At 35.6% G+C, this 72089-nt stretch overlaps 2 protein-coding genes across 3 annotated transcripts; one reads left to right on the top strand and one right to left on the bottom strand.

Moving 5' to 3' along the window:
- Positions 1–13349: 13349 nt before the first annotated feature.
- LOC133830881 (uncharacterized) lies at positions 13350–19724 on the top strand. 2 transcript variants are annotated; one of them, XM_062260982.1, is made up of 9 exons: positions 13350–13645; positions 14579–14752; positions 15859–16252; positions 16364–16644; positions 16735–16803; positions 16877–16933; positions 17925–17977; positions 18062–18137; positions 18329–19724. In XM_062260982.1, exons 1-9 carry the CDS (start codon positions 13602–13604, stop codon positions 19299–19301), a joined length of 2121 nt encoding a protein of 706 aa, XP_062116966.1. In that variant the 5' UTR covers positions 13350–13601; the 3' UTR covers positions 19302–19724. The 2 variants fall into 2 exon arrangements, with proteins under 2 accessions (XP_062116966.1, XP_062116967.1); XM_062260983.1 differs by having other exon boundaries at positions 13351–13645; positions 14574–14752.
- A 29343-nt stretch (positions 19725–49067) lies between these two features.
- Positions 49068–50143, bottom strand: LOC133829212 (uncharacterized). Its single transcript, XM_062259070.1, has 2 exons — positions 49739–50143; positions 49068–49660 (listed from the first exon to the last, which is right to left on the bottom strand). Exons 1-2 carry the CDS (start codon positions 50048–50050, stop codon positions 49220–49222), a joined length of 753 nt encoding a protein of 250 aa, XP_062115054.1. The 5' UTR covers positions 50051–50143; the 3' UTR covers positions 49068–49219.
- Between the last annotated feature and the right edge of the window lie 21946 nt (positions 50144–72089).

A 72089-nucleotide genomic window follows, 5' to 3' on the forward strand; every position in this document is an offset into this window, starting at 1 on the left:
CAACTCAGTCCATAATCTCGGTAACTTTGGTAAGGAAAATAGGCTAGAATCTATATGTTATGTGCTTATGTTATCTATATGTTTTATGTTATTAAAAGTGTTATGATATGTATATGTGTATGTTTGTAGGCTTGGGCATATGACCCATATGGCTAACAAGACCCCAAATGGGTTATGGGCATATGACCTACTTAGCTAGTAGGACCCCACTAATCCCATGGGCATATGCTTGTTTAGTCTATGGGACCCCAAGTAATAATGGCCATTATAATAAGTGAATTATGTGTTATGATATGTCTTTACGTTATTATGAAATTATGTTTATGTTTATGACTATGTGTTAGATTTTCCTTGCTGGGCATTAGGCTCATTCCTTTCTGTTTATGTGCAGGAAATAAGCTTTAGAGGCGGAAAGATTCGTGACGCTTAGAGGATGTGTATCGATGGTGAATGGAGTCAAGGAGCCGAGCGTTATTCGATTCGAGGATGTAGTCTTGTTTATGTTTTTTATGGTTTTAGATGTATTTTCCGCATTTTCTATGTAACTCTTTTTACTTTAAGCTATTTTTGTTTTAAAGACAATGGGTACCCATATCCTACTTATTTTATGAAAGTAACCTTTGTTTCCATAAGTTTTCAATATAATTATGGTATTTCCGCAAAAATGTAAGTTTTATGTATAGATTCGTTAATGGTCCAAGTAGTCTAGATTAGTGGGTCGTTACAGTTGGTATCAGAGCAAACGGTTCCTTCGCATGAAGTTCTCCTCGATACACATGCTCAAAGCTCCGAATCGGACCGCCAAGTAAGTGTTTAAGTTACAAGTTACAAGTTACTTTGTCTATGTGTATAGCTAACACTTTTAGTGTTTATGTTTTCAGTTAAGAATGAACGGAGCTTTAAGCAATGAGGATATCCGAGCCATTAAGGCTTTAAAAAGAATAAGGGAGCCAAGAAACACTGTAGGAGCACTAGAAAAGATCACTCGAAGATTGATCTTGTTCCACAAAGAGATAGGTCACCTTCAAGAGTCTAAGCAAATCATGATGAGAGCTGCAGAACAATATGTCCTAGTAATTAGGCTTTTAAAAGATTTTCCTTCAGCAATTTTAACTTTAGAAGAAATATGGGAGAATATAAATAATGATGATGACTTACAAGCAGCCCTAAGATATTATTCTCTCATACTTAAGTTCACCTATGATTTAGAGTTTCAATTCACTAATGAGCAACAACATAGGATCTTCTTAAATCTTCCCCGAGGAAATTTTGAGGCTCAAGACAATGATGATTATAAGGAGATAGATAATGATATGCTAGATAAAGGATCGGATGTAGAAGATCCCGATTTTTAGAATAGCTAGTTTTTCATTGTTTGATTTGTTTATTTCTTTATTTATGATTGTAATAAGTGAAAATCTTTTTCCAAATTGATTTCATGTTATTTTATTTTCATGTATGAGTTTGATTTTTTTCGCAATCATAATGAGTAATAAATAAAATAAATAATGACTAAGTTCAGTGAAGGTGGATACAAATCAATGAACCAAGTTTCCTTATTGAGAGTTAGGGGGCCTTAGTAGTGGGAACGATTTTACTGATCCTAGCCCTCCCTCAATATTGTTAACTTTGGAACAAAGATAAGTTTCGAGCCTGAGAATTAAGTCATATAGGATGATTAGAAACACACTTAGAAAATAAAGATGACTTGTTTTTTTTAAGTATAGAAACCCACTCTAATAATAAATAAAGACCTATATAATTTTTCATAAGAAGTCATAATAAATAGGTCCGAGATATGTTTGTTTTAGAATAAGTTTTTGCCTTAGAGCCTATTAGGGTAAGTTCTAACAAGTTCTCGACTGTTAGAACTTTTGGTGAAGATGTCGCTCCGAAGATCTGCACGCACCAACGGAAACGCCTCCAACGTTGTTCCAACGACCAATGATGCCCTCCAGTTCGCAGAAGAGGAGTGCGTGCTACTACTAGCCGCAACGCGCCGACACCATCAGCTGACAACACCGTGGAAATCGCTAGACGGCGACAACAAGTCGAGGAACTCTTGCAGCAACAACGTCAACAGGCGCAGACTCAGCCCCAGCCTCCGCCGCAACCGCAGCCGCAGCTACAACAAATGGCCCTAGCACCCCAACAAGTTGGTCCATATGGGGGATGGCCAGTGACGAACTACGCACCACATCCAGTACCGAATATGGAGTCAGTATATGAGAGGTTCCGCAAGCAGCACGCTCCAAACTTTAAAGGGACTATAGACCCCTTTGAGGCAGAAGAGTGACTAAGGATGTGAAGCCAATTCTTACGCACATGAATTTCAGTAATGCAGACCGCATATCCTGCGTCTCGTCATTACTCAGGAAGGATGCCAGAATATGGTGGGACTTAGTTCAGCAGACTAACGATGTCACCACCATGATATGGACAAGATTTGTGGAGCCGTTCCACAAGAAGTATTACTCCTCGGCAGTCATCACTAATGATAGAAGAATATGCTCGTCAGTTCAACAGATTAGTCAAGTTTGCACCAGAGTTGGTCCCAACCGACTTTACGAGGTTGACCAAGTTCGTCAGAGGACTTAGACCAAAGATGGAATTAGGGGTTAAGCTAGCAGACCTGGGAACTACAACAAAAAGGATTCAGAGGAATGCTAAGAGGGATTAAACGATGGTTCCAGACCAAAGTCTTTGCATTGACCCAAGGAGGAACCCATGCTAGTAACAAGCATTTATAGGTCAGATCATATCCTCAATAGTATATGTATCGCTAGATTGGTAGCAGTATACTCGTATATCTCGTTAGGAATGATAGAAAAAACTAGACAAACCTAGTGAAAGATTTAGAACTAGGTTTGTAACCGAGTTGCCTTCGGGCAGAGTAGTTCTATCATCACGAATAGTACGAGGCTTACCGATCAAGATTGAGGACATAGGACTAGAAGGAGATCTGATAGAGCTAGTAATCAAGGACTTCGACGTAATACTAAGCATGGATTGGCTAGCACGGCATGGCGCAACGATCGACAGCAAACGCAAGAAGGTGATGTTCGAGACTCCTGACGGCCAGAGACGATGCTTCATGGGACAAGCTTCAGGACTACGCACACCGTTAGTGTTATCTCTCAAAGCTCAGAGAATGATGGAGAAAGGATGCCAAGCATTCTTAGCCAGCATCACGAATGTGGAGAAGGAGACATCACTCAAAGTTGGAGATGTTCGGGTTATACAAGAATTTCCAGAAGTTTTCCCCGATGACTTGCCAGGATTGCCGCCAAATCGAGAAATAGACTTCACGATAGAATTAGTACCCGGCACCGAGCCTATCTCTAAGGCACCATACCGGATGGCACCTACGGAACTCAAGGAGTTAAAGACACAGCTATAAGAACTCCTAGACTTGGGTTTCATTAGGCCAAGCCATTCACCATGGGGAGCTCCGGTACTATTCATGAAGAAGAAGGACGGAAGTATGCGCATGTGCATAGACTACCGTGAGCTGAATAAAGTGAACAAATACCCGCTACTTCGGATTGATGATTTGTTTGATCAACTCCGAGACGCGACTGTATTCAATTTACGGTCCGGGTATCATCAGCTCAAGGTAAAGGGAGAAGATATTCCTAAGACAACCTTTAGGACTCGTTATGGACGTTACGAGTTCTTGGTTATGTCTTTGGGTCTTACTAACGCACCAGCCGCGTTTATGGACTTAATGAATAGGGTCTTCAAAGACTATTTGGATAAATTCGTCGTTGTGTTCATCAGCAATATCTTAGTATACTCCAAGGATGAAGTAGAGCACGAGGAACATTGAGGATGATTTTGACGCGATCGAACGAGCATCAACTTTGCGCCAAGTTCAAAGAAATGCGAATTTTGGCTTTCGCAAGTGGCGTTCCTCGGGCACATCATATCAAAAGACGGAGTTGCAGTAGATCCATCGAAGGTAGAGGCCATGAAGGATTGGCCTAGACCAAAGAACGCGTCAGAAGTAAGAAACTTCTTAGGGCTAGCAGGTTACTATAGAAAGTTGTAGAGGGCTTTTTCTAAGATAGCCACTCCACTCACCAACCTGACCCGGAAGCAACAAAAGTTTAACTGGAACGATAAGTGTGAAGAAAGCTTCCAATCGCTTAAGGATAAGCTTTGCTCAACACCAGTACTTAGTGTACCGATACCCGACGATAAGTTCGTTGTCTAATGCGATGCATCAAAGCTAGGATTGGGATGCGTGTTGATGCAAAAATGACAAGGTGATAGCCTACGCCTCACGTCAGTTGAAGGAGTATAAGCAACACTATCCAACTCACGATATGGAGTTGGCAGCGGTGGTCTTTGCGTTAAAAATCTGGCGCCATTATCTTTATGGAGAACGGTGCGAGATTTACACGGACCACAAAAGTTTAAAATACTTCTTTACGCAGAAGGAGCTCAACATGAGGCAGCGCAGGTGGTTAGAGTTAGTAAAGGATTACAACTGTGAAATCCTATACCACCCAGGGAAAGCGAATGTAGTTGTCGATGCACTCAGCCGGAAAAACTATGGGAATTTAGCAGCCTTATCCGGGATAGAAAAGCCACTACAGCAGGAGCTTATCAGTGCTGGAATAGAAATGGTTGTAGGCAAGCTGGCTAACTTGTCTATCCAATCAAATAGGACATACGGATTGGTCAGAGACATGAGAAATCGCTAGCACCACACACGGATGCAGTCAGAGAAGGCAAGACTACAGATTTCTCAATATTCAGTCAAGGATTATTGAGATATAAGGATCGGGTATGCGTGCCAGACGATCAAAGTATTAAGAAGACGATCCTAGAAGAAGCGCACAATACCCCGTACTCAGTTCATCCAGGGTCTACCAAGATGACATCAAGGCAGTCTATTGGTGGCTAGGGATGAAGAAGGAGATAGCAGAGCATGTATCTAAGTGAAAGCGGAGCATCAACGGCCTGTAGATTTATTGCAACCGCTTAGCGTACCAGAATGGAAGTGGGACGACATAACCATGAACTTCGTGACGGATCTGCCAAAGACGAATAAGCAGCATGATTCCGCTTGGATAGTAATAAATAGACTAACCAAGTAGGCTCATTTCCTGCCTGTTAAAACTTCATGCACGGCAGACCAATATGCAGACATCTACATCCAAGAGATTGTACGATTGCATGGAATCCCCAAGACGATAGTGTCAGATAGAGGATCAGTATTTACGTCAAGATTTTGGAGAAGCTTATAGCAAGCCATGGGTACTGAGTTAAGCCTTAGTACAGCTTTCCATCCTCAGACAGATGGGCAGCTGAGCGTACGATTCAGATCTTAGAGGATATGCTATGCGCGTGTATACTTGATTTTGGAGGATCGTGGAATAAGTACTTACCACTGATCGAGTTCTCGTACAACAACAGCTACCAGTCAACGATCGGAATGGCACCTTATGTGTTGCTATATGGAAGAAGGTACCGATCACCGTTGCACTGGGACGAGGTAGGAGAAAGGCAGCTTAAGGCTCGAAGCTGTTAGACAAGCTTAAGAAGCAGTAACGCTTATTAGACAGCGTATGCTGGCTGCTCAAAGCCGTCAGAAAAGCTATGCGGATACCAAGCGACGCGATGTGGAATTCCAAGTTGGAGATCAAGTCTTCTTGAAGATATCTCCTATGAAAGGTGTCAAGCAGTTCGGGAAGAAAGGCAAGCTTCGTCCCCGATTCATAGGTCCTTTTAGATATTGGACAAAGTGGGAACAGTTGCGTATAGACTAGCCCTACCGCCAGCACTAGCCGATAGTCACAACGTCTTCCACATCTCAATGTTACGCAAATATGTGTCAGACCCATCTCACGTCCTCAAATACGATACGATAGCACTCCAGAAAGACTTAAGTTACGAGGAACGACCGGTTAGCATCCTAGATAGAGGGATGAAGTAGTTACGGTCCAAGAGCTTTCCTATAGTCAAAGTCCTATGGAGCAATAGTTCTGAATGCGAGGCAACGTGGGAGTTGGAGGAGGACATGCAAGGCCGGTATCCGGAGATATGTGATAAGTAAATTTCGAGGACGAAATTCTTTTTAGTAGGGGAGAATTGTAGAGTCCAAGAACTTTACTTAGCTAAGATAGATAATAGTATGATAGTATGTTTAGTATTATCATTGTTACTGTGGATTTTTGGTTCAGACCGGGAATTATTTGGACACTCATAGTAGTACTTATAGATTTTCTAAGTTTAATCTATAGTTTAAGAATATTAAGTTAACCTAAGGTTTGATTAATGTGACTGATATTAAGGATTATATTTATTATATTATAAGGTTTAGACATCAACCAATAGGATTTTAAGCACATGTTATGAATGGTAATTAAGGATTAAGTATTTTGGAGGATTAAATTAAATAAGGGTAAAGTTTGAATGTTATAGGGTCAGTCAGCAGCTTTGAGTACGTTGAGGGCTTAGTCAAGGCTGTTTACTCCATTCAAACTTAGCTAAAAATGTGTAATTTCGTGTTTAAATATTCAGCGTGTGCCGATATATCGCAGCTATAGGGGGCGATATGTCGCAGCACGTAGATACGGAAAACACGAAACGATGCACGGTCGCCTCGGGCATACTGGCCCAGGCGATATATCGCCTACAGGGGGCGATATATCGCCTCCTTCAGCATGGATTCAAACTCTTTTGAATTCATTTCCTTTCAGCCATTCAAACTCCTTCAACAGTCCAGCATCTTGTGAACGAGTCTTCAGCCTCTGCTGAACGATTATTCAAATGATTTTCACCTAAAAAGCCATTATTTTTATTCAAGTAAAATCAAGATATTTTCATTCCCAAACTCTATAAATAGGACCTAGTACCCAGCCATTATTCACCATTTGCTCTAAGTTCAGAAGCTGCTAGTGTTAAGTGAGTATGAGAGTGTAAACACTTGGTTTGGGGAAAAACTATAAGCTTAAACATCATAAGCTTATCAAACACTTTGGGAAGTGAGTTCTATAGTATTTCGGTGAAGGTTAGATTGATCTTGCAATCTTTGAGGTAAACCCAAAACTCTAGTTCCTTTCTGTATTTTATGTTATTTCCTTTCTCCAAAACCTTCTACTCAGTCCCCTAACCTTATTCTTATTTTGGTTAGGGAATCCAAGCTCTTAAGCATATAAGTTGGTAAGTATGTTTTTATGGTTTAGTCTTTCCATCTCTTTCATTTCATCTCCTTTCTTTAGACTCACTCTTTCTTATGGTTTTAGGAGTGTTCCAAAAGTCCCAACTCAGTCCATAATCTCGGTAACTTTGGTAAGGAAAATAGGCTAGAATCTATATGTTATGTGCTTATGTTATCTATATGTTTTATGTTATTAAAAGTGTTATGATATGTATATGTGTATGTTTGTAGGCTTGGGCATATGACCCATATGGCTAACAAGACCCCAAATGGGTTATGGGCATATGACCTACTTAGCTAGTAGGACCCCACTAATCCCATGGGCATATGCTTGTTTAGTCTATGGGACCCCAAGTAATAATGGCCATTATAATAAGTGAATTATGTGTTATGATATGTCTTTACGTTATTATGAAATTATGTTTATGTTTATGACTATGTGTTAGATTTTCCTTGCTGGGCATTAGGCTCATTCCTTTCTGTTTATGTGCAGGAAATAAGCTTTAGAGGCGGAAAGATTCGTGACGCTTAGAGGATGTGTATCGATGGTGAATGGAGTCAAGGAGCCGAGCGTTATTCGATTCGAGGATGTAGTCTTGTTTATGTTTTTTATGGTTTTAGATGTATTTTCCGCATTTTCTATGTAACTCTTTTTACTTTAAGCTATTTTTGTTTTAAAGACAATGGGTACCCATATCCTACTTATTTTATGAAAGTAACCTTTGTTTCCATAAGTTTTCAATATAATTATGGTATTTCCGCAAAAATGTAAGTTTTATGTATAGATTCGTTAATGGTCCAAGTAGTCTAGATTAGTGGGTCGTTACAAAAATCCCCTTCAGAAAGCAGGGTAGCGCTACAGCGCTCTTGGGAGGGCGCTATAGCGCTACAGACAGAACCAAAACCCTTCCAGCATATGGGCCTAGCGCTACAGCGCCCAAAGGCTAGCGCTGTAGCGCTAGTCACAGGCAGCCCAACACCAAAATTTCCCTTGTGCGATTTTCTCGAGCCAAACTCAACCAAACCTCTTCCAACTCTTACCCAAACCTAAAAACAACCTCATGACCACACTCCACTCATCCCAAGCACCCTAAACCTCCAAACTCCAAGCACATGCAATCACAAACTCAAAATTCACCATAGCCACCTCCAAACTTCAGAACCTAACATAAACCAGCTGAACATCAGAACTAGAGTTTAGAATTCATACCTTTGATAGAATTTCGCCCACAAGCTAACCCTAAGCTCCCTTGGATTGCTGCTCCTCAGCCCTAAGCCTGAATTCCCTAAAGTTCCATTCAATTCCATTCAATTCAACTCAAGTACCACAGCTTAAAAACCAGAAACAGAAATGGATGAACTCTAGAATCTTACCTCAAGTATTGGTGAAACCCTGTTAAACCTCTGTCAATTCCTTAGCCTTAGATCAAAGTCCTTGAGGTTTAGTTATCCCAGCTCTCCTCTAAGCTTTACTCCAGAAATTCTCCAGAAATAGATGAAGGAAAGTGTAAACCGACTCAAGAAACTCTCTCTGTTTTCCCTCCTTCTTTTCCCTTCTTTTTCAGACCCTTTTGATATTCTATAAATCCCACTATCTTAAAACCTCAGTAATACCCTTCCTTAAAAGTCAAATGACCTTTATGCCCTCACAGTTATCTCTAATCCTTCAGTCCTCTTAAGGGCATTTTAGTCTTTTTACCCAATTCCCGCTACTTCCTCGAGTGTCCTTATTATTTCCCGCTTAGTTCCCAATACCTTACTAATCACCAATAGCCTTCCTCAATATCATAATAATCTTCAGCTTATCCACTAAATTCCCATTTACACCCCTGAGCTCACCCCGAGCCGGGTATAAATCCCCGCTATGACTTTTACGCTACTTTGCTCACTAGGATCGTCTCGAGTCACAGATTACAGATATATCCACATAATAATGTGGTCTCAACAATTATCACGTATATCAAAGCAGTTATGCCCATAATGGCCAAAATTACGATTATGCCCTTCTAACCTAATCTGGGCCTATATGCACACTAACACACATAGTCATGCATCTCAAGTACTCAAGTAATCATATAACATGCTTAAGTCATAATAATCACACATAATTCCCATCATGCCCTCCTGGCACACTAATCAAGGCCCTTAAGCCTTATTAGTGAATTTGGGTCGTTACAGGTGGAGTCAACGTGGGAAGGCAGGGGCTGCTTTGGTGGAGAAGCTTGGCTGGGACATCTTCATGGGCTGAAGGTTGATGTTGGGCTTGGGCCCGAATGAGGCTTTTTATAAATGCCAAATCTTTGTCTTGCTTTCTTGAAAATGCCAAATTGTCTTTCATTTTTCTTTCTTTTTAAGAGCATAAATTCCCTACAAAATAAATATAAAATAAATCATAATACAATATTTTCAACTATAAAATAAATAAATTTAATTATTTGAAAATATTAATTAAAACTTAATTTATATTTTACATTTAAGTTCAATAATACAACATTTTTTTACCACTAACTTAACAATAATAATTCAAATAATTAACTACAACATTTTACAACAAAATACTTATAAAAACACACAAAAGTATATAAAATCATGATAAGACTACTAAATTCAAAATTGCTTAAAAACTTAATAAATCAATTAAAAACTCAAGAATTAAGCAACAATTAGCACATAAAAAGTAATAAAATAACTCTATTTTGTAGAGTTATCACTCCTCCATCTGGGCCAGGCGCTCGAGGGTTTTGTCCTAATTTCCTCGGTTATTCCGGGGCTGTTCAACAGCTCCAGATCCATTGTACATATTTGGTGGGTTATTGCCCCTCCTATCTTGAGATAGGTTATTTGGGGCATTCCTGCCGTTACGCACTTCGCACAGGGCTCCCCCTGAGCGAGCATGGCCGTCACCTCCTACTTGTTCCCCTCTATGAGAGTTAAGGCGATCTCGCAGGTCGCCCCCCTGGGTGGTTTGAGGACTTTGTGCCGAACTCAAACGCTGACACAGGTCTCTGCCAGAAAGGTCACTCCGGCGACTGCCGATCCAGTAGCTCCTGTTAGAGAGGCTCAGAGTCCGCCTTTGGTGGTGAGGATCCAGGCTTTCTCTCGGCGCCCTGCTACGTCGGGAAGGTCCTGCGGACTGCGGGTTCCTCCTGCTACTTCCGTAGGCTGGAATATCTCGAATGGGCCGAGGAGGAGATGGATATCTTATTGGAGACGGAGGATGTTTGACCGGAGAGGCGATCCTGGTTCCATCAGGGCAAATCAAGTTAGGCGGGGGCCTTTCGGCCCTGCCAACCTGCGGGTCCCGCGCCTGGCGATCTGGACGAGGCGCAGGACGGCTGGTGGGGACGGACTGATGCTGCGAGCCCTCCCCGGATCTCCTTCTGGAACTTCCTCGAGCTCTTCTGGGCGCGCTCGAGGCTGGTTGGGAGCTGGGAGTCGAAGTTTTGACCGAACGACTGTACTGTTCTTGTTCGGCTCTAGGCATTCCTCCGAAGTTTGCCTCTCGATGGTGCGATGAGGGAATAGAGTTGGCTGTCGGAAGTCTGTCCAAGCGGCTATGCCTGGATCGATTACCCCGGCGGGACTTATGAGTCTCTCCTTGCCTCTTTCCGACGTTAGCGTCGGTTGTAAGAGGGGGTAGTCGGGCCAACACATCCTTGATCTGCTGATTAGCTATTGCTAGCTGGCTCCTCAGCTGAGCATTCTCCATCTCCACCGCAGTGTAATAACCTGGGTTTGGATTAGGTGACCAGGGCGCCGAACTTCGAGTGTCATCTTGGTCAACCGGCTGCTTGCCCGGCCGCTGTTGGACTTCAGGAATTTGTTCATCGGGGATGGCGATATGATGAGCCTCCTGCCCATCATGGTGCTCCGTCTCGTTACCATGCCTGGATCGAGTGGTCACCATAGTTGGATGTTTGCGATAGCACCAATCTAACTTGCTCTCAATGAAAGCACCAAACTGTTGACGCGGTTATTCGCCAACAGGTAATTAAGAAAATAAGAGGAAGGGATTAATGCTTATGTTGAACCAAAATAGATGAATGATCTTTTGAGAATGGGCTGGTGACACAAATATGTTTTTAGGTGGTTCAAAGGTTAAAATCCTTCTACTCCACCAGTCAATATTATTGCTATATGCTTGGTATTCTTTTATAAGATATTTCTTACCTACTAGAATCCAACCCCTTGTAACTCCCAGGGTCTCCATATTTATAGGAGAAGGCACCTGGGAGTTGGTAAGAAGGTCATCCCGTGACCTTCTTACCTATCATGTCAACTCTGTAACATTCATGATTAATTCCTAAACCTGACACATAAGTGTGGTAAAATCAATAGGTAAGGGGATAATGGGCCGCACAGCCCAACCCAGTTGTGGGTGTCTGAATACGCACGTTCACGCTGCGTGTCTGAGAAGTCAGGGATATATCAGACACGTGATGTCTGATATATGCACGTTTACCTTGCGTGGTTGACTTTATAAGGGGTCACAGCCTCCAACTCTAGCTCGTACCACGAGCTGGATGCTTCCCTCGACCTGTGACCTTCAGAGTCCAACTCAGTCTATCCTTGGCGAACCCTTAGGCTACCTCGAGCTGATGAGGTAGGATCTTTCGATGGCAACTCTGGTCTGTGGGGATGTCCACGTGGCTGATACAGTTCAGGTCGTATCTCAGCTCGCTAATAGCCCGTGGGAAAATCAGGGCGTACAACATCGAAACATCATCGATGTACCATCGATTTTGCATCGAAATACCATCGATTTTGTATCAAAAAGTCATCGTTTTGCCAAAAAAACAAGTTTTCATGATTGCATCGCAACAACATTGAAATACCATCGATTTTGCATCGAAACATCATCGATGTACCATCGATTTTGCATCGAAAAAAATATTGTTTTGGCCAAAAAACAAGTTTTTATAATTGCATCGAAAGAATATCGAAACACCATCGATTTTGCATCGAAAAATTGATAGTACATTGATGATGTTTCAATGCAATCATGAAAACTTGATTTTTATCCAAAACAATGCTTTTTGGATGGTACATCGATGGTGTTTCGACGCAAAGTCGATGGTACATCGATGATGTTTCGATGCAAAATCGATGGTATTTTGATGTAAAATCGATAATGTTTCGATGCAAAATCGATGGTATTTTGATGCAAAATTTCAATGCAAAATCGATGGTTCATCGATGATGTTTGGATGCAAAATCGATGGTATTTCGATGCAAAATCGATGGTGTTTCGATGCAAAATCTATGGTACATCGATGATGTTTCATGCAAAATCAATGGTATTTCGATGCTGTTGCGATGCAATCATGAAAACTTGTTTTTTTGGCCAAAACGATAACTTTTCGATGCAAAATCGATAGTATTTCGATGCTAAATCGATGGTATTTCGATGCTAAATCGATGATGTTTCGATGCAATCATGAAAACTTGATTTTTATCTAAAAAAATGTTTTTTTGATGCAATTTCGATGCTTTGCACTGAAATTTGACGAAAACTTTGGAGATTCATATTTTTTCACTCAAATATCGGTTTCAGATGATTTTTTTTTTAATTTTGGTATTTTTTTCGAGATCTACAAGATTAGAATGTTAGAGAAAGTGAGAGAATAAGAGATGTTAGAGAGAAAGTTTGGATTGAGAAAAAAAAATAGGTATTTAAATATTAAAAATATTTTTAATCTAAAAATTTAAAATTGTCATATATTTAGAACAACAATTTATACTTGCATATTAAAAATTTTCACTGAGTTATAACGTAAAGTTTTCCCTCGAAAATGAAGAATGTCATGACATTCTCTTTTCTTATAAAAAAAAAAAGAAAAAAGAGATGAAGAGGCCGCGTGCACTTACTGGGCCCACAACACAACACAACACAACAACACACCGAAATACCAGAGGTCCCCATAACACATCCAACGGCCAAGATGAATCTACGAGCACGCGGGGATACGCACCCTAAGCATTGCTCTAATAACACGAGACGGCGTACGAGCTCATACTTACGTGTATGCTCTATCCACAAACGCAGCACAAAGTGACAACTGTTTACTTAACCGCTTCGTTTCGTTGCTGTGTCCGTACGTCAAGAGTCGCAATATTTTATTTTTTCCTCAAATATTAAAAAACAAAAAATACTTTCGTTTATATTTATATACTTCTCTCTCTCTCTCTCTCTATATATGTATTAGAAGGAAAATATCATCGGAGATAGACACTAAAATTGGATTGGTATAATACATTATCGGACATATATATATTTATATACTTGTGTCCCCGTTTTGGTCGGTTATTCTTTCCGGCGATCCTAATATCTCGTTTCTCTATCTGGTATTCGATATCGATCTTTTTATTACGAAAAATTCGGTTTGAAGGATTCATTAGAAAATCAAAATCTAAAATAAAAGTAGCTCAAATGATGCATCGTTTCGTTGACAACGTTCTTGCTGTCACCAAAGAGTGAGCCCTCTTCCTTTTCCTTTTTGCTTTCATATCTATCTATCTATCTATCTATATATATATATATATATCTGGGTATATGTATGTTTATGTGTGGAAATGTTGGTAATATGCTAGAAGGTCGAGGTTTTTTTTCAAACGAGATATTAATGGGATTGTCAAGGGCTAGGTTTCTGACATGATTTCAGGTCTGGATTTTTGCGATTACACAGCAAGATATTAACAAAGTTTTAATCATATTGTTAGTGTCGCCAGAATTGATCATTGGGGTTTCATCTGATTGATGTGGAGTTCTAAGTTGAATTTTATTAGAAAGGTGAAAATTTTCATTTTCTGATAGATGGTATAATTGGGGTTTTTTTTTTCTTTCCAAATAATAATAAATAAGTTTGTTTTTGGTCACGTTATCAGTTTATCAGCTTATGGGTCTTGTTCGATTTTTAACCAAATATAATGTTTAGTTCTGTTTATCACTTTGTTATCTGGGATAGAGAGTTTAGTTCTGCTTGTAGATTTGTCTATGGGATTTTTTTGTGTCCTTAACTGGAACAAGAAGATGTCCTTTGAAGTTAACTGCAATATGAAAAAAATTGCATTACCAAATCCTCAGTGTTTCTAGTTTGGGATCTACATACAAGAACTATCAAATGGGTTTCCATCATATATTTAACTTTTTGTTATTAGGGTATGAGTAATCATTTCAGTTACTTTTCACTTCATACTAGTGTTGACATTAGAAAGTTCTCGACTTGGTGGCATTTGTTTGCAATGGATCTTTTAGCTACCAAAATTGATATGGATATTTTCTTAATTAGTAGTCCGAATGTTGGTTCCTTTTTGAGGAAATGTTTCTTCAGTTTTTGATTTGGTATCGACATACATTGGCCACCGGATGACATTTTCTTCTTCCTTTTGTTTTTGTCTTTAGTGCAGGTCAGTTAAGACAATCACTTATGAATCTTTGCATAACATTGCGAGGTTTATTAATGGAGTGTCAGCACTCCTGTTGGCATTTTTACCTGGCAAGGGTACCATTCTTGAAGGTATTCATGGCTGGGAGCTTAGACCCACTTTTCGTGGACCCCGACTTCCACGTTGGATGGAACAGTAAGTCTTGGTCATTCCAGCTATTGGTTTTGTTAAATTTCTACTCGTTAAGCGTATCTATTGGGAATGCTGGTTATACTTAGGTATAAATTGAATATTATGGATTGTAAAATGATCTTAAGTGAACGATTGATTGCTGAAATGCATCCCATTTTCGTTCTGACACTTTTTTTAAAGGAAAAGGTAGGCTTGATACAACTGAAAGGCAGGTATTTGATTTTTATGTTTATGTATTTTAGAGTGAATATGTTCCTTCTCTTATTAGTGAAAACAATGTTACATGTTCGAGCAGATTATCGTGGGATTTACTTGCTTTCTTTAGTTTGAATGCTGTGAAGATTTTTTTTTGGAGAACTGGAAAACATGTAAATGTATTATGAAGTAGACTACTCGTGTAAAATTCAGGGAATTGAGGATTGAAACTTCCACCTTAGGAGTCCTTTAGCCTCATTTATGTGGAAGTGGTGATTGTAATTTTCACTTTTCCTGGTCTTGGGAGACTTGAAGTACTTACCAATGTTTTCTGTTTCAAATAGTATTTATAGTTGCTTTTTTGGGAATCTATTGCTTTATTTACCAATCAGCACTTGCTGGGTGAAAGCAGGTGACAATACTTGTATGCCCTTAAGTTTGCAAAGCAATTAATTGTAGAAAGACAGATTTTAAAATGAAACATGGGCTCTGTTTCGAATAGTATATTTAGTTGCTTTGATGGGAACCTTTTGCTTTATTTACTATTCAGCACTTGCTGGGTGAAAGAAGGTGACAATACTTGTAAACCCTTGAGGTTGCAAAGCAATTATTTGTAGAAAGACATAGATTTTAAAATGATACACGGGCAGGATGAATTAAAGTCCATTGTATTAATGGTGAAAATGAGATTGGCTTCATAATCAAGCTCAAGCTACTTAACACCTCTATTTGGATTCACTAATTCTGTATGTTCACATAATTATTTGCTCTCTGTCCTGAAAGATATTTTGAAACAGTATACTGATATTACTTTTCGTAGAGTAGGATTTACGATTAATTTGGAAAACAGATTTTTATTCTATACAGATTGTTATTGATTTTGACCCCCTTATTTTTTGTACTTGATGGTTTAGTGGGGTGTCTTCTTTCAATCATTTCATTCATGAGCTTTCAGTGGATTCTGATACTTCAAGCATAGATGCCTCATCTGGAGAAGAAGATTATGACGACATATGCCCTGCATCTCCATTTTCTCAGAGTTCACGAGCCTCTAGATCTAGCTCATTTTCAAGGCATGATAGGCGTCGAACTGGATGGATCGCTTATATATTTCAGTGGCTTTTGTTTCCCATTAAGTTCCTGCTTGGGATTCCATTTCATGTCTACCGTCTGTCTTATGGAGGTTCAAAATCCTCCTCTACTTTGGGAAGTGACCAATTTTCTAATTTACATTCTTTTAAGAGGGTACAAACCCTCAAGGATCATATTGTTCACCGAACAACTGACAAGAGGCGTGGAGTTGTCGAGGTATCGTTTGAAGATTCTGTTCCATTAGTTTTCATTTTATACTTTTGTGATAAAAACATTATTCATTGTGGTCGTTTTTTTATTTGTTTAATTTAATGTTATGTTATACAGGATCTTCAGCTAGCTATTGAGATTTCCATAGAAGCTATATTTGATATTGTTCACAAGGTAGCACATTTTCTTCTCTCACCGTCAGAGGCATTCAAAGTACTGTCTCGCTTTTGTTTCTTACACAACAATCAGGATAAAGCAGCTTATGAAAGTGATTCAAAAGCTTCTGTTCCAACATCTACACTTGGAGAAAATGATCCAAGTCCTACGGAAAGAACTACCTCTTTCCAGGCACTGAACACAGATGCTAGGACATGTCAGGATGTAATAACCGAACTTGGGTAATGATTCTGTTGCTAATTTTTATTTCAAGCCATTGTCCTGGGTGTAACTTTCTTTAATCTTATTATTCACTTTTTTTCCTTTTTCAGGTATCCATACGAAGCAATTCATGTCATCACAAATGATGGTTATGTCCTTCTCTTGGAAAGAATTCCTAGGTATAATTTATTTCTCATTCCAGTTATCATTTGATATAGATCAGCTTACAATGTCACTTGTGCAATGTTGCAGGCGTGATTCGAAGAAAGCTGTTTATCTACAACATGGAATTTTGGATTCTTCTATGGGGTAAGTCCATATTACTTCCTACACATGCACATTATGGTCTAGGGTGAATTGAGCCTTGGACCTGGTCTAGGGTGAATTGAACCTTGGGGTCCAGGTTTTCGCCTAAGTTTTTTTAGTTGCAGAGAAATTTTCTTGCACACTGGCATCATAACTGCCAATTTACCACACATATTGATTTTAATACTAAAACTTCTATTTATGCTGAGAAACTCATTAAAACCCAGTGCTGATGATGGTGTTGGGGGTTAACACCTTTTTTCTGTTAAATGCATGAGTTCACGGTGCACCTGTGTCTGTGATTGCTGATTTTTTGTTTTGTCACGTGCATGATGCAAGTAGGAATTGAAATTCTACCCAAATTCAAGTCCAAGAAAATTAACGTGACAAAATGATGTTTGGAATAATATCAAATTGGTGACCTTTGTATTTAAATGTTGAAACTGCTGTACAACAGAAAAATTACAGAAATTGTGTGGTTTGCTACCTTTCTCTGAAAATAGTCCAGATACCTCTGCCTTTTTGCAGTTGGTTTATGCTCAAGGACCCTGATGTTGAAAATAGGGGAATATTCTTTCACACAGTAACTATGAAAGAGATCGTTCCGGTCATTGAGTCAATAAACCTTATGTTGTCAGGAAGCAACCATTTATTTACCAGAATCTTAATGAGTCCTTGTCTTAGCTCTTTGAGTTTTTGATAGGTTATAGGATTGAGACCTTGATGTATATGTTGGTTGGTAGATGGACCAGTCTTACCAACCAAGAAGCATAAATTTCCTTGCCCTTACAAGGGTAGCCACGTAGAAAAGTTTTGAAGTCTGATTCTCAAGTATTCTCCTAATTGATGTGGTTTGAAGTATTTTTTTATCAAGTATTCTCATATTCCTTGACTTCTCTTTTCTTATATTTCCTTTTTGATGTGTTTATATGTTAATTATGATGGGTATTTTTTGTTAGATTCCCTTTCTAATGTGTTATAAATGTTGATTCAGCTGGGTGTCTAATGGGGTTGTTGGTTCACCAGCTTTCGCAGCCTTTGATCAAGGTTTGTTATCTGGCCTGAAAGTATTTGTAGATTGTGTGATAAAATACTTTATTATAATTGTACCAAGACTTTTCTGTTTTGCAGGATATGATGTTTTCCTTGGGAACTTTCGTGGTTTGGTTTCTAGGGAGCATGTTGACAAAAATATTTCATTACGACAGTAAGTACATAGGGTTATTCTCTTTCATCTGGAATATTGTTTTAGATAAGTTTTTACATAGGGTTATTCTCTTTCATCTGGAATATTGTTTTAGATAAGTTTTTACATCTTCTAAATGTATTGTCGGAAATGACAGAATGATAACAGAAAATTCCCCCATGAAGCTGCTGCTAATGTAGCAATTTATGCAGATACTGGCGTTACTCCATTAATGAGCATGCAACCGAGGATATTCCTGCAATGATTGAGAAGATTCACGAAGTGAAAATGGCTGAATTAAAGCTTAGTCAACCAGTTCGAGAGGAAGAAACAAGTCATGATCAGCCTTACAAGCTTTGTGCAGTCTCTCATAGTTTAGGAGGTGCAGCCATGCTAATGTATCTCATAACTCAGAAGATCCGAGAGAAGCTACATAGACTCTCAAGACTGATTTTGTTGTCACCTGCTGGTTTCCACGATGATTCTACCCTAGTATTCACAGTAGTAGAGCATATATTTCTTCTTCTGGCTCCTCTTTTGGAACCCTTTGTTCCTGGATTCTACATACCAACGAGGTTTTTCCGCATGCTTTTGAACAAATTGGCTCGTGACTTCCATAACTACCCTGCTGTTGGAGGACTGGTGCAAACACTGATGAGTTATGTTGTTGGCGGGGACAGCTCAAATTGGGTTGGAGTATTAGGTTTACCACATTATAACATGAATGACATGCCAGGGGTATCATTTCATGTGGCACTTCATCTTGCCCAGATGAAGCGTTCAGGAAGATTCAGAATGTTCGACTATGGCAGTGCATCTGCCAATACGGAGTTATACGGTTCTCCTGAGCCGTTGGACCTCGGCGAGTACTACAGTTTCATTGACATTCCGGTTGATTTAGTTGCAGGACGAAAGGATAAGGTGATTCGTCCATCAATGGTAAGAAAGCATTACAAGTTGATGAAGGATTCAGGTGTAAATGTTTCGTACAACGAATTTGAGTACGCTCATTTGGACTTCACATTCTCTCACCGTGAAGAACTCTTGGCGTATGTCATGTCTCGCTTGCTTCTTGTGGAATCTGCTACTCTTCCGCAACAATCTAGTCATAAGGCTCTAAAGTTGAAGAAGAAAGGACTGGTTAACAATGACTCCAAGGTTGAAGAAGAAATGACGGGCCAGTAGTTGATATATTGCAATCTTAGAAAATGGCCATGCACTTCCATGTTTTTTGTTTTGGTTTCAGGAATTGGCATGAGCTTTGTACTAAGGTACGGATTGGTGTTGTAGATTGAATACGTCCATACCAATTTTACTTGATTGTGTAGCTTGTATAGCTGTTACGGTCATGTTTCCCACCAGTTTTTCGTGGGGTCATTATGCCGAACTTAATAGTCATGGACTCAAATTGGTAAATAGTACGGTTTGTACGAGTAAGTAGTTTAATTTAATACTCAAATCTGTAAGAATTGTTTAGGTTAATGTCTTTCAATGTGTTTCGGCTGCTATAGGACGTTTTTTTATGGTTGTATCAACAGTGTATATTATATTTTGCAGCAACATTGTATATTAACCTTTAAAGCCAATCTTCTTAGTAGTTTGCTTCAACGGTTTTTTTGGCTACGCAAAATGACAACATTCCACATTCTTACGAATCACGAGACATTATCTTGACATTTAAATAAAAGACAAATGATTTGAGGAATTAAGGCAGAAGAAAAGCAGTTATTAAAAGTTCACATTCGAGCATTCGGCTAAATATGCTATTATTAACCTATTATAGGTCATTATGATGTTAGCATTGAATATTAATAAAATAAGAGAGGCATGTTTTGTGAGGAAATTAGATTGTGTGCCCAGTTTTTCAGTGTGTTATATATTTTTACCCATCTTTCTACTTTTTTTTATTTATACCCAGTTTTTTAATCAGATTTCCCATAATACCCTTTTATAAAAGTGAAGTTCTCTCCATTTTTTCCCACGTTCCCTCTCCTTCATTCTGTTTTCAAAGTTTTCATTCTCCTTCGTTCCCTTGCTTTCTCTCTGCCGAGCCGCCTATCCAACCCTTGCTTTCTCTCTGCCGAGCCCCCCCCCCCCGATCACCATCTTCAACATTTCTCTGTCTCCAGCGTCGAAACTCACCCACTATTCTAACGGCCACGCCAGACTCCCTTGCTTGAAGTTGTTGTCCAAGTTCAGACCCGTTCTTCTTCGTATCGGCAACATTCATCTGTCTTGATTTTGTTTCTCTTGAGGTTTGTTTGATTCTTTCTCCCCATTGGTTTTTATGAAAGTTTCATTAATTTTTGTATGAATAATTTATGTTCTTATATGGTGTTTTTATTTTGTGTTTTGATGAAAGTCATCATTGTCTGAGCTGCTCACCCTGTGCAATTGATTGTTGAAGCTTGATTTTCTGTAGGTATGCAAATGAGTTTTGTTTAATTCTTTGCACCCCTTCTGTTTGATGAAAGTTCTATTATGTTTTGTATGTATATTTCATGCTCTTATATAGTTTATCTTGTAGTTAGGTATGTAAAATAAGTTGTTTAATATGTGGCACTCCATTTGTTTGATGAATTTCCTCATTAAAACATCAAATGAAAAATTTCCCTTCTTATCTAGTGTTTTCATTGCTTGTGTTTATTTTGATGAAAATACTAATTGATGTTCATTTTTTTTAATAATTTTTCTCTTGGTTTTGTATTATTTATACACATTTATGTGTATGGGAATGTATAGGAGTAGTACTACTCATTTGTGTCTTTGATGAAAAAACAAAATATCAATAGATAAATTGATGTTTCTATCGTAAACTCCTAAGTAGTGTTTTTAAGGGTAGAATGAGAAATGTGACTAATAACCCCAATAATATTGAGCTAAATAGAATTATTAGCTAAGTGTGAGCATTAGAAAGACAATGCATATGGCTGATTCCTGAACAAATTCAAGAGATAAATTTGCTTGCCTATATTGGTTGGCTCTATTCTCCAATCTTTTTCACTCTCATTTAACTTCCAGTTTCTTTATTCAAATTACTGCAGCGAACCAAATACCATAGTAGACAATGAATGACAGAATGAGTTGATTTGATTTGATTTGATTTGCTTGGTTTATTCATAAAATGTTAGTAGTGATGATGGTGATCACATTCATTCAAATTTCATCTGAAGTGGAGCTCTGCATTATAATCTGTGATTCTCAAGTTTTAATATGATTTTGTGCTAAAATATTGCTCTATTGTTTATTCAAAACAACTTTAATTTGGCTTTTGGAGACTGTTGACTATGATTAGAATTATTAGCTAAGTGTGAGCATTAGAAAGAGTGTTTTTAGCACCAATTACACCTTTTCTTAAACGAACTGTACTAAAGGAATGTTATAATACAAATGAAGAATACATCCAAAGTCTTGAAAGCTTACCCCAGAACCATTGCATAAAACTTTATGAATCATCTTAAGATTGGGTGTTATATGCAATGCTTCCCATATTCTTATGTGAGAGATTACATTCCCCAAGAAAATGACATAGAGCAATGATGATTGCTTCAAAGCCTCATCCTTAAACTCTTTTGATGCCTTGACTTTGAACTGAGTGGTATTTACACCGCCATTGGTACCAACCAGAGATAGAAAAGTTCATGACATGCCTACTCTTTAAAATCACTAACATTTTGCTGGTTTACCATTTGCTAGAACAAAAATGTCACCAGGAAAAGTCTTGTAATATTCCTTGCCACCATTAGTAAAGTTGTTTATCCAAGAATTAACTCGAACTTGGTATATATTTTTCCCATTTGGTTTAGCTTCTTCGAAAGACTTTACTTCAGCAAAAGGTGCTCGATTTATCATTTCCATTCTTGAGTGCAATTTTGCTCGAGTTTCTTCCAATATAGGGTTGACATATTTCTGTTCACAAGAGAAAATGATCATTTTCAACATTGAAGAAATAGTTGCTGCTTTCTATATCAGTTTATCTTATACATAATTTCCAAACAACTCCCAAGTAATTGATCAATGCTATATTCTTCCAATAAACTCCATCTTAGATTATAATCTAGTTCCATCCAGATTGTGACATATTGAGATGGTGTACATTTCTAGTGCTACGTTTACAGTTTGACCTGATACTCTCCAACCATTCAATAAATTGGTGAATGAAGCAAATAGTTTAAGTAACCTCTGAGTACCTAGAACCCCACGAGAAACAGCGGTGCCTAGGATTAGCAGGCTTTCCACCCCATCCTTTATATTCATACAACTCTGTGGAAACATACACACACCTAGTTTCTTTTTGGTAGGATGATTCCAGAGGAATGCTGCCACAAGTGACAACCTGCAAGGAAGTGATGCACAGGATACATTAATTTACTTCACATATGGCCTTATTTTCAACGAAAATCCACACAATAAGATGTCCTGAAGAATTTCTTTAGTTGGTGCAACCTAAAAGTATTATGGTAGAATAAAATTTGGCATGCGAAATACCAGGTAGCTTTGTCATAAAGATTCTGAGTATAACAGTAACGCATCACGGAAAATGCAAAGGTCTCTAAGTTCTATTAATATATAGACATTATAGAATTATGTACCTTCAAATGTAACTATCAAAACGAAATAAGTTCCAGCACTTTTCGTTGTTTTAGAAGTACCATCCTCAACATGTAACATCGTAGTTATCCAAAGCCCAATTATTAGTCTCTCATGTGGTAGGGAAAGAGATCTAGGAAGCTTAAAATTATATAGGGAACGGTAAGAAGGAAAACAAAAACAAACATCAATGGAAAACTTTATTTATATAATTCTGAACTATAGTGAAAAACATTGAAAAATCTTATAATAAACATAATTTGATGTTTACACTGTATACACATACACACAAATAAAATTAAAAGGCTTTTTTATTTTTCCCTCCTTTTCTGAAGATTTAGGCAGACTCACCTACCTGATTGTAGCAGTATAAATGAACAGTGAAGTCAAATAGTCAAAAACCCACTCAACCAAATTGTCAAAATCTCAATTCTCATCATAACTAATTGAAAGGTAAGAGAACTAAATGGAAAAAAAAACAAAAAAAATCAAAACCGAACCTTGTTGGTGAGAAGGCTATGATTGGAAACATCATTAAGAGACCAAGAAATTATAGTTTCAGTAAAACCATCATCATCAGAAGCAGCAACAGCAGCACTAGTTTTCTTCTTATCCTGAGATGTTGAAGAAGCAACAAAGCTAGCTTTCTTCCTATTTTGTGATCGTGAAGAGGAAGCAACAGCAGCAGCTTTCTCCTTATTTTGAATTGGTTGAGAAGAAGAAGAAGCAGCAATAGCTTTCTTCTTCTTTCTATTTTGAGATGGTGAAGAAGATTCTCCTTTCATCTTTAGTCTATCTCTTGCATTTACTTGAATAGTAGTAGTAGTAGAAGAACTAGTTCTAAAAACTATCCTACAAGTAGGTATTTTTCAAGTTATATTAAAAAATTTGTTTCTGAAATTTTTTAAGGACCATATTACCTGTTTAGATTCTGTAAATAGATTTATTTAGGTGAGGCCTAGTTGAGTAAAGTTGAATGTATAAACATTTTAAATGTTTGTTAGCATTTCAATAAAGAATAGTTTGAGGGGGAAAAAGAGCGAGCATTCTCTATAATATCGTTAGGATGAATACCAATTTTTAAAAGAAAAATATTTGCAAATCGAATTGAAGAGAAACAAATTGAATGTCAAGTAGAAAATCATACCAGATTTGAGTAAAGGATTTGAAAGGCATTATAGAAGGTCTGATCTGTCCATCAATATGGTCAGATACATGGTGGGATGAGATTTTGGACCATAAAAGTCCATTGCTTTTTGCTAGTTCCTTCCAGCAACAGATGCATACTACTTGCCCCATACGAGAGTGTTGCCTTCACATTTACCAAAGTTACTTTTCATGTGACCTGTCTCTATAAACTTCAAACTACAATCCCTTTGGTAGCAGGCTAGCTAAATATAAGCATATGCAGCCTGTTGTTTGTCTAATTCTCCTAGTGATTCATACACAGACAATGCCTCCCTAATGGCATCATTAGCTAGCCTTGTAAAATAAAGATTGAACTTCTAAATTGGGCAATGAGTTTCAAAATAAAGAAATTGAAATTCTGAAAAGCTAATTGACTTGTAAAAGGGCATGCAAAGTTGAGTGGCTAAAAAGTTAAGCGATTAATATGAGATAGAGTTTTTAAACTTTTATCCTTTATAGGTTCTGTTTTAGATTTTTAGCCAAGTGTTTTTCATTTTAAGTTTTGTAGTTTACATTTTGAAGAGTTGTAGTTTAGATTTTAAGCATTGCAGTTTACATTTTAAAGGGACATGATTTGGACTTTAAGTCTTGTAGTTTAAATTTTAAGCATTATTTTAAACTTAAACCACTAAACTTTAAATTTAAACAATAAGGCTTAAAATTTAAACCACTTGCCTTAAAATTTAAACCGCAAGCCTTAAATGACTTAAAATGTGATCAACTAAACTTAAATGGCATCAAAATTTAATCCCCAAGGTTTAAGTTTTAATCCTTTAGGCTTACATCATAAAAATACTCTTTTAATCTATATATTGTAATGTGTGTATCTAATACAAAATCTTTATAATTTTAAAACAAATGGCTTAAAATTTAAACCACAATTTATAAATTTGAACCATAAGGCTTATGGCTTCAAATTTTAACTACAATATATAAATTTTTATCCATTTAGGCCTAAATTATAGATCAAGTATATTTAAACCTCTAGTTTTGAAATTTTAACCACTAAGCTTTAAATTTAAACCACAAGGCTTAAAATTTAAACCACTTTCCTTAAGCACATATCTTTTATAATGCCTATAAAGCCTGACATACACATTTACTAAGATCCTAATGCACATGATGACTCTTCTCAAGTGCATTTGTCTGGCATGTAGGTATACCAATAAAATTTTTCTTTCATCCATATTTAATATATAAAGCTAACAAACACAAAATATGTTTAATTAGTAGAGATACAACCTAGCTAATTGAAAAGATAATTAGATTCAATATTGATCAGTTATGAACACTTTATACGTTTTGATTGTCCAAAGTACTTATGTACTTGTTTCTTGGCCTCGAAAATCATTAACTACCAAAAAAAAAATTTAAAAGCATTAGCATGTTAATGCAGAACTTAGTTAATAAAAGCTTATGCAAATATCTCAAGCAATAAAGAAAGAAAACAAAGAATTGCATTTTTCTCTTGTTTCTGCAATTTTGTACAGTCTATTTGAGTTTTTCTTTGTCAAGAAATTGAAGTATGAAAAACACAAACTAGTTCTCGTCTTTACATTGACCTATTCTAGTCTTACTAATAAAAAGCTCTGCAGTAAAAGAACAAAATCGAAAACTAAAGAGAACCATGTTTGAAATTTAAGCTATCACAGCTTTTAATATATGCAAAAGACATCTTGGAATCAACAGTTACTAAACCAAAATCATAAATTAATAAACAAATACTAAACAAAAACTCATCTCAAGGCAAAGTTAAGTGTCAAGAGACAACATTATGAAAAGACTATTATAACATATATAACTATAGCTTAAAATATGAACCACTCAACTTAAATGGCATTAAAATTTAATTCCCAAGGTTTAAGTTTTAATCCTTTAAGTCTCAAGAGATGATGCGTTCAACAAACAAGTTCTAAACAGGAAGAAGTGAGGTCAAAAGCAAGGAATGATCATCCTTTCTTCTTCATAATTTACAGAATAAAGAATAAAATAGGTCAGCCAATCAAAATAAAGAATATAGCCAACTAGATTCAAGGTTTTAAATACAAAAAATATCATATTAAACTAAAGTCGCTAGTTTTTAATTCTTTCCTAATTTTTTCTGTTCTCCTATCGTATACACATAGGACAGTTTTATATTTATGGTTCCTGCCATAAGCTGTTGAGTGCACATATCCTTTTCTGTTGCTTGCACTGCTTCTACTGTTTGCCCAATAACTCTTGCAGCTGCAGTTTACCAGAGAACATGAACTACAGTTCTTCATATACTGCCCGAGCTTCTTTTTGAGCCTTTTAACTTCTTTAACAACCTCAGATGCTACTTTCAACTCTCTAGTAGAAGATTTTGACTCAGAGTTTTGTCCCACCAAGGATGTGTCTTTTGGTTCCTTAAAAATTTGCAAACATTAGTAGATTAGTAATTTTTTTTTTGGTAGTGATGGAGGGGTTTGGGGTGAGGCTTTTTAGACTAGATTAGTAGGTATTGGACATATGGAGGTGGAGATTACACAAGTCATTTTCCAACTTCTTTTTTCAACTTTAGGTGGGAAACAAACATAATAAAATGCCTGATGACACTTTCAACTCCTCATTTTATTCAGTCCTTGTTTTGCTCATGTCAGAAGTGGACATTTATTGTCATCCATGTTTGACTGTTAATGCCTCTATGGAATGGAATCTCTACTTAGCCACACACTCTATCTCCTTCTGCATTTTGCTTTGCCAGTGTAAAAAAAAAATCTCCCAATCTCATGAAAAATAAAATAAAACCCCTAAAAACCCTTCCCTCAATACTGTCTAATAGATGGAGCCATACTTGAATGAAATCAACAGAATAAGAAGAAGAAAATGAAAAGGGAGAGGCATATATTAAGTTATTAGAACAAATATTAATACTGTACTTAAATTGATTGTTCAGTTGTTAGTGATCATGCTCATGATTTGGTGGTTAATCTCCACGACAAGATAGAGACTTCATTTTGGATGTTTTGTTATTCCAATTTTTGTATTGGATACACATTTTCTTTTGAACTCTATTATTTGCTTTTGAATACACACTAAAATTAATTCTAAGTCTTTGACCATAAATGTTGTTTTTTTTTATTACCTTTCGAGATTGAATGGTCAAGTTGAGGTCTTGAAAAATATGAACATTTTGTCTATGAATACTTGTTTATTACTTTTCATTTGTTCAAGTACTTTTATTATGCAAAATAAAGAAAAATTGAGTAGCTCAAATCATTGTATGTCCTTCTATATGTGTTTTAATTTTGATATTTTTCTACTAGCAAATTTATTATTATTGTTTATGTTTCATGGCATCCGTTTTGATTGAGCATTATTTATTCAGAAATGTTAGATACATATTTATTATTATTGTTATTTTTTTATTAATTGTTTCTTTTTGTTTATGCATATTTCAGAAATGTCTTCCAAATCTTCAATTAACACAGATAAGAAATCATTATCAATTGTTCATCCAAAATCAAACGAAATGTTTCAAGTAAGTATTTTTTTTTTGGTTTTTTACGTATTTAAAAGTTTTATCATCTGTAAATTTATCTATTTTTTAAAAAAAAATTGTTGCTATTAATACTTCTTTCTATAATTAACATATGTTTTTCATTTTTATTTATTTGTGCAGTATTTAAATGAAGATAAATTACTTTTTGTGCATTCCAATATTCGAGCTCAATGCTATTGGAGTGATATTGGATGCATACAAAGTTTTCTCAGTAATGAAGAAGTACAACAGCTAAAAGAATCTTGCCTTGGGTTCATTCTAGATTTGGATCCATTGCTTGAACCATCGCATATGATATTGCATTCTCTTCTTCTTCATGAGGATGGAAGCTCTAATGGGAATGAGCTTCATCTAAATTTTGGAGGTAACAAAACAAAATTTGGCATTGAAGAATTTGGAATTATAACAAGTTTAAATTGCAATGAAATTCATGTTGACATGGGGGTTAGCAATGATAATAATAGATTACTTGTTAAATATTTCGGTGGAAAATCATCAATATCTAGAAATGAGTTGAAAGATTTCATTAAATCTAGAAAGATAGATATTGATGCTGAGGATGCTGTGAAATTAGTGAAAATATATATTGTGGAAAATATATTAGGTAGTAAAAGAGGAGATAGGTTAGTAGACAATTTTGTCTTGAGTTTAGTAGATGATGTTCAAAAGTTTGAGGCATATCCTTGGGGTCGCCGTTCTTTTAATGAAACTATAAAATATCTCACAAGCGCCCTAGATTCATCAAAGACAGGATATGAGCTATGTGGCTTCCCTATAGCCTTCCAAGTTTGGGGTTTTGAGGTTATTCCTTTGTTGGCCTCATCGTTTGCAATTCATGTTGGTTCAAAGTTCCCCAGAATTTTGAATTGGAAGACAGGGAAGAAGAGTTGTCATTTAAAGACAATTTGGAATAAAGTTTTTAAAAAATCAAAGGTAAAAAATTTGTTTTTATTTCTTATTGTTTTTAACTTTCTCTCTTATTTTTTAGAATTGTTTTATTAATTTTTTTATTTTTTTTATGTATAGGTTTATGCTCCTTTAAACTTTTCTAATGATGAAAGAAATTCATTTCATCATGCTATGCTTTTTGTCTCTTCAACTTCTAAAAGAGGGAGAGAAGAAGATTATCATAATTCAAAAACCAAAAAGACAAAAAGTTATAGCTCAAGTAGTTCTAATGAAGAAATTATTTCTTTGTTGAAGGTTTGTTTTTTTTTTTGTCTAGTTTGCATTTTGAAAATATATTGTTTGTAATTTCTTATATATTTTTATTTTTTTCTGTGTTATTTATTATATATTTTTTCCTTTCTCAGGAAATGAAAGAAGATAATATTTCTATGTTTAAGGTTCGTTTTTTATTGTTTCCAACTTTTGTCCTTGTTTTTGTTTTTTGTCTAGTTTGCATTTTGAAAATATGTTGCTTACAATTTCTTATATATTTTAGTTTTTCCTGTGTTCTTCATTATATATTTTTGCCCTTCTAATTTTTTTCAGGAAATGAAAGAAGAAAATACTTCTTTGTTGAAGGTTTGTTTTTTTACTGTTTTCCAGCTTATGTTTTTGTTTTTGTTTTTTTTGTATAGTTTTCATTTTGAAAATATGTTCTTTACAATTCCTTATATATTTTTGTTTTTTATGTCTTGTTCATTATATTTTTTTGTCCTTCTAATTTTTTTTTTCCAGGAAATCAAAGAAGATCATATTGTAATGAAAAAAGACATTGCTGATATGAAAACAAAGATGAATGACATTGAGGACGGAATGAAACGTTTCTTTGATTTTATGGAGGTTTTTATGAAGAAACATGATGCAAAGGAAGTTCCTGGTGAAGGGCAAGGAGAAGGAAAAGAGGAGAAGGTGAAGAACAAAGATCAGAAGTCTTCTTCTCAAGAGGAGAAATTCTTATTTGAAGATGATTTGCATGAAAGTATGAATGACTTCAACACTGTAGAATGTGTTGTTCCTTTAGCAATTATCCCGGTATGATTTTTAATCTATCTTTGAATTGAAAAACCTTTTATTATTTTGTGTTTTATGTTTTTACAAAATGATTGCTTATTTTTCTTAAGTTGTCTGTCTAATTCTTATTTTTAGGTTTCCAATGTTGAACCAATACAAAATGATCTTGAAGAATTTTCAACAAAGAAATTTGATATTGGCCATGACAAAGATTTTGAGACGACTCCAACTTTTAATATTTTATCCCAATCATCAAATGACAATTATGAGGTTAAGAAAAAATACTCAAGAAAGAAAAGGGAAAGGAAACCAAGTAAATTTGTTTCTTCTCCATATACTCATAATTTGTCAGCAATTGTTTTTGGATTGTCCAATGAACGAAGAAAAAAGAAAGAACATTTTGTTGGACGATTTCCTTTCGAGAGCGAATTTGATGATATGCCTTCAACGGAGTTGGAAGAAAGATTCATGTCATGGTACAAGCTTGGCCTTAAGAAGTATAGGTAAATTGGTTTACTTATTGAATATTTACGTTAATTATATTGTTTTATATATTAATACCATTGGTTTTTGTTTTGTTTTTTTTAGGACTAAAAAAGAACCCTTCCATCCATTTTATGCCACAATGCCTGGGTTTGTATATGGCGATCAATACATTAATTATAAGAAGTGGTTCTATGATCTATATGACAAGAATGGCCTCCTTGATGATAGTGTAAGATTAATTTTTTTTTTTATCCTGTTTTATACTTTATGAAAATTTGTATTCTTTTTTATACTTTTTATGATTTTTTCTTGTCCTTTGTTTTTTCTTATTGCAGCATATTTCAATATCACTTTATTATTTGAGAAGGAAGGCTATTTGTCATACTTGCTTGCCTTCATTTCAAAACTGTACTACATCGGACTATATTTTTGATGCATTTTTTAGGCAAGTAACGGTTAGTGAAGAAGAAATAGAAAATTATAATTGGAATAAGGAAGTGATTATAATAGATAGAATATTTGGCAAATCAATGCCATGTGGGAAGTCATGGTTAGAAGTCGATTTTGTATATCTGCCATTTTTGATTTTAGGTGAAACTCACCTAAATCATTGGTGCTTAGGTGTTCTTGACATTGATAAAAGAAAAATCTGTATTTATGATTCTTACTACCAAGATGGTGAAGAAAGCGTAAGAAATCATGTAAAGAAATATTGCCAACTTCTTCCGTATATTTTCGACTTCTTACGTTTCCATGAAAAAAGAAAAGGATATACTTCAGGTTGTGAGGAGTTCGAGTATTCATGGGTACAATGTCCAGATCAAGTTAATATGTAAGTTTTAAATTATAAATTACTTTTATTATTTGTGGTTTTTATTTATAATTAAAAATCTTCTGATATGATTTTATTTTTTATGTTTGCAGGACTGATTGTGGGATTTATCTCATAAAGTTCGTTGAATTACTGATGGCAGGGAAATCAGTTTTTGAAATTGGACCAGATAATGTATTTTCTATGCGGAAGAAAATGGCAATAGAATTGTGGATTCATGGTAACATCAAGCACATGAATGAAGGATATGAAACTCCCACTAATGATGTATGCATACATTAATTATAGAAATGCACCATTGGTTTTAATTTCAAAGATTATAGACTTTAGAGTTTTTCATTTTGCTAAAACTTAGAGCTTTGTAATTTCAAAATGTAAATAAACAAAACAAAAAATTCTTATAGTAATTCAATGGAAATTTTAGCCTATTTATCTTTCATTGAAAAGTATAATTGCTGTTTATTAATTGTTTCTGAAAAAATATAAATATCTATTATAATTAAAGCATAATGTTTGAAATTTAAACCACTTGACAAAAAGTGTTGAACCCCACGGCTAAATGACATCAAATTTTGAAGCACAAGGCTAAATAACATCAAATTTAATCCAAGATTTCTAATTTGTTATCAATTAAGCTCCTTTTGTAATCCAAGTATCTTTTCAACCCCAATGTTTTTCATTTAAACCCCTAAGCTTTAAGTTTAAACCACTTTTGCCTAAAAATGTTGAAGCACAAGGCTAAATGGCTTCAAATTTTGAACCATAATTTATAAAAAAAAAAAAAAAAAAATCCATTAAGCTCTAATTATAATTCAAGTTTATTTTAAACCACAATGTCTTAAATTTAAACCAGTAAGCTTTAAATTGAAACCCCTAAGCTTTAAATTTAAACCACATGCTTAAAATTTTAAACCGCAAGCCTTAAATGACTTAAACTACGAACCATTAATCTTAAATAGCAATTAAAATTTAATCCACAGGGTTTAAGTTTTAATCCTTTAGGCTTAAATCATAATTATTATAATCTAATTAACCATTTCACTCAAAGTTTAAATCCTTAGCCTTTAAATTTAAGTAATTAGGCTTAAATTTTAATACAAGTTTCATTATTTGTCAAAATTTAGTGCTCATGTTCTGATTGGCAATGAAAAAAAAAAAATTATATTAATAGAAGTTACATGCTCTGTGCGCCGCGGCCCTATTTAAATGGTGCCGCGGTGCACAGAGAAAACATGTTCCAATCTGCCTTTTTTTCCCTGGGCGCCGCGGCGCTTATGTTTCGCAGTGCCTGTGAGCCGCGGCGCTTATATTCCCTAGGCTTTAAGCCACAATTTTTTCAACTTAAACCTCTAAGTTTTAAATTTAAACCCCAAACTTTTAAATTTAAACCACCGTTTTAAAATTTTAAACCACAATATAAATGGCATCAAATTTTGATCCCTAATGCCAAATGGCATCGCGGACTTTGATCCACAAGGCTAATTGGCATCAAATTTAAACCAAAATTTATAAATTTTAATCCATTAAGTTCTATTTATAATCCAAGTCTCTCAAAACCCCTAATTATTAAACTTAAACCGTTAGTCTTTAAATTGAAGCCACTTGCTTAAGAATTTAAGCCACATACCAAATGGAATAAAATGTTGAACCCCTAGGCCAAATGACATCAAATTTTCAACCACATACATAAATGACATAAACTTTTGAACCAAAATTTATGAATTTTTATCACTTCAGCTCTATTTATTATCCAAGTCTCTTTAAACCACAATATTTTAAATTTAAACCCCTAAGCATTAAATTTAAACCCCTAAGTTTTAAATTTAAACCCCTAAGCATTAAATTTAAACCCCTAAGTTTTAAATTTAAAACCCTTGCTTAAAATGTTAAACCCCAATATAAATGGCATCAAATTTTGAACCAAAATGCCAAATGGCATCACGGATTTTGATCCATAAGACTAATTGGCATCAAATTTAAACCAAAATTTATAAATTTTAATCCATTAAGATATATTTATAATCCAAGTCTCTTTATCCAACAATGTTTTTAATGTAAACCCCTAAGCTTTAAGTTTGAACAACTTTTCTAAAAATTTAAACTACAATCCAAATCGAATCAAATATTAGACCCCAACACTAAATGACATCAAATTTAAACCTCAATATATAAATTGTTATCAAATAAGCTCTTTTCATAATCCAAGTCTTTCTTAAACCTCAATGTTCTACATTTAAACCCATAAGCTTTAAGTTTAAACCACTTGACAAAAAAATGTTGAACCACACAGCTAAATGGCATCAAATTCAAGGCTAAATGACATCAAATTTAATCCAAGATTTCTAATTTGTTATCAATTAAGCTCCTTTTGTAATCCAAGTATCTTTTCAACCCCAATGTTTTTCATTTAAACCCCTAAGCTTTAAGTTTAAACCACTTTTGCCTAAAAATGTTGAAGCACAAGGCTAAATGGCTTCAAATTTTGAACCATAATTTATAAAAAAAAAAAAAAAAATCCATTAAGCTCTAATTATAATTCAAGTTTATTTTAAACCACAATGTCTTAAATTTAAACCAGTAAGCTTTAAATTGAAACCCCTAAGCTTTAAATTTAAACCACATGCTTAAAATTTTAAACCGCAAGCCTTAAATGACTTAAACTACGAACCATTAATCTTAAATAGCAATTAAAATTTAATCCACAGGGTTTAAGTTTTAATCCTTTAGGCTTAAATCATAATTATTATAATCTAATTAACCATTTCACTCAAAGTTTAAATCCTTAGCCTTTAAATTTAAGTAATTAGGCTTAAATTTTAATACAAGTTTCATTATTTGTCAAAATTTAGTGCTCATGTTCTGATTGGCAATGAAAAAAAAAAATCATATTAATAGAAGTTACATGCTCTGTGCGCCGCGGCCCTATTTAAATGGTGCCGCGGCGCACAGAGAAAACATGTTCCAATCTGCCTTTTTTTCCCTGGGCGCCGCGGCGCTTATGTTTCGCAGTGCCTGTGAGCCGCGGCGCTTATATTCCCTAGGCTTTAAGCCACAATTTTTTCAACTTAAACCTCTAAGTTTTAAATTTAAATCCCAAACTTTTAAATTTAAACCACCGTTTTAAAATTTTAAACCACAATATAAATGGCATCAAATTTTGATCCCTAATGCCAAATGGCATCGCGGACTTTGATCCACAAGGCTAATTGGCATCAAATTTAAACCAAAATTTATAAATTTTAATCCATTAAGTTCTATTTATAATCCAAGTCTCTCAAAACCCCTAATTATTAAACTTAAACCGTTAGTCTTTAAATTGAAGCCACTTGCTTAAGAATTTAAGCCACATACCAAATGGAATAAAATGTTGAACCCCTAGGCCAAATGACATCAAATTTTCAACCAAAATTTATGAATTTGTATCCATTCAGCTCTATTTATAATCCAAGTCTCTTTAAACGACAATATTTTAAATTTAAACCCCTAAGCATTAAATTTAAACCCCTAAGTTTTAAATTTAATCCACTTACTTAAAATTTTAAACCACAATATAAATGGCATCAAATTTCGAACCACAATGCCAAATGGCATCACGGATTTTGATCAACAAGGCTAATTAGCTATTAATAAATTATCTATTATATTATATAATTAATTAAATATTTTTTATATATATAAATATTTTTTTAACTGAAAAATCTATTAACCAAAACAAAAATATATAATAAATTTATTAAACTAATAAAAACTACTTATTCAAGTAAAAAAACTACTTATTAATTTTTTTTTAAATTTTTTTAAAGACAACTTTTATTTTTGAAATTAAAAACCCTAAAACTATAACTTACTTTCCCACTCTCTTTCTCTCCTTATTTCTTTCTGCCGCCTATCTCCATATTTCTTTCTCTCCATATTTCTTTGAACTCCCTCAGTCGCACTCTCTCTCATTGATCGACAAAGGCTCGGTGCCTGCGAGGGTCTGGACGACGCAGAGGCTTAGGGGTTGTGAGGGGCTGGACCGACAGAGGCTTGGGGGTTGCGAGGGGCTGGACGACGCGAAGGCTTGGGGGTTGTGAGGGGCTAGACTGACAGAGGCTTGAGGGTTGCGAAGGGCTAGACGACGTGGAGGCTCAGGGGCTGGACGACGCAGGTGCTTGGGGGCTCATTGGGACTGGACGACTCAGAGGCTCGCTGACTCGTTGGGATAGACGATTTAGAGGCTCGGGGCCTGGATAATGCGGAGGTGTGTGCAGGTAAAATCTCTGTCTCGTTATCTCTATTTCGTTTTCTTCTGCAAGTTGTGGGGTGACCTTGGAGAACCATTAGCACATGTGTATGTTTCTTATTTGTTTTAGATTTTGAATTTTGAGTTGCATCTCCTACTTGTTGTGTTTTAACACAAAAGTGCTTGAGATTGATTTTAGCAAGTGCTTCATATGTTGTCTGTTTAGTGGGTTTGAATTTTTGTGATGTTATCCGAATTTGGAAATCCAAAATTTCCATTAGTTCATTTGGAAATCCAAAGATCAATCATGATACATAAGAATTCGTAATATATGGTCAAATTTTCAAGAATTATTCTAGCAATCTACTTTCTTTACTTCCAAATTACATTTTATGATATTTTCTAAGCAGAAGATGATAACTGTAAATTATATTAAACATAATTATGTTTAGGACAATTATATGTTATGAGCTCATTGATTACTTGTTGAATTATATGTATTGGAGAACTATATGTTCTGAGCATACGATCTGTCTCCACTTTATAATTACATATTAAAGCCCATTGCTTGCTTTTTTATGTCTTGGAGAATTATATGTTGTGAGCTTATTGCTTGCTTTTTTGATCACCCCTAATTTTTTTTTAGGCAATTCAATATTATATATATATGAGTTATTATAGATATAAATATATGTCTATTTGAAGATTATTCAATGTTTTGACATCATTGTTTTTGGTATTGTATTTTTTAGGTAATTTTGAAGAAATAATTTTTGTGTCTTATCTTGTGCAAATGGCTCCTAAAAAGAAATCAAAGGTATCTACTGAAGCTTCTACTTCTAGGGATAAAAATCCAAAGTTTAACTCAGATAAGTTTGTTAGTGAAGAAGCTGAGAAGAGATTTGATAGTATGCGAGCAAAGAAAGTATTGGGTGAACGAGGCATGGAGTTCGATTCTAGGCTAAAACATGATCCAATTTACAATAGTATTCTTGTTAATATTGAGCAGAGGGGGTGGAAGACTTTAGTTCAAGTACCTTATGGAGGAATAAAACAATTGGTAATAGAATTTTATGCTAATATTCCGGACTGCCGCAAAAATAAATGTTTTGTTCGTGGAAAATGGGTGCCTTTCGATATTAATACTATAAATGGTATTTTCAAGTTGGTTACCTTAGATCCTGAGGAGGATGAGTATGTAAAATTTATAGAAGGACAAATTGATTTTGGTGCAGTGATAAATCGCTTGTGTAAACCAGGCTCTCAATGGGTTATGTCTAATGGGAAACCTCGACATTTGATGAAAGCAGATATGACAAAAGAAGCCACTGCTTGGACTTATTTTGTGTGTGCAAATCTTCTTCCAGTTTCTCATGTATCCTCTATTACTGTTGAGCGTGTACTACTTATTTATGCTATTATGGAGGGGTACACAATTGACATTGGCAAAGTGATCAATAGTAGCCTCAAACGTTTTGGACGGGGAGGCACCACAGGAGGTTTGGGACATGCGTCCACTGTTACAACGTTGTGTCAAAATGCTGACACTCCATCATGGACAGATGACCTCATTGTTAGGGCTCTTCCTACTATTACTGCTGTTATGGTGAATGCATATGGTGAACAAACTGTTAAACGCTTAGCAAGAGCTAATTTAGCAGGTGCCATACCAGAGGAGAATGAGGAAGAAGAGATTGAACCTATGGCAGAGGATGCACATGTTCGTATCACTCCCCCTACAGATCCATATATGCAGTTCTTAGCTCAACAAAACTCTCATCTCATTCAACAAAATGATTTTATATATCGGCAAAATTCGCATTTGATGCAGTACTATGCCCAACGTAGTCAATATGATGCGGATCACACTACCCATATCAACTCTTTGCTTGGGCGCTGGGACCAAAATCAACAAGATCCTATCTTCTTTCAGCAGCCACCACTTTTCCCACCATTTGATTCCCAGCCACCATATCCTCAACATCCCCCGCAGCCCCCATACTAGTTTGTATAAGCTCATTGATTTGTTTTATTTACTTTTTATAACTAATGTAGGTCTCTCACTTTAGATGCCTAGGAGGGCAGAAGCTAATGTAATGACCTGAATTTAATATTTATGATATGAACAATTTATGCTTGTTATTAAATATCATTTTTTTCTGTCTAGTAACGGTTGGTCCAAAATTCTCTTTCTATTTTTATCAGTTGCCAAGAAGATCAATTCCCAGAGACCACTGAGATTTTTCCCATTCACATGTTGTGTTATTATTTTATTTTCTTGTTAGGCCAATTCATTTTCAAAACAGCTAAATTCTGCTCCAAGTTAGGTCTGATATGCTGGAGTATGTTGAAAAATGCCATGCCTGCAACCCCAGATTTCAAGTTTCCTAAAACAAGTTAGCTGTTAGCATCCCAAAAGCTCAAGTGGTTGTGCCAGAAACTGAGTTATATATTTATGTTATGTAGATATTATTCATCCTCTTTGAATCTGCTTTCACTTCAGCTTTATATCAATTCAGAATAAAGCTTGATAATTATTCAAGCTTGATAATTACTAAAAAATGAAAGAAAGAAAGAAAAATAATTTGAAGTGTATTTGAACTATTTTGTTATTTACCAACATACAATACCATGCTTCGATTTTAGATTCAAAAAGGTAAAAAAGCAGTTAAACCCTAAAAGCACAAACCAAATGGCATCAAATTTTGAACCATAAGGCTAAATGGTATATAATTTTCATTCATTAATCTCTTTTAATAATCCAAGTTTCTTTAAACCACAATGATTTAAGTTTAAACCAGTGAGCTTTAAATTTAAACCACTAAGATTTAAATTTAAACCACTTGCCTAAAAATTTAAACCATAAACCAATTGGCATCAAATTTTGAACCACAAGGCTGAATGGCATCACATTTAAATCACAATTAATAAATTTTTATCCATTAAGCTCTATTTATAATCCAAATCTCTTTAAACCACAACCTTTTAAATTTAAACCCCTAAACTTTAAATTTAAATCCCTAACTTTATATTTAAACCTATTGGTTAAAAATTTTGAACTACAATGCTAAATGCATCAAATTTTGAATTACAAGGCTAAATGGAATCAAATTTTGAACAATAATTTATAAATTTTTAACCATTAAGCTATATTTACAATCCAAGTCTTTGTAACCAAAATGTTTTAAATTTAAACCCCTAATTTTTAAATTTAAACCCCAAACCAAATGGCATCAAATTTTGAACCCCAAAGCTAAATGGAATCACATTTAAACCACAATTTGATAAATTTTTATCCATTAAGCCTTAATTATAAATTAATTCCACTTAATCCACAATATTTTAAATTTAAACCACTAAGATTTAAATGTATACCACAAGGGTTAAAATTTAAACCACTTGCCTGAAACTTTAAACCACAAGACTTGGATAGCTCAAAACATGAGCCTAATGGTTTAAAATTTAAGCAACAATTTACAATTTTTTTATGCTTTTAAGCTTAAATTATAAACCTTGTATCTTTAAACCCCTAGGTTTGAAATTTAAACAAAAGGCTTGAAATTAGAACTTCTTGCCTTAAAATTTAAACCCCTAATCTTAAATGGCATCCAAATTTAATTCTCAAAGTTTAAGTTATAATCATTTAGCCTTATATCATAAACATTGTCTTTTTAACCATTATGTTTAAACTTTAAACCAACACCGTCTAAATTTAAATTTCTACCCTTAAATTTTGAAACATATTTTTTTTCTTGGTTAAAAATTTAGACCCCAAGTTCTGATTGGTAAAAATTTTTTGAACCTTAAGGCTAAATATCATCAAATTTTGATCGACAAAGCTAAATATCATCAATTTATGATCCATAATTTATGAATTTTTATCTATTCAGCTCTATTCATAATCAAAGCATCTTTTTCCCTCAATGTTATTAATTTTAAACCATTTCGCTTTAAATTTAAACCCCTAAGGTTTAAATTTATACCGCTTGCCTAAATCTTTAAACCACAATCTAAAAGGCATCAAATTTTGATCCACAAGGCTGAATGGTATATAATTTTTATTCATTAACCTTTCTTAATAATCCAAGTTTCTTTAAACCACAATAGTTTAAGTTTAAACCAGTGAGCTTTAAATTTAAACTCCTAAGCTTTAAATTTAAACCATTTGTCTAGAAATTTAAACCAGAAAGCAATTGGCATCAAATTTTAAACCACAAGGCTAAATGACACCAAATTTAAATCACAATTTATAAATTTTTATCCATTAAGCTCTATTTATAATCCAAGCCTCTTTAAACCACAACCTTTTAAATTTAAACCCCTATTTTTAGATTTAAACCAATTGCTTAAAAAATTTGAACCACAAGACTAAAGGCATCAAATTTTGATTTACAAGGCTAAATAGTATCAATTTTTGAACCATTATTTATAAATTTTTATCCATTAATCTCTATTTATAATCCAAGTTTCTTTAAACCAAAATGTTTTAAATTTAAACCCCTAATTTTTTAAATTTAAACGACTCCCGTAAAAATTTAAACCACAAACCAAATGGCATCAAATTTTGTATCCCAAGGCTAAATGGCATCACATTTAAACCACAATTTGATAATTTTTTATCCATCAAGCCTTAATTATAAATTAAGACCACTTAATCCACAATATTTTTAATTTAAACCACTAAGATTTAAATGTATACCACAAGGCTTAAAATTTAAACCACTTGCCTGAAACTTTAAACCAAAAGTCTTGGATAGCTAAAAACATGAGCCTAATGGTTTAAAATTTAGGCAACAATTTACAATTTTTTTATGCTTTTAAGCTTAAATTATAAACCTTGTATCTTTAAACCCTTAGGTTTGAAATTTAAATCATGAGGCTTGAAATTTGAACCACTTGCCTTAAAATTTAAACCCCTAATCTTAAATGTCAACCAAATTTAATTCTCAAAGTTTAAGTTATAATCATTTAGCCTTATATCATAAACATTGTCTTTTTAACCATTATGTTTAAAATTTAAACCAACACCCTTTGAATTTAAAAAATATTGTTTTATTGGTTAAAAATTAAGACCCCAAGTTGTGATTGGCAAAAAAAAAAAAAAAAAAATATTATTTTGTTATATGTGTTCACTGTGCGCCGCGGCCCATATATTTTTTAACCGCGGCGCACAGCGACATAAAATTTCAGCATTTTTAACCCACCGGAGCGCCGCGGCTCTATCCTTCCTTTTTATGCGCGCCGCGGCGCGATGATTAGATCAAAAACCCGCGGCAAATTATTCGCATGCCCAGATTGTGTTGTATTATAACCCCTTACGTATTTGTATTTGTATTATTATTATTATATTTTCAGTGTTTTCACAAACCCAAGTTCAGTGTTTTCCCAAATCATTCTTAGCTCTAAACTCATTATCTTCTTCTCCATTTTCAACATTTCATTTATAGCTTTGGTTTGACCCTCCCTTTATGAGGACAACCATTATTGTTTTGATCGTCCATATTCGAAGCTATTAGAGTAATTTTGAGCTGAAGTTGAGCTTCTAACAAGGTATTTTCAATGTTTTCTTGCTAATTTATTCTGTGTCTTTTTTTTGAATCTTAACTGAAAATTAAAATTTAACAATGTTAATAGATGCAAGTAAGTGTAAAATATATTCTGTTTTTTTTCGTTGTATATATATATATGTATTCATTGTTTCACTTAACTTATCCATGCATCCAATAATGATTATTTTAATGCTTTGATTTTAGTTCATTATCATGCATTGTATCTGTTTGACGAAATACTTCAACTGAAATTCAATTGTATAGTATTAAGAATAAGGATTTTATTACTCTTTTGTTGAATTGATTTTCATGCCTTGTAAGTGTTTGACAAAATGTCTTAACTAAATTGCAGTTTGTATAATCTTGAGAATATGCGATTTTAATTCAATATTATTATATTTATAGGACATTAAATTCCATGATTAAATGTATGAAAATGTCTTCAATATTATGTGTTTTGTTTGTTCTTTTTATATATATATATATTTTAAAGCTGGAAGTGTTATTTTAATAACATGTTGTTTATGTCTTTTGCTTGCTTTTTATGTAAGACATGGCAAAGAAAGCTCGTATCAAGAAGAAGAATAGGAAATCAGGTTATTATCATAAAAAATTGAATGTTTTCAAGGTAATTTTACATTGTTTATATATGTTTCTTTTTTTGCTTTAAAAAATAAAAGAAGATAATGTTTTCGATTTATTTATTTGTTTTCTATTTTTTTTATTTTTATGTGCAGAATTTAAGTCTAAATAAGCTGATTTTTGCTAAGAATCAAATGAAAGTTAATTTTCAAGATCATCAACTCAATTTCCGTTGTATCGAGAATTCTCTAACTGATGCTCAATTTGAAAAGTTAAAGGATTCATGCTTGGGATTTCTCTTAGATATTAATAGTAACCTAAAACTTTGTTCCATGATTGTTCATTCTCTAATTCTTCAAGAGGAGGGTAGCTCTAGTAGACAAGACATCCGAATGAACTTTGGAGGGAAAAGAGCAAAATTTGGAATTGAAGAATTTGCTCTAATAACTGGTCTAAATTGTTCCCAACTTCCTACTGATGTTGATCATAGTGTTCAACCCAATAGATTAATAGAAAATTATTTCTCTGGGAAATCATCAATCTCAAGAAATGACTTGAAAAACCTTCTCATGTCTTCAAAATTAGATGACGAAGATGCCGTTAAGATAGCTAAAGTACATATTGTGCAAAATATTTTAGAAAGTAAAAGAGGTGACAGGTTTGTTGATGATTTTGTTTTAAAATTGGTTGATAATGAACAAAAGTTTGAGAATTATCCATGGGGTCGTCGTTCTTTCAATGAAACTATTGGGAGTATTTCAAGTATTTTGGATTTGCAAAAAAACAATTATGAGTTGTGCGGCTTCCCTGTGGCTTTCCAAGTGTGGGGTTATGAGGTTATTCCATCATTGGGATCTTTGTTTGGCGCTCGTGTAAGTTCAAAAATCCCTAGAATCTTAAATTGGAAGTCAACTAAAGTGAACAATCTCCGATCAATTTGGTCTAAAGTTTTCCAAAAATCAAAAGTACGTATTCATATATATATTTATATTTTTAGTATTGCTCTTCAATTAATTTCAATTGTTGTACTGTTAACAATTTTGTTTTGTTCATTGATTTTCTTATTTTTATGTATATAGGTTGATTATGTTTGTTTGTCTCCATCTAGTGCGGAAAAAGAGTCATTACACCTTAATGGTATGTTTACTGACACAGTAATTCTTGAAAGAGGAATATACATGGATGCAAACAATCACCCCTCAATGATGAGTAACAAGACAAAAAGTAGCTCAATTGATGAAGAAATTATTTCAATGTTGAAGGTATATATTATCTACTATTTTTTCATAATTTTATAATGTATGTTCTTTTTTTTTTTTTTTTTTAGGACTTGCGGTTTATATTTTAGTATATATATATATATATATATTTTTTTTTTCTAATTTGTTCTATCACCTATGATTTTTTTCCTAGGAACTCAAAGAGGAGATCATTGAAATAAAAAAAGATGTTGTTGAAATTAAAAGTGGGATTGGTCAGATTAATATATGCATGGCACAAATTGATGAGAGAACGAAAGATACAGATGCCATGAAGAAACAAATAGAAGATTATGAACAACTAATTAAAAAATTTGTGAAACACAATGATTTAAAGAAATGCATACATGACGAAGGAGAACAAGTGAAAGAGAGAAGCAAAAAACGTTTGAAATATGTGCAAGATTCCAAAGTTTCAGAGAAAACTAGAAAGTTATCTGCTCAAGAGGATTTGCAAGCATGCATAAATGATTTGTTAAGTGGTGAAATTCTTCTAAGTAGTCCTAAATGTGTTCCTCAACCAAAGGTACAAATTTAAAATATTATATATTTTTCAATAAAGTTTTGTGTTAATTTTCATTTAATTATCATGTTTTTAACTTTCATCTTTTATTATTTGTAGGAATGCATGAATTTTGCAAGCAACGCCCCTATTGAACAAAGAGAAAATTATAATAAGAGGAGCATACATGGCAAGCAACCACCAAATATTTCTAAAATTTTAGAGAAAATAAAAAAACCTTCTACACTGTTGAGATCAACTGGCGAGATTGTTCCTAGCAATCCAAAATGCATTCCTCCTTCTTTGTCAATTGTAAAAAGTGCCCCACAAGTATAAACTTTGAATTTGATGATACTTGCGTAATCATGTATTAATTTTTTTTTTTAATTGTAGTAGCTGATTTTTTTGATATGTAGGTTGTCAATGAAAAATTCTATCAAAAGGAAGAAAATATTGCAAAGAACTTTAGAGGAACAGAAGAACAAAAAGAAGTAAAAGAAGTGAAGCAAATGAAAAGTGATCATGATGATTCAAGTGCAATCATGGCTTCCCCACCATCCATGACAACTATTGTGGAACCAAGTGAATTGCTTTGTTCTTCCATGAACTCTTCAGAAGCAAAGAATACTTGTCATTTCTTAGGCAGATTTCCATTTGAGAGTGAATATGAAGTTATGCCTGTTCCAGAAGCAATTTCGTTCTTCTTGGAGTGGTACACTCATGGTATGAATAAGAAAAGGTAAATGAATTGTCTTTGTGTTTTCTTTTCAATTTTTTTTTATTATTTTATATATATCTTTTTATAAATGTTTGTTGATTTTGTAGAAGTAAATCATCTCCATATGCTGCATTTCATGCCAAATTAAAATCACCTTTATCATTGGGAGGAATAGAAATTGACAACAAAAAGTGGTTCTTTGATTTGTGTGATGCAGAAGGTCTCATCAATAACGATGTAAGATTTTATACTATCTAGCAATTATTATTATATTGTTCATACTTTATATTGTTTTCATTTTCAATTTTGTTATGTTATAATTGGATTATATATTTTATATTTTTTTTATATTTTTTTTTTGCAGCATATTGATATATCTTTTTACTATTTGCGAAAGAAGGCATTGTCTCATACTTGTTATCCTTCATTTCGGAAATGTACTACAACAAGTTGTGTTTTTGATCACTACATGACCCTAATTAGTTGTGATGAAGCTCATTTAAGGAAGATGATTTCAGATGTAAAAAAAAAAGATCAACATAAAAGGATAAAGCATCCATGTCCCAAAATGAAGGCTATTATTGATTTCATTCTGGGAAAGATATTGAAATTTGGAAAATCATGGTTTGAAGTTGACTTTGTTTTCATGCCATTTCTTATTCCACAAGGAAGGGGGATTTTTTTAGATCATTGGAGCTTAGGTGTTTTACATATAGATAAAAAGATTATCTATATATATGACTCATTTAATAGTCCCAATAACGAAGATGTTGAAACACACGTGAAGAAATATTGCAGAATTCTTCCATTCATTTTGGATTATTTGGGCTTCCATGAAAAACGTAAACATTATGCTCCTATGTGCGAGGATTTTAGGTTCTCATGGGTTGAATCTCCTTTTCAGGATAACACGTGAGTTTGTTAAGATTCAATTAATTTGTATGCTGAGTTTTCCTTTTATCCTCAATTTTTTCTGTTGAATTTTGTTTTTACCAATTTGCAGGTTTGATTGTGGTATTTACGTGATAAAAATGGCTGAGTTGTTAATGATGGGGATGTCTCCATTCAAAATTGGTCCAAACAATGTTGTTGATATGAGAAGGAAGATGGCCTTAGAATTTTGGGATCATGGGTACAAGAGGAAGCACGGTCATGAAACTCCAGCAGAGAACTTGTGTCATGTATGAACACAATAACAAAATATGATTCTCAATACTTTTTGTTTTAAGAATGTTTTTAATGCTCACTGACCCTTGAAATCAAGAGTTGTGGAACTCTGAGTTTTTGTACTTGATATCATAAACTTACCATATGAGTTTAGCAATGAGAATTACTTCACAAGTGGTACTAATCTTTAACATATGAGTTATAATTAAAGTCTCTTTAAACCACAATGTTTTAAATTTAAACTACTAAGTTTTATATTTAAACCCCTATCCTTTAAATGTAAACCGTTTGTCTAAAAATTTAAATAGCAATTATTTTTCTTGAACAACAAACATTGTAAACTTCTAACCTTTAAATTTAAACCACTTTCCTATAATTTTAAACAATAATCTAAATGGCATCAAACTTTGAACCACAAGACTAAATTGCATCAAATTTTGAACCACAATGCTAATTGGCATCAAGTTTTGAAAAATAAAATATAAATTGTTATCTGTTAAGCTCTACTTATAAATCAAGTCTCTTCAAACCACAATGTTTTAAATTTTGAACCACAATGCTAAATGGATTCAAATTTTGATTCATAATTTATAAAGTTATATCCATTAAGATATATTTATAATTGAAGTATCTTTAAACCACAATGATTTAAATTTAATCCAATAAGGTTTAACTTTAAACCCCTAAACTTTAAAATTAAACCTCTTATTTAAAACTTTAAACCCCAGACCATATGGCATCAAATTTTGAACACATGGCTAAATGGAATCAAATTTTGAACCATAATTTATAAATTTTTATCCATTAAGCTATATCTATATTACAAGACTCTTTAAACCACTAAGCTTTAAATTTAAAACACTAAACTTTAAAATTAAACCTCTTTAATCGCGATTTTAAAAAATTTATCCATTAAGCTCTATTTATAATCCAAGTCTATTTAAACCACTAAGCTTTAATTTTCAACCGTTTTGCTTTAAACTTAAACCACTTACCTAAGAATGTAAACCTCAAACCAAATGGCATCAAATATTGAACAACTAGGGTAAATGGTATCTAATTTTGATCTCAAAATTAAAAGTTTTATCCATTAAGCTATTTTTATAATCCAAAGGTCTTTAAACAACTAAGTTTTAAATTTAAACCGTTAAGCTTTAAATTTAAACCCCTTACCTAAGAATTTAAACCCCTAAGTTTTAAATTTAAACCACTAAGCTTTAAATGTAAACCACTTTCCTAAAACTTTAAACCACAATGCAAATGTCTTCAAAATTTGAACCACATGGCTAAATGGAATTAAATTTTGAACCACAAGGCTAAATGGTATAAAATTTTTATCCATTAAGCTCTATTTATAATCCAACTCTATTTAACAAACTATGTTTTAAATTTAAACCTCTAAGCTTAAAATTTAAACCCCTATGTTTTAAATTTAATCCTTTAGGCTTAAATCATAATTATTATAATCTAATTAACAATTTCACTCAAAGTTTAAATCCTTAGCCTTTAAATTTAAGTAAATAGGCTTAAATTTTAATCAAAGTTTCATTATTTGTCAAAATTTAGAGCTCATGTTCTGATTGGCAATGAAAAAAAAAATTGTATTAATAGAAGTTATATGCTCTGTGCGCCGCGGCCCTATTTAAATGGTGCCGCGGCGCGCAGAGAAAACATGTTCCAATCTGCCTTTTTTTCCCTGGGCGCCGCGGCTCTTATGTTTCGCAGTGACTGTGCGCCGCGGCGCTTATATTCCCTAGGCTTTAAGCCACAATTTTTTCATCTTAAACCTCTAAGTTTTAAATTTAAACCCCACACTTTTACATTTAAACCACCTTTTTAAAATTTTAAACCACAATATAAATGGCATTAAATTTTGATCCCTAATGCCAAATGGCATCACGGACTTTGATCCACAAGGCTAATTGGCATCAAATTTAAACCAAAATTTTTAAATTTTAATCCATTAAGTTCTATTTATAATCCAAGTCCCTTAAAAACCCTAATTATTAAACTTAAACCGTTAGTCTTTAAATTGAAGCCACTTGCTTAAGAATTTAAGCCACAAACCAAATGGAATAAAATGTTGAACCCCTAGGCTAAATGACATCAAATTTTCAACCACATACATAATTTGAACCAAAATTTATGAATTTTTATCACTTCAGCTCTATTTATAATCCAAGTCTCTTTAAACCACAATATTTTAAATTTAAACCCCTAAGCTTTAAATTTAAACCACTTGATTAAAATGTTAAACCACAATATAAATGGCATAAAATTTTGAACCACAATTCCAAATGGCATCACGGATTTTGATCCACAAGGCTAATTGGCATCAAATTTAAACCAAAATTTATAATTTTTAATCCATTAAGTTCTATTTATAATCCAATTCTCTTTAAACAACAATGTTTTTAATTTAAAACCCTAAGCTTTAAATTTGAACATCTTTTCTAAAAATTTAAACTACAATCCAAATCGAATCAAATAATGAACCCCAACGCTAAATGACATCAAATTTAAACCACAATCTATAAATTGTTATCAAATAAGCTCTTTTCATAATCCAAGTCTTTCTTAAACCTCAATGTTCTACATTTAAACCCATAAGCTTTAAGTTTAAACCACTTGACAAAAAGTGTTGAACCCCACAGCTAAATGGCATCAAATTCAAGGCTAAATGACATCAAATTTAATCCAAGATTTCTAATTTGTTATCAATTAAGCTCCTTTTGTAATCCAAGTATCTTTTTAACCCCAATGTTTTTCATTTAAACCCCTAAGCTTTAAGTTTAAACCACTTTGCCTAAAAATGTTGAAGCACAAGGCTAAATGGATTTAAATTTTGAACCATAATTTATAAAAAAAAAAAAAAAATCCAATAAGCTCTAATTATAATTCAAGTTTATTTTAAACCACAATGTCTTAAATTTAAACCAGTAAGCTTTAAATTGAAACCCCTAAGCTTTAAATTTAAACCACATGCTTAAAATTTTAAACCGCAAGGCTTAAATGACTTAAACTACGAACCATTAATCTTAAATAGCAATTAAAATTTAATCCACATGGTTTAAGTTTTAATCCTTTAGGCTTAAATCATAATAATTATAATCTAATTAACCATTTCATTCAAAGTTTAAATCCTTAGCCTTTAAATTTAAGTAAATAGGCTTAAATTTTAATCCAAGTTTCATTATTTGTCAAAATTTAGTGCTCATGTTCTGATTGGCAATGAAAAAAAAAATTATATTAATAGAAGTTACATGCTCTGTGCGCCGCGGCCCTATTTAAATGGTGCCGCGGCGCACAGAGAAAACATGTTCCAATCTGCCTTTTTCCCTTGGCGCCGCGGCCCTAATGTTTCGCAGTGTCTGTGAGCCGCGGCGCAACACCAAGCTTAAAGGCACAATATTTTCAATTTAAGCCACTTGTTTAAAATGTTAAACCACATTATAAATGGCATCAAATTTTGATCCCTAATGCCAAATGGCATCACGGACTTTGATCCACAAGGCTAATTGGCATCAAATTTAAACCAAAATTTATAAATTTTAATCCATTAAGTTCTATTTATAATCCAAGTCTCTTAAAACCCCTAATTATTAAACTTAAACCGTTAATCTTTAAATTGAAGCCACTTGCTTAAGAATTTAAGCCACAAACCAAATGGAATAAAATGTTGATCCCCTAGGCTAAATGACATCAAATTTTAAACCAAAATTTATGTATTTTTATCCATAAATTTTTTGTTTCATTCTGAGCGCCGCGGCTCTAATATCTGAAAGTTCTGTGCGCCGCGGCGGGTAAAATGGCACTTGCCTAAACGCTTTATAATCCAAGTATCTTTAAACAACAAAGTTTTAAATTTAAACTGTTAAGCTTTAAATATAAACTACTTGCCTAAGAATTTAAACCACTAAGCTTTAAATTTAAACCACTTTCATAAAACTTTAAACCACAATGCAAATGGCTTCAAATTTTGAACCACATGGCTAAATTGAATCAAATTTTGAACCACAAGGCTAAATGGTATCAAATTTTTATCCATTAAGCTCTATTTATAATCCAACTTTATTTAACCAACTATGTTTTAAATTTAAAACCCTAAGCTTAAAATTTAAACCCCTATGTTTTAAATTTAAACACCTTGCCTAGAAATTTAAACCGCAAGCCTTAAATAAATAAGATTAACTGATAAATTTGTCATAATTTAAAGATGATAATCTATCATCTTTTATAACCTTTTTCTATCAAATTCATCTCTCACTAATATCAATTCCTATTTTTTCATAAATTAAATAGATAATAATATAATAAAAAACAAATGTACTTTAATAAATATATAAACATTCTTATCCACAAGTCCACAACGCAACAAATATGTATAACATTGCATCTTTATAGTCTTTAGACTGCAACAGATAACAACAGTTTATGCTTTCATGCATAATGCACTGTTCTCAAGGACAATAATCAATCTCAATGATCATGATATGTATGCAATTCACAACTCAATGTTATCCTTATTTTAGAATTGGTTGGCTTTTACAATTCTTTCTATTATGCCCCAATATTCCGCAATTTCCACACTTGACTGTTCGAACATGCTTGGGAAATTCTCCTGTTGATGGAAATCTTTTTTTCTTGGGACGTCCTTGTTTTACTTTGAATTTTGGAGCTTTCATGCTATCTCCTATAATTTCATCTGGGACACTCCAATCATCTTTATCTGGAAGAGGATTAATTGATCCTGCATATGTCTCTTTCAAAACAGAATTTTTATACCAATTTGAGCAAAATTTGTACTTGTCCAAGTACTTGCTTTCAATTGTTGCAATAGCATGTGCACATGGAATTCCCTCTAGTTGAAATTCATTACATGTGCACATATGTTGTTCCAAGTCGACAACAAACACTCGATCACCATATGTGACACTAGATTTCATTGCATCAATTGCATCTACCTGTGAAACAATACAATTATTAACTGTTGAATTTAAAATCCTAACAAAAAGAAAATAAATGTAACTTTAATAACATACCTTCATTCGAAATGCCACATCAAGTTTGATTTCCATTTCATCATTTGCCCATTTTGTCACCTCAACAAATTGGTTAATTGCTGCTTCTTTTCTTGTTGAAAACCATCTTTGAAGCATCTCTCTTATAGCTTCTATTAACGACGTTATAGGCAATTCTCTCGCATGCACAATTGCTGCATTTATAGATTCGGCAATGTTACTTGTAAGAATGTTATACCTCTTCGTTGGAAAGAATGGCCGAGCCCATTTTTCTGGTTTTGCTTCCAAAAGATAAGTAGTCATTTCAGGGCTAATTTTCTGTAATTCAGCCATGGCAGAATAATATTCTTGAGCTGAGTACGCTCTTGAAGCAGTTTCAAATATGGCATGCACATGTAATCCCCTAAACTTAGTCCTTAGATTTTGCTTCAAATGATAAATACAAACTCCATGATATACACCATGATACACTTGTTCAACTGCATTTTTTATGCTTTTATGCCTGTCAGATACTATGCATAAGTTTTCTCGTTCTCCTATTGCTTCTTTTAGTCTTGTAAAGAACCATATCCATGAATTGTCATTTTCTGAATCCCCAATTCCAAAGGCGAGAGGAAAAATTTGATTGTTTCCATCTTTAACACAAGCTGCATACAGTGTACCTCCACATTTCGTCTTTAAAAATGTTCCATCTACCACTATAACTGGTCTACATTGCTTCCATCCATCTAATGAAGCCCCAAAAGCAATAAACATGTATTTAAACCTGTAAAATTTAATTAAAAAAACAACCAATTCCTAGAGATGTAAGATATGGATTGTAATCAGTAAAGCCTTTAATATAGGAATGCGAATCATTAATATTATTCATACCTGTTTTCTTCATCTTTACATACTCGTGTGATAGTTCCTGGGTTGGCCAACTGTAGCATATACAAATATGAAGGCAACAATGCATAACTTTCCTCATTTGACCCTCTAACATCATCAGCTGCAAGTGTTTTTGCTCTCCAAGCTTTATTGTATGTTACACCTACCCCATGTTCATCTCTCATGTCTCTTATTATTTGCCTTGGTCGATAGGTTGATCCTGGGTCACGAAACTTCTCTTTGAAGTAACTACTGATGACTTTTGCACTTGCTTGTCTATTTTCAAAATTTCTGTGATTTAACGAGCATGTGTGGTGTTTATGGTATTTGATAACTCGAAAGTATTATGATACTTTTGAGCTTCTTGCACGTACATACCAGCCACAATTCTCATCTATGCATTTTGCCCAAAATGCTTCTGAACATGATTTTTGAATTCTGTACTGAAAGTGTTTCTTGATGGCTATTTTCGCAAGTGTATGTTTTAGATCAGTCTTATTCTTGAAAACATAATTGAGTCTTATGTCTTCAATCTCCATATTCGGCAACACATGGAGAGGTGATTGAGCTTCTTGCCCGTGTTCTGTAAATTTGTTGGATTCTTGTGTTGAGGCGCTCTTCATTTTGCTAGTGCTTGCAGTATTTGTATTGGGGTCTGTGAGAGTCAAACTTTGACTTGTTGCATTGCTTGCTAAAGCAGATGGAATGCTAGCTTCTCTTGGCAAAGAAATGGTTTGATTTCTCTGTTCTACTTCAACGATGAGAGGACATTTTTTCAACTCTTCCACAGTCTTGTTCAAGTTTAGATAAACTTGTAAATTCTCATCACTTTCTATCTTCATTCCTTTGCTTGTATCCATATTTGCATCAAAAATCAAGTTTGTTGAAATCAATCTTTCATTCAATCTGAGCTCTTTGTATATCTTGTTTACCAATTCCTCATACTTGATATCCTTTTCCACCATCAATATTTTCACTTCATGATCAATGTATTTGTTGTTTGCATTCCATCTTCCGTTAAAAACTACAAATAACATTATCTTATCCATTCCCTGCAATAAAAAATAACACAACCATGAGAGCTTATTGCTTTATCTTGGATAGAAATTAAAAAAAAAAAAAATCAATTCAATATACTTTTTCCCTTAACTTCACTCATCTCAAGGCAAACACAATTTTTGCAAAACTAAGTGTCAATAATATTTGTGACTCAATAAGAAGAATCAAAGTAATGCAAAAGATGTTTTATCGTGAAGATGAAGATAATAATGTTATTTTACAACAAAATTTAAACCTCAAACATTCAATGGCTAAAAATTTAAACTAATACTTTCTTAATTTACAACATTGTTCTTAAAATTAGGATTCAATGTGCTGAACAACAAAAACATATTTTTTAGGATGCTGGAAATAAACTTAAAATTTGAACAACTAAACTTAAATGGCATCAAAATTTAATCCACAAGGTTTAAGTTTTATTCATTTAGGCTTAAATTATAAACATACTCTATTTTAATCTAGATAATGTAATGTATGAATCTAATATAAAATTTTTATAATTTTAAACCAAATGTCTTAAAACTTAAACCACTATTTATAAATCTAAACCACAAGACTTAAATGACATCATATTTAAACTACAATTTATAAATTTTTATTCATTTAAGCTTAAATTATAAACCAACTATCTTTAAACCCCTAAGTTTGAAATTTAATCCATTAAGCTTTAAATTTAAACCACAATGCTTAAAATTTAAACCACTTGCTTTAAAATTTAAACCGCAAGCCTTAAATGGCTTAGATCAAATGTTTCATGGCATTTTGTTTGGTAAATTGTAGACACCCCAGCTAAGTTTGAAAAGTTCAGCTACTTGGCTAAAATCAAAGCTTGAAGGTTCCAAGAAAGAATTGAAGGCTAAAGAAAATTATTTGAGCAAGCTGGAAAGGAGCTATGCAAAATTTAATGACTTGCTTGTTGCATAGACAAACATACTAAAATCAAAAATTGAGAAATACTGAAGATAAAATAATTCTTGCCAATTCAAAAACCTTTACTTTGGGTGATAAGGTTAGATTGCTTGTTCACCTACAATGTGCAATAACATATGCCAAAGCTAGTAAAGACAAACAAATCCTTCTGTATTCTACAATAGTTGAGCAGTGAGGGCAAAGAAGCCAGACAAAGGAGTTTTCATTGGAGGGGCGGGAGATTCTACCACTGGAGCATTTCTGTGAGAAGTGTCGGAAGGCATTGAAGAATCAAGAAAGTAAAAGAATCAAGGGAAAGCTGAAGAAGAGGATTAATGTTTTTGGCTCATAGCATTTTAAAGAATAGAAAGTGTTTGATAAAAGCTCTGATCAAGTAATGGATTGAGCTTTTGAGCTTTGTATAATATCTTTATCCAAACCCAGCAAAATGTAAACAGAACAAACTCAGAATAATACACCAAAACAATTTTTTAACAGCTTTTTCCAAACACAGTTGTTCATTTATGTAAACAGTTATATAAAAACAAACTCTAAATTAATTTAACAGAACCTTAGTATAATATCTAACATAATCATGCCAATCAACGAAAGCTTTCTTTGAGTTCAAGCTACAGACTTTCAACTTTAATGTCAGAATAAAATCTAATTTATATGTATGATTGTACAGTTCAAAAAAATTTTAAAAAAAATTAAATTTGTTTGTTTGTCAAGGAGTAGCTGTCGAACATGAAAAACTTACTCAAGGCCAAAGACAAATAATTGAGTTTCATTTGTATTGAATTTTATAAATATATGGTGATGATGGTATGATGACAATTGTATTCATTATGTATAAGAGAGATATATATCACAGACATTTTCACAAACACATGGCATACATCACAGTATATACGGTAAGAATTTATTTCGAATAAAGATGCAACAAAGCATACATTAACAAAGGCTATGAATCTATAATAATAATTTATATATTACTGAAATATAAACATATATTAAGCATAGTTCACGTGAAAAATTAACGAATCAAACTTCAAACAGCTCTTATGTCAATATCTCAGTAAAAACTATAACTATACCAGCAGTGGAAGCGCGGTGGAGGTGTGGTGGCTTCGTGGTGGAGCTGTGGTGGCAGAACCGTGGTTGTAGAACGTCGTAGAAGGTTATGGTGTCAGTGACTCTATTGATGACAATGGCAAAGCTGTGGTGGACGTGTGGTGGCGTTGTGGTGGAGTTGTGCTGGTTTCGTGGTGGAGTTGTGGTGGTACAGTGCTGATCATGGAGGCTAGGATTGATTGGCAAGGTGTTAGAGAAAATGGTAATGGTCAAGGGCATTTTTGGAAGTGTGGGGGAAAAATGGGTAGAATTAAACAAAATATAATTAGAGTGTAATTTTAGTTAACTAATCATATAAGTGGCTAGTTTTCAACAAGACCCCATGTTTTGTTCTTCCCTGGGTAATAGGGCAAGTGTACCCCCGGTAAATTAAAGCGTCAAAAAATCATGTAACCAAAACTCGAAGCCAAAACAAGGCAGTCAGCACTCATAACCCAAGTTTGACTATGTCACTCTCACAGTTACTTACCATCGTAGTACATATTTAGACGTATTTAGACGTTTGAACTTAAGTTAAATTTTTATTTAATTAAAAAAAAAGATGAAACATAAGTCGAGATTTCAACACAAAAAACCATCTTGAAACATTTTCAAGGTCTCTTTTTGAATGTTGGCAACCACGTATGGTGGCTAAATAAGCTCTAACACAGAAAGCTTGTCCATAGTTATGTCTTTCATATATATAAATAAAGCTTGGCATATTCATTTCCTTTTACCTTCATTATTTATTACAACTATTTTTTGGTGCTGATACAGGTGAAATAAAAATCTCAATCATAATAATAGCTCGTCCAGGAGTTCAAGAGGATGGGGGACAACGAATTAAACAATTTGTGAATGATTTGAAGTTTTGTTACATAAAGAACAAAGAAGTTTATTGGAAGCAGCCTAGTCGGGAAGAATGGATGAGTATTACAATTTGACGGGGGAAAACCACTAGGACTAGGATTGAGGTTCCATCTTAAAACCAATTGTGTTAAGTAGAGTAACCATTTTCTTTATAAGAATATTGTTGCTCCTATATATTTTCCATGTGAGACTTTTTTCACATATAAAAGTGGAAATTATGAACGACTTTAGATACAATAGGACCGAACGTGAATATTTGATAGAATGCCACAAGCCCGACTATGAAAATTTGTGGGAATATAGGATATCACAAGACTGGTCGGGAAATTTGTGGGTATACACGTACGAAACATGTCATAAAATCTAACACGAATCGACATACATTGGAAAGGTCCCAAACAAAGGACAAGAGTGGAGTGCAGCGGAAGTTGAACTGACTTTGATATCTTATTACAATTTGAGCGGAAAATGTCACTAGGACTAGGATTGGGGTTTCATCTTAAAACTAATTGGTGTTAAGTGGAGTGACCCTTTCCTTTATAAGAATATTGTTGTTCCTATATATTTTCAATGTGAAACTTTTTTCACATCTAATAATGAGTGATAACACGAAATATTTTCATTGGCAAAAAGAATAATAATTTTCGATTTCAGGAAATCAATGAGGGAGTGGGCGACAAAGGAGGACTCGGTAAAGGAGGAGTATTTTGTAAATGAGATATTTGCGGCTAAAATTCTCATGCTTATAAAATACTAACACTTAAATACCTAAATTATTTTTGGTGGCAAAAGTACCTATATGTTAAATTTACTTGCAATACACACTATTAAATGTTAAAGTTGACTTGTCAAAAGAGACGGGTACCGTCCATAGTGTAACTTTTTTAGTATCCTCCCATTATTATTTTTTTCAATTTAAGATTAAGTAATTTTGTTTAAAATCTAAAAAACAATTTAAGATTAAACAAGTAGATTGAAAAAAAAAACAAATTTGAATTTTTTGTTTGTTGAAAAAACTAAAAAATGAGTTTTTAAAAAAATTACATTGTGGACTAATCATGTGGTGTCCCGTGTTCTTTGACCAGTCAACTTTAACATTTAACAGCGTGTGTCTTAAACTGCAAGTAAATTTAATGTTTGAGTACTTTTGTCACCACAAAATCGGTTTGGGTATTCAAGTGTTAGAAATTTATAAGTTTGGATATTTTAGTTGCAAATATCCCTTGTAAAAATAATCTTCATGGAAAATATAAGAAACTAAGGGTGTGTCGTGTTTATGGCACATCCCCTAAAGAAGGAAGTATATACATCTCTTTTTCTGTTTTCGCCACGTGTCCCAATTTTTTTTTTTATATAACAGTGTATGTTGAAGTTATTTGAATAGGGGTATTTGTGGCATATATACCCAAGCTCTTGGGTTTGTTACCAATATATACCTAAATCTCAAAATTGGCGGCAAAAATACTCAAACTCCCAAAATGGACAGTTTTGTTGGTACTCGATCTAACAACCCCGTTAACAATCTAAGAACCTCGTTAGGATGCCATGTGCCAATCCTCCAATTGATATTTTTTTAAAAAGTAATTTAAATTAATTTTATAATAATAAAATAGTTAAAAAACAAAAATCTAATTAATAAAAAAAGGGTTGATATTTATAGAGGTCCCCAATCTTTTTGAAAAGTATTACATAGGTCCCCAAACTTTATTTTGTATCACTTAGGTCCCCAAACTTTCTAAATGTGTATCAAATATGTGTTAGGATTGGTTAAATATATAGTGAAATTAGTTATTCACAAAGAGGTGCAAAATCATAATGATTTCACTAAAGTCAACATGAGTGGGTTGACTTTTGTTGTAGGCTTTATAATTTTTTTTTTTGGGTCCAAAGTGTTTCTTTAGAGTGTATAAGAGTACCCAAAAAGTTTGGGAGCATTTGGAGGTGTTTTGGGGCGATGTACGAGGTCAAAATTTAGGGCCACAAGCGTTGCATTTCCTGTTGAGTGGTGTTGCATCGCCTGTTCTTGAACAACCCAGACAAGTGATGCATCGATTGCCAGGCAATGCATCTCGTGGGTTGTCCGTATAGATCCGTACATTTATGTGTTTTGGCTCCAAAACTTAGTTTAAAATACTGTAATCTCATTGGTTAACACTAATGACAGTTCCTACATTATTTAAGGAGTTCATTTGAGACTTTGGTCAACTGATCACTCTCCACTCGCTCTCTCTGAAATCCTCTCTCTCTCTTTAACGCACAAAGGTTATTAGTTTTCTCCAAGATCTTCATCAAGAAAGCTTGACTTATTTGAAGACCAAGGCTTGTTAATCCCAAGATTTGTTCCACCATTGTATTTGTAACACCCTACTAATCTAGGATTGTTACACCGTGTGTTAAAATAGTGTTTAACTCGATAAGCGAGTCATTTGGACTCAAACGTGTAATAAAGATTAGACAATGGTTTAGGTATTAAAAATTTTGGTCAAAAGAATTAGACTTTTCATTAAAAAATTTAATCATATAAAAGGGATCCCATAAAGTTTTAAACAAAATACAATCATATCGAAGGTTACAAAAATAGCCGACCTAAGCGGCAAAATTGGACTTAAACCCTAAGTCCCTCAAAATATATCTCGACCGTGGTAGCCGAGCAGGGTGAGTATGTACACACCACCCCTAGAGCTCTCCAACTTATGGCTGGTCATATTTCCCTTTGCCCTTACTTGCACCACAAAGCACCCGTGAGCAAAGGCCCAGCAAGAAAGCTCAACTAGGCAAACTAAGTATTTGATTAAGCATTAACATCAAATATATGCCTCACAAACCATAAATAAACTCAGATTAACTTTTCAACAAGTATACGACCTATGCCGAATAGGTGCATACCATACCCTCATAGTGGTCGTGCCATAACGACCTACATTCCACATGATTATCACCGATTACGGTCCCCTGGCCGATCCATAAAAAATAACTATAGACAACAAATGCAATGATAGAACAAAGACATTGATAATTCTAATCAGTTGCAACACACAGTTATAATTACGTTCAACAGTCAGGCCATTGTTCTATTGACGGTGCATGTGCCAGTTTTGTTACCTCAAATCCTGCGTGGAAGAAGAAACAACCTCGAGTGCGATCATTTTACCGAGCCTTGCAGAAACCCTAGTCACAACATGAATGATACACTTATTAGGAATTAAGTCTAAATCCTGAGTCCAAACAAAAACCCTAGCTCTTGGGCTTCCATTCTCACTCAGCACGGAAGTGGAAATCATTCCTCAAGCCCCCAGGCGGACTCCCAAAACAGGTCCTAAACCCCCTGAACTAAATCCCAAAAAAATTCAGAAAACCCATGTTTCAAGACACCTGGCACGGTCGCGCCCACAAAAAGTTTGAGCTTTGTGGGGCACTGGTGCGGTCGCGCCCTATCCCAGTGCGGTCGTGCTAATGACCTAGAAACCCCAAATTGAAATCAAAATCCTAGTATTCTGGGACACTAGCGTGGTCGTGCCACACCCTAGCGCGGTCTCACCACCTCATAGCGCGGTTGCACTAGGTCACTAGAAACCTAAAACAAGCCCATCAATCATAGTGTTCTTCCCCAAATCGATTTTGCGACTTTTCCCTACAAATTCAGACCCAAAATTCGATCCCAACAAGTCTTCCATTTTATTTTTAACACTAAAACAACCACAAACCAATAGTACAACCCCAAAACATTATCAAAAAATCATTAAAACACTAAAACACCAGGATATAAAAATTTGCAAACTTAGAGCTTTGAACTCAAGCTCTAACTCTTAAATCCAAGAAACCCAATCACAAATCATGATTCCAATCCAATTTCGAACCTCAAATCTACTCTACAAAGGATTCTATGCCTACCCAACTCCCTTAAACAAATCAAACTTACAAATTCGAAAATCACACCCAAAATTCCCAAAAAAACTCATAAAGAACATCCAAATAATTGAAGAACATAAATGATTGCTCACCTTGAGATCACGAAAATGTTGGGTTTTATGCCCTTATAAAACCATGTTAGACATGTAATGCGATTTTATATTGTCAATAAAAGTAGCAGAAATCATTTAGTTTGACAACCGTGTTGTTTGCTTGTTTTATTACATGATTATTGAAATAATACAAACATTTATAAAATTTTAAACATATGGATAGTTACAGTTATAGTGACTAGGTCACAGTGGATTATAGTTGTAATTATATGTTCAAAAGAACAAGCCCTAAGATTAGATCTGTGCATTGGATTTTCACTGATTAGGCAATCCACGATATGATCTACTTACACATTCGTGGTGTGATGTCTTGTCCAAGGCATTGACCAAGTAGATAAGATCGGATGTATTTGGTAACATTGGACTAGGACCGATATTGATTATTGATTGATAAATAAGTATCGTTGTTAACGAATCTAATCAATGTCACAACGTTGACCATAGGTTAAGTCGATTGAGTGATAATATTTTGCTAATTATATCATTTAAATATTTTGACTTGTTCGTTACCAGCTTACCCTATGGTCTACCCATACTTACATCTTGGAGATTTAGTAGTGTAATTGAGTGGGAGTATTATTTATATATATGAAATCTATAACTTCTGTATGAGAAGTGAAAAGATGATTTACTTAATTTCTTTGTTCAAAAGGTTACATGATTGTTGTAACGATCCGAATTTGCTAATAGGGCTTAGGGCCTTGATTAGTGTGCCTGGAGGGCAATAGATGAGTTAATATGTTGATATATGAATTAATGTGTATATATGATAATGATGCATGTTTAGTTGAGTTAAATGTGCATGTGGGCCCCGTCTAGATATTAGGGGTATATATGTGATATATCTGTGTAGCACGATCCGAGACAGTCCTGGGGAGCGGTTAGCCAGAAAGTCACAACGGGGTTGAGAATCTGACTCAGGGCGAGTCGAGGGGTAATTTGGGAATTAGTTATTATATGGGGTTATCGGGTTATGAAAATAAATATTTGGAGATATATTTGAGGATAGAATGTCTAGGAGGGAATATTGGGGAAAAATTTTCCATTTTGCCCTCGGGGACGTTTTGGTACCCCGAGCCTTGAGGTAACCCTATAGACTTAAGTTGAATAAAACAAACCTTAGAATTTCATAGAACTCTCAGAAACCGTACCTCTTCTCTCTCTCTTGAAGTGGTTTTCTTTTCTTTGCAGGCTTAAGGAAGATTTTGGTGAGGTTAGCTAGAAGCTAAGAGAATTCAGCTGGGAAATCTTGGGAGCTAGAAGCTTGAGGATTAAGGATCAAATTCAGAGATTTAACTCAGCAAAGGTAAGCTCTAACCATGGGAATTATGCTTGAATTTCTGTTGTGTTTTTAGGTTATGCATGTGAATGGAACTTGATCTGTTCTTGAGTGTTTTAGTTGAGTTTTGGAGCAGGTTTTGATAGGTTTTGATGTTGATATTGAGCTGGAATGTTAGTGTTGATTATCTGGGATTGTTAGCTAAGTTTTGGGTGAATTGGCTTGAGGAAAAATGTAGAAAAATGATGAAGATTTCTGGGTTGGAGGTGAGGGACGCGGCCCGTGTGCGCGCGCGGCCATGGGAGGCCGAGAAGCTTCATGGGCGCCGCGGCGCTTGGTGATGCGCGTCGCGGCCTGTGTGGGTGTCAATGAGGTGCTAGCCTTTGTTTCGAGGCTAGCCGCGACGCTTGTGGGTAGGGCCGCGGCTCTTAGTGCCAGTTTGTGCTTTTAAGGGTGTTTAGGCTTGGGAACTCAATGGTTAAGGCTCGGGATAGATTTTATCACCCGGATTGATAGAATTCAAGGTTCCGGAGGTTAGAGATGTGGCTCAAAGTTATTTAATGGATTAGAACTTGATGGATGGATATTGTTAATGTGTTGTGACTAGGGTTTCGGCGAGGCTCAAGTTAGAGGACTGTGCTCGGGATAGCGGTGCTCGGAGAGCTCAAAACTCAGGTAAGAAAACCCTTGTTCCCATAGAGCTTGTATGCAGGGCTGAGCCCAATGTGTTTGAATTGTAGGGCGTAGCCCTTTGATTGAATTTGCTAGTATTCTGTAGTTGTTTATTATGCTATGAATGCAATTATGTGAATGATCAGCAAGAGTCGGGAATTGATACGAACCATGCCAACAAGTGTGACGAAACCCGACACCAAATATGGAACAGCCACCAAGAACATACGAGATTGGAATGGAACCGCGACCCAATGCTTAGCCAAGCACGAACCTTGGTATGAGGAAGACGCCACAAACGGGGATGGAATCCGTTTGATAAGTCAGGATGAACGCCACAAGGAATCTCCTTGATAAGTTCAAAAGTTTCTTCAAGAACTCAAGAAGAAATAAACTCACAATTTCATTCAACATAATCTGCCCTTTCACATTGTTTTGGCAGTCCTTATAAGGACGAAAATTACATGAAAACAAGACCCTTGGTCTTCCTAATGAAACCGAAAAATTAAGGACAGCCCCTTTGTCTTCCTAATGAAAACCGAAATTAAAGACAAGCCTTTTGTCTTCCTCATGAAACCGAAATTAAAGACAAGAGGACTATTGGACTCACACAAGTCAAATGTTTGACTTATCACAAAATAAACAAAGACTAAAAAACGTGATTAAAAATAAAAAAGACTCATTACAAGAAGCTAAATATTGATCAAGCTCCTAAACTGGTGTCCTCATCATTCCTCCCCTCTTGACTTGGATCAACTGGAACTTGACTTGGATTTTGAGTCTTGGTGTCCTCATCATTCCCCCCCTCTTGAGAAAGATTTGACCTCAAATCGTCACCTGCATCAAAAGGACTCAAATCAGAAACATTAAAAGTAGCACTAACAGTATACTCACTTGGTAAATCGAGTCTGTAGGCATTTTCATTGATCCTTTCTAGCACTTGAAACGGCCCATCTCCTCGAGGTAGCAATTTGGAACGTCTTTGTGCTGGGAATCGCTCTTTCCTCATGTGTAACCATACCTAATCACCAGGATCAAAAACCTGCTTGTGACGACCCTTGTTAGCATCAAGTTGGTTAGTGTTTAAAAGAGCCTCCTTAATCTCACTTTTTTTTGCATAAAAATTACTTTGTTTTCTCTCGAATTTTCCCTCATTGATCGAACTCTTCTCTTTCTTTTCTCTCTCACTTGATTCGACCCTTTTCTCTCTTTGTCTCTCTTTTTTCTCACTCTCATTCATCTTTTCACTCTCCTTCTTTTGCTCACTCAATTTTTTTTTATCACTCAATTTTTGCAACCTCACTTGGTCTTCATATACTTGCTTTGGCGTCAATGGAGCTAGAGTGATTGTTCGTTGATGGAACGTGAGTGAGTACTTGTTGGTGAAGCCATCATGCTGGACTCGCCGATCAAATATCCAAGGCCTTCCTAGAAGGAGGTGTCCAGCTTGCATGGGAACCACATCGCACAATACCTCATCCTCATACTTGCCAATTCGAAATGATACCAGCACCTGTTTTGTAACCTCACTTCACCACTATCATTCAACCACTGCAACTTGTATGGACAAGGATGTTTAAGCGTTGGGAGCCCCAGCTTTTCAACCATGGAAGAACTAGCAACATTAGTGCAACTACCACCATCAATAATAACGCTGCATACCTTGTCTTTCACATGACAACGAGTGTGAAAGATGTTCTCCCGCTGCACCTCTTCTTCCTCTTCTTTTGCTTGCAAATTTAAGGCTCGTTGTGTGACTAGTGCAAGCATCTCACCAGATTCTGCCCCAAACTCCTCACCACCCATAGAAGCGTCCTCCAATGGTGGCATATCATCAAGATTATCTTCCTCTTCAGAATCTATCTCCCCATTATCCCGAATTACCATAACTCGCTTGTTTGGGCATTGGCTAGCTATGTGTCCTCGCCCCTGACATTTGAAACACTTTATCTCACTAGAATGGGACGAAGTAGGGGTTGTTTTACCTTGAGGGGTCGTGGCTGGTTTTGGTGTAAAGGATGAAGTAGGTTGGTCTTCTTCCTTCTTTGGATAGTTCGACCGCCAAGGTGTTGCACTTGAATTGTGTGGGCTCGGTCTTGGCTTTGAACTTGTACTACCCCTCTTGAGCTGCCTCTCAACTTTGATTGCCATATGCACCAAATCCTCCAATTCCACATAATGGTGTAGTTCGATTGGGTCAGCAATCTCTCGGTTCAACCCATTCAAAAACCTTGCCATGGTTGCCTCCCGATCCTCTTCAACATTGGCTCTAATCATAGCCATCTCCATCTCCTTGTAATACTCATCAACACTTCTGTAGCCCTGACGAAGACCCTGCAACTTAAGGTAGAGATCTCGATAATAATGAGGTGGTACAAACCGTCGCCTCATCACCCTCTTCATGGCCTCCCATGTGTCAATAGGGCGATCTCCACTCCGCCTCCTGTTGATGCACAACTGATCCCACCAAACAATAGCATAATCAGTAAACTCAATGGCAGCAAGTTTTACCTTCTTCATGTCGGAGTAGTTGTGACAATCAAAAACTAGCTCCATCTTCTTCTCCCACTCAAGGTATGCTTCAGGATCACTCTTCCCCTGAAATGCTGGGATTCTCATTTTGATATTCCCCATATAATTATCTACCTGGTTCCTATCTTCTCTATTCCCACCATACCTCCTATGGTTACCCGTCGACATCCTATCAAACTCATCATCAGAAACTACCCCTTCTAAATCCCCTTCATTCTCATCCTCCCTTTGGTGTACCCTACCCCTCCTTGGTTTCCGTTGTGTTCCCTCTTCTACCCTATCCAACCTCTCATGTATTTGCTCACACTCCGCCCTCAACATCCTCCTCATCTCCCCCATTAAAGCTTCAATTTGTAGATTTGGAACTGTAGGTGGTGGAGTGTCATTGCCTGCATTTCTTTCTGTATTTTGTGACATGATTGAAAATCTGCAAAAAAATAAGGTTAGAAAAAGACCTCACCACACTCCCTCACGTGTTTCACTCAAAGAAAATGGTCACTCAAGTACACTCGTGTTTGCACTCAATGATGGCTTTTGCCCTCAAATAAGCTCACACCTCTGCCTTTTTCCACTCTATTTTCTTCTTTAAGCTCTTTGAAAACTAATGAAACGGTGATATGGAGGTTCAAGCAGCCAATTCTACCAAACAAATCAAACGAAAACTGATGAAAAAGTGGCGAAAAATGGTGATTTTTGGAACACTTGTGTGGGGTTTTGGAAAAAGGGCCTCTAGACTATGGGGAACAAGAATAGAACAAAAAAATTTAAGAAGGGTTTCCAGACTTTTTTTTTTTTTTTTAGTCTCGGATCCTCTTGGTTTTTCTTCTTCTTTCTTTTCTGTCTTCAAGAACAAAGAGCGAACCCGAAAAAAAAATGAATACCAAAGAGCCAACCTGAAAACTAAGCAATTTGTGTTACTAAAACAGATTCAAGAACAAACCCATCTATGATTCAACAACACTCCCAATAACATGAAAACCCATCTGTGAAAACCGCTACCAATAACAATATTCCCCAAAACAATCTGTGGTACACGCCCAATAACAGAGAACCAATATTTCCCAAAACCAATAATAGAGAACCAATCAATCCGTGGCACCAAAACAATCTCAGATTTCTCAACTAGTAAAGAAAATAACACAATCAATCCGTGGCACTAGAGTAATTTCAGATTTCATCAAGAAACAATTGAAACAAGGGAAAACGAATGAATTGAAATCAACAATACTAATTTGTGGCTCTAGAGTACTTTCGGATTTCACAACACAAAAACAATTGAAACAAGGGAAAACAAATGAATTTGACAAAAAATAGATTCGAACTTGAATTGAAATAAAAAGAAAACAGATTCGGACTTAGCAATATCAACTAGTTTCGGATTTCAAGGGATTTCACAAAGAAATAATGGAAACTTTGGAAATAATGGAATGATTGAACAAGGAAACAATTGAAATAGGGAAATTAACTATAGTAGTTTCGGATTTCACAAGAAAAAAAAAATAAACAAGGACAAAGAACTCAAACACGACTAGATGATGAATATTAATTTTTTTTTTTAATTTCAGAAACCCTAAAATTGAAAAACGAATTGAATAAAAAACACAAATGAAAAAGGATAGGCCAAACCGGATGATCCTAAGCTCTGATACCAACTGATACGAACCACACCAACATTGCGATGAAACCCGACACCAAATATGGAATAGCCACCAAGAACATACGAGATTGGAATGGAACCGCGACCCAATGCTTAGCCAAGCACGAACCTTGGTATGAGGAAGACGCCACAAACGGGGATGGAATCCGTTTGATAAGTCAGGATGAACGCCACAAGGAATCTCCTTGATAAGTTCAAAAGTTTCTTCAAGAACTCAAGAAGAAATAAACTCACAATTTCATTCTACTTAATCTGATTTTTCCAAATGTTTTGGCAGTCCTTATAAGGACGAAAATTACATGAAAACAAGACCCTTGGTCTTCCTAATGAAACCGAAAAATTAAGGACAGCCCCTTTGTCTTCCTAATGAAAACCGAAATTAAAGACAAGCCTTTTGTCTTCCTCATGAAAACCGAAATTAAAGACAAGCCTTTTGTCTTCCTAATGAAAACCGAAAATTAAAGACAAAAGGACTATTGGACTCACACAAGTCAAATGTTTGACTTATCACAAAATAAACAAAGACTAAAAAACGTGATTAAAAATAAAAAGACTCATTACAAGAAGCCAAATATTGATCAAGCTCCTAAACTGGTGTCCTCATCATTCCTCCCCTCTTGACTTGGATCAACTGGAACTTGACTTGGATTTTGAGTCTTGGTGTCCACATCAGGAATGGTGTAGGCCGAGGTCGGCAGGGGCCGGGAACGGCGTTGGGCACGTTGAGTGCAAGGCCGAGTACGGCAAGGGGCCGGGAGCAGCGTTTAGCACGTGGAGTGCAAGTTGCTAGGGCGAGTCCCTAAAGGATACCTGGGATATCCTCACGGTATGGACCGCGAACCTAGGGCCTGGTAAAGCGCCTGGGACGGCTAGGTCGTATGTGTTTAGCCTATTGATGGCCAGTTTGTATTCTTGGTGTATGTTTTGCATATGTTATCTGTTTGTGGGTTTTCTTGCTGGGCTTCGGCTCACAGATGCTCTGTGGTGCAGGTAAGGGCAAGGAGAAAGTCAACCAACCATGAGTGTAGCAGGCATGAAGTGGCGTGTACATGTTTGGCCAGCCTGGCTGCCACAGCCAGTGGATTTTGGGAGATGTTTGTAAATAAACCTAGATTTTGTCGTTTAGTCGACTTGGTTCAGTTTATATATTGTAAATATTTATAAACTGTATTTTGGGATCCCAAGTGTTAAAATTTTATGATTTTTAATGAAATGGAATTATTTCTAAATTTTTTCCTCTGTTTATGGCTTAATTACACTATTTGACCTAAAACCTCGATTAGCGAGTTAAACACACGTTTTTAAACTCACTTAGTAATGGCTCTAAGGAAGTAGGGCATTACAACTTGGTATTAGAGCGTGCCAAGGTTATTGGTTCTGGAGATTGACCGAACATGGACACTCGCTGTCAGTGACAAGCTCGACTCAGGGTTGGTTGGTAAGATTGACTAACATGTTTGAATATGTGTTTGAATGCCCTGTTTGCCTGCTTATCTTATATAGAGCATGATAAATGAGCTAACATATGCATGACGATAGGGCATGGCCCGTTGTGTGTTATATGCTATATGAGTTATTGCGTGTGGATGGCTAATGTGTTTGGGAGGTTGTTTTTGGATGTTGTTATCATGCTTGATGAGCAGCGTTGTTGGTTGCAGGCATATTTGTTGAGATGCCTCGACAATCAGCTAGACTCTGCGGCAGTAGGGCCGAGGATGACAACAAGGGTCAGGACCCTCCACCTGCCCCACAGAATTGGCAAGAGATGTTTGCCGAGATGGAAGCAAGACTGCAGCGAACAGAGGAAGAGTTGCGACAGTTGAGGCAGCAGGCCCCACCTCAGGTTACTGGGTTGCTAGTGCAGCAGGTTGCAGCGCCAGTGCCAGTGTAGTCTGCTATGGAGAATAAGTGGGAACCTTTGTATGAGAGGTTCAGGAAGCAACATCCTCCCACCTTCGAGGGTGGATCAGACCCACTGCGGGAAGAGCAGTGGATGAATATGACTTCCTCAATTCTGGATTTTATGAGAGTTCAGGGGAATGAGAGGGTAGCCTGTGCTAGCTACATGTTTAGAGAGGATGCCCGCATCTGGTGGGACGTGGTGGTTCAGAGAAGGGATGTATCAGTTATGACTTGGGAAGAGTTTAGAAACCTATTTAAAGAGAAGTATTACAGTGTGGCAGTTCGAGCTACGAAGGTTGATGAGTTTGTCAACCTGACTCAAAACCGATCGACAGTGACGGAGTATGCTATAAAGTTTGACAGATTGGCGAAGTTTGCGCCAGATTTAGTGCCGACTGATGCGGCAAGAAGGGACAGGTATGTGCAGGGGTTAAATGTTATGATCGCCCGCGATGTGAATATTACCTTGGATCCAGAGACTACCACTTATGGACAGGTAGTGGACAAGGCCCTTATTGCTGAGAGGGCCGAAGATCAGATTTGGAGGGAAAGCGCTGTTAGGCGCAATGCCAGGAGGACAGTTCCTCCTTTTGTTGGATTCATTCATGGTGGTGGTTCTAGTGAGCAGAAGAGGAAGGCCCCAGATTTCTTTGTTCCTCCCAGTTCAGATAGGAGGGCACGGGGTGCTTCCACTGGCCGTCAGGGTGGCAGTGACAACTGGAGGAGTTTTCCAGTGTGTCCGCGGTGCAGGCGACAACATCAGGGTGAGTGCAGGATCAGGGCCTGCTTTGTTTATGGGAGTGCAGTCATCTGAAGAGGGATTGCCCTCAAGTTAAGAAGGAGGAGCAGAAGCAGAGAGACAATCTTGCTCCTGCCAGGGTATTCACTTTGACATAGACCGAGGCGGAGGCTAGCCCCTCAGTTGTGACAGGTCAAATCTCTAGTGCTGGTTCTCTCTATACTGCATTGTTTGATTTAGGGGCTACCCATTCATTTGTATCTGCTAGAGTGATAGACCAGCTTTGTAGACCTAGTGGTGTGTATGCTAGGGGATTTCAGACTTTGTTGCCAACAGGAGAACTGGTAGTCTCTAGGAAGTGGATTAGAGCATTGCCAGTAGAGGTAGATGGTAGGGAACTGTCTGCTGATTTGATTGAGTTAGAGATGGATGATTTTGATATGATTTTAGGGATGGATTGGTTATCAAGGTATGGGGAAACGATTGACTGCAAGCGCAGAATGGTGACTTTTGAACCAGAAGGGGAGGTACCCTTTGTGTTTGTGGGGACAGTTAGTGGACCGCGAGTACCAATGATTTCAGCATTGAGGGCCAGAGATCTGATGCAGGAAGGTTACATAGGATTCCTAGCGAGCGTTGTGGATACCTCTAGGGTGGTGTCGGTTGGACCGGGTGAGACTAGATTGGTGTGTGAGTTTCCAGATTTGTTTCCAGCGGATTTGCCAGGGTTGCCGCCGCAGCGGGAGATTGACTTTGTTATAGAATTGGTACCAGGAGCGAAGCCAGTATCTAGGACACCTTATAGAATGGCTCCAGCAGAATTAAAGGAGTTGAAGATTCAGTTGCAGGAGTTACTTGATTTGGGGTTTATCAGACCGAGTTTCTCGCCATGGGGTGCTCCAGTGTTGTTCGTTAAGAAGAAGAATGGATCCCTTAGGATGTGTATTGATTATAGGGAGCTAAACAAGTTAACCATTAAGAACAAGTATCCACTGCCTAGGATCGATGATTTATTTGACCAGTTACAGGGAAGAACAGTGTTTTCCAAGATAGATCTCCGATCAGTATACCATCAATTAAGGATTAAAGAGGAGGACTGTAACGACCCGAATGTGCTAATAAGGCTTAGGGCCTTGATTAGTGTGCCAATAAGGCTTAGGGCCTTGATTAGTGTGCTTTGAGGGCAATAAATGGATTATTATGTTAATGTATGAATTAATGTGAATATATGATAATGATGCATGTTTAGTTGAGTCAAATGTGCATGTGGGCCCCGTCTGGATATTAGGGGTATAAATGTGATAAATGCTATATATATGTGATATGTCTGTGCAGCACGATCCGAGACAGTCCTGGGGAGCGGTTAGCCAGAAAGTCACAACAGGGTTGAGATTCAGACTCGGGGCGAGTCGAGGGGTAATTTGGGTACTAGGTGTGTTATGGGATTATCGGGTTATGAAAATAAATATTTGGAAATATATTTGAGGATAGAATGTCTAGGTGGGAATATTGGGGAAATTTACCATTTTTGCCATCGGGGACGTTTGGGTACCCCGAGCCTTGAGGTAACCACATAGATTAAGTTAAATAAAACAAACTAGAGGAATAGTTGGGAAACTTGGAGAAACCGACATACACTTTCCCTCTCAGCTGAAGACAACTTTCATCTTCCTCTCTCTTTCACTCTCTAAGACAAACTCAAGGAAAACTAAGGGGAAAACTCTTGAGGAAAAGCCAGGGAAATTCAGAGTTTCAAGCTGGGAAAGATTGGAGAATTGTAGCTTGGAATCTAGGGGATTGGCTCAGAAGTATTATCCAACAAAGGTAAGCTTTTATCATGTTGAATTGTATCAATTTATTAGCTGATTTAAGGTTGAATATCTGAGTTTGCATTTTGGCCGAGGTTGTAGTTTGTTTTTGGTGGTTTGGCTGAATTTGGAGCTAGTCTCTGTTGGGTTTTGAAGCTGATTCTGTGCTAGAAATTATTATGGTGATAAACTGGGATTGTTAGTTTGGTTTTGGGGAGGATTGGTTTGAAGAAAACGTAGGAAAAGGGGTGAGAAATCTGGGTTTGGAGGTGAGGGCTGCGGCCCTAGGATGGGCATGCCGCGGCCCGTGCGCGCGTGGCCATGGGAGGCCGAGAAGTTTCATGCGCGCCGCGGCCCGTGTGGGTGTCAGTGGGGTGCTAGCCTCTGTTTCGAGGCTAGCTGCGGCGCTTGAGGGTAGGGCCACGGCTCTTAGTGCCAGCTTGTGTTTTTAAGGGTGTTTAGGCTTGGGAACTCAATGGTTAAGGCTCGGGATGGATTTTATCACCCGGATTGATAGAATTCAAGGTCTCGGAGGTTAGGGTTATTGATTAAAGTTATTTATTGGATTAGAACTTGATGGATGGATATTGTTAATGTGTTGTGACTAGGGTTTCAGCGAGGCTCAAGTTAGAGGACTGTGCTCGGGACATCGGTGCTCGGAGAACTCGGGACTTAGGTAAGAAAACCTTTGTTCCCATAGAGCTTGTATGCAGGGCTGAGCCCAATGTGTTTGAATTGCAGGGCGTAGCCCTTTGATTGTATTTGTTAGTATTCTGTACTTGTTTATTATGCTATGAGTGCAATTATGTGAATGATCGGCAAGAGCCAGGAATGGTGTAGGCCGAGGTCGGCAGGGGTCGGGAACGGCAAAGGGCCGGGAACGGCATTGGGCATGTTGAGTGCAAGGCCGAGTACGGCAAGGGGCCGGGAGCAGCGTTGAGCACGTGGAGTGCGAGTTGCCAGGGCGAGTCCCTAAAAGAATACCTGGGATATCCTCACGGTGTGGATCGCGAACCCAGGGCCTGGTAAGCGCCTGGGACAGCTAGGCCGTATGTGTTTAGCCCATTGGTGGCCTGCTTGTATGCTTAGTGTATGTTTTGCATATGTTATCTATTTGTGGGTTTTCTTGCTGGGCTTCGGCTCACAGATGCTCTGTGGTGCAGGTAAGGGTAAGGAGAAAGCCAGCCAACCATGAGTGTAGCAGGCGTGAAGCGGTGTGTACATGTTTGGCCAACCTGGCTGCTATAGCCAGTGGATTTTGGGAGATGTTTGTAAATAAACCTAGATTTTGTCGTTTAGTCGACTTGGTTCAGTTTATATGTTTTAAATCTAAACTTTATTTTGGGATCCCAAGTGTTAAACTTTTATGATTTTCAATAAAATGAGATTATTTCTAAAGTTTTCTTCTGTTTAAGGCTTGATTACATTATTTGACCTAAAACCTCGATTAGCGAGTTGAATGCACGTTTTTAAACTCACCTAGTAACGAATCTAAGGCAGTAGGGCATTACAAGGACATACCAAAGACTACTTTCCGAACGAGGTATGGACATTATGAATTCCTAGTTATGTCCTTTACCAATGCCCCAACAGCCTTCATGGACATGATGAATAGGGTTTTCAAGGATTATCTGGACAAGTTTGTGATTGTATTCATCGACGACATCCTAGTGTACTCTCAGTCAGAGACAGAGCACAAGCAGCATCTATGGTTGGTTTTACAGCGGTTGAGAGAGCATAAGTTATATGCTAAGGTCAGTAAGTGTGAGTTCTGTTTGCCACAAGTTACATTTCTGGGCCATATTGTCCGTAAGGAGGGGATTCTGGTTGACCCAAGTAAGATTGAGGCAGTCAGAGATTGGCCTAGACCGAGCAATGTTCCTGAAGTGAGAAGCTTTCTGGGTTTAGCAGGGTATTATCGGCGGTTTGTTGTGGGGTTCTCCAGAATAGCTACGCCATTGATAGAACTGACAAAGAAGAAGATAAGATATGTCTGGACGGACAGATGTGAGAACAGTTTTAAGGAGTTGAAGTGACGATTGATCACTGCGCTAGTGTTAAGCTTGCCAACAGAGAATGAAAAGTTTGTGGTTTACTGTGATGCATCTAGACAGGGTTTGGGGTGCGTGTTGATGCAAGCTGGTAAGGTGATAGCCTATGCATCGAGACAGTTAAAGGAATATGAGCAGAGATATCCTACGCATGATCTGGAGTTGGCAGCGGTGGTGTTTGCACTTAAGATTTGGAGGCATTATCTTTATGGTGAGAAGTGCGAGATATACACCGACCATAAGAGCCTAAAGTATTTCTTTACTCAGAAGGACTTGAATATACGCCAGAGGCGGTGGCTGGAGTTGGTTAAGGATTATGATTGCGATATCCTATACCATCCTGGGAAGGCTAATGTAGTGGCTGATGCATTGAGTCGGAAAGGCCCAGGACAGTTGTTTAGTTCGAGGCAGATATCTGACAAGTTAGTTGAGGAGATGACCAGAGCAGGTATAGAGTTGGTGGTTGGTCAGTTGGCCAACATCACTCTTCAGTCTACACTCCTTGAGAGGATCAAGGAAGCGCAGGGGAAAGATTCCCAGTTGAGAGGTCATAGGGAGAGTGCCTTAGTCGGAGCGACTAAGGACTTTTCCATTTCAGAGATGGGGTTACTGAAGTACAAGGGACGGATTTGTGTTCCAATGGATTCTGATATCCGGCGAGAGATCTTAGATGAATCGCATACCACTCCCTATTCTTTGCACCTGGGTACGATGAAGATGTACCAGAACTTGAGAGGTTTGTATTAGTGGTTGAGCATGAAGAGGGATGTCGTGGATTATGTGGCCAAGTGCTTAACTTGCTAGCAAGTTAAGGCTGAGCATCAGAGGCTAGCAGGGTTGCTGCAGCCTCTGGGGATCCCAGAATGGAAGTGGGAAGATATCACTATGG

Source organism: Humulus lupulus, chromosome 4, assembly GCF_963169125.1.
Source record: "Humulus lupulus chromosome 4, drHumLupu1.1, whole genome shotgun sequence".
In the NCBI taxonomy this organism is placed as follows: domain Eukaryota; kingdom Viridiplantae; phylum Streptophyta; class Magnoliopsida; order Rosales; family Cannabaceae; genus Humulus; species Humulus lupulus.

What these genes read in the sequence shown, in the direction of transcription:
- LOC133830881 (XM_062260982.1), top strand. Translation starts at nt 13,602, where the DNA reads ATGATGCATCGTTTCGTTGACAACGTTCTTGCTGTCACCAAAGA. An exon ending in CTTCCACGTTGGATGGAACA is followed by an intron (nt 14,753 to 15,858) that starts GTAAGTCTTGGT and finishes TTGATGGTTTAG; the next exon opens with TGGGGTGTCTTCTTTCAATC. An exon ending in CTCTTGGAAAGAATTCCTAG is followed by an intron (nt 16,804 to 16,876) that starts GTATAATTTATT and finishes GCAATGTTGCAG; the next exon opens with GCGTGATTCGAAGAAAGCTG.
- LOC133829212 (XM_062259070.1), bottom strand. Translation starts at nt 50,050, where the DNA reads ATGGCTGAATTACAGAAAATTAGCCCTGAAATGACTACTTATCTTTTG. An exon ending in ATGTGGCATTTCGAATGAAG is followed by an intron (nt 49,661 to 49,738) that starts GTATGTTATTAA and finishes ATTGTTTCACAG; the next exon opens with GTAGATGCAATTGATGCAAT.